We start from the raw sequence: 72,089 nt of genomic DNA on the forward strand, positions 1-72,089 counted from the left end.
GCCCTCAACAAAATTTTCTTAAGCACGAAAAATATTAGTTTACCTAATACATGTGTCTTATGATTTGTGTTATTTAGTTGGAAATTGTATATCGGAAAGCTTGCTTAAAATCTCAAAAATAGTACAAGAAACTTATAGCTCAAATAGTTAAGAACATCTATCTCTGCACTTAAAATTTCAGGCTTGATTTCTCCCTCTCCATTATCGTTCGTATACAAAAAAATTCAAAATAGTTCCCATGTATTTTGTGAGAATATCGACAGTGTGACACCAATTTTTTTTTCTTTTTGTTGCAGTCTACTTTCTACATACAAACATGGAAAGTAAAATAAAAATTTTCCAATAAAAAGAAAAAAACTCTGCAATCAAGGCGAAACTATCCAATAATTTCTGTAATGACGACAACGACGGACAGCGACAGATCTCGAAAAACATTGATCTGCTCAACTTTGCCTTGCTTTCCATTAAAAAGGAAGTCAGCAACGCTGTTTCTTCCTCGTCCTTTCTGGGAGGAGGAAAAGGAGGTGCAGAGGCATGGAAAAAAATGGATAAGACAAAAATGCAGGTAAACTTTACGTATATTTTAGCATTTACTTTTAAACTCAGTGGTATGATTAGGGTTTTAGCTTTTGCATGCTGTGTTAATATACCGCGGAACGGAGATTGTGTTTAGGTCTGGGGAGGCTAAAATCTTCCACACAGTGGAAACCAGAAAGCAATTTGACAAACGACAAATATAGCAGATTGCCGGAGTTGAAAAGGACATCAGTATTTGTCCAAAAACTCTCCCAAAAGGAACAAATTATGCAGAGGCCATGGTTTTGAGTAATTGAGTTGCTCATCCCCTGCAATGGGAATGATGTATGAACATCCTTTTTCATATGTTTCCCATTTTTTTTTCAATCATTGGATTCAACAAATTAAATGAAAGTTAACGGCCATAATTAAAAGGAGGGGAAAAGAAGCGGAAAAATCACTTTCTAGTAAATAATTGATCTCAACATGTTCATTTTTACTTCTCACACGTCCATTTTAATTTCCGGTCGTTGGATCAAATGAATGAAAAGATATCAATGACAAAAAATTAACAAGGGTGTGTGAATAACACTATCCAAAATAAAATGAATTTTTCCTTGAATGGTCAATGATCACAAAGAACGATCATACACTTGATCTCAACATGCCATATGGTGCTACTATCATATATAGAATAATTTTCCGTAATCTCTTATCTAACCCTAATTTTATAGATTAAGAACCATCTCATAGTGTAACATCAGCATAGCTTATGATGTCAATGACTCAAGGTAGAGCACTCAATGGGCTAGGGTGGGGATTGAAAGGGTAAGTTTCGTTTATGGCTAATTGAACAAAATTCGAACATTGCATCTGGTTTTATTTTTTTATTTTTTCCAACTTACGTTATATCTAGTGAGTTATCAAATCTACTCCCAAACATTGAGCGTGTCTTAAATTAACCAATGTCAACACAAAGAAAAGAACTAAGATCCAATTTGGAATCACGAAGACAATCATCCAAAACAATGATTTAATGGCAGTCGGTCAAAAGTTTAAGACAAAAAGTTGCAAAGAGCTCGTAACTCAAGTGATTAGAGCATTTAATTTACATCCAAAATCTTGATTTTGATTCCTCATCTCCAACATCACTAGTTAAAAAAATAAATAATAAAAAAAATAATAATAATAATTTGGTCACTATTTGAGTTGTGGCTTTATGGTCTTGGCAGAATGCTCATCAATTTATGGTATACCCATATCATAGGAAGAAAATCCATACAAATGTTATCAGACCCAAACAAAAACGATTACATACATTTACAAATAGCAGTTCAAAATGAATCATAAGGTCTCAATTTTATCATATTGCACATGAGGATGAATTTGTATCAATTTACACCTTTTGTCTATTCAAAATTTTAAGGGTAAATTACACTTTCATACCTCAGGCTTGGGATCCATTTTAACCTCATACAATAACTTTAAAACATTTCACTTTCATACCTCAAGTACTATTTTATTTCAATATAGTACATCCGTTAGATTTTCCATCCATTCATCCGTTAAATACTGATGTGGCTGCCACATTTGTGCCACGTGGCTGCCAAATGTCTGCCACGTGGCAAATAAAAATATTTTTTTAAAACCTGAATTTTCTCAAAAAAAAAACCAGATCTGCAAGAAGAAGAAGAATAGGGAGGAAGAAAGAAAAAGAAAAAAAAATTGTCCTCCCCCCCCAGCGACCCAGAAGAAGAAGAAGAAGAAGAAGAAGAAGAAGAAGAAGAAGAAGAAGACGACGACGAAGAAAAGAAAAAAAAAGTTTGTCCTCCCCCCCAACTCACCCACCCAGCGACCCAGAAGAAGAAAAGGGAGGAAGAAAAGAAAAAAAAATATTTGTCCCTAACCCCCCCTCCCCAACCCCAGCGACACAAAAGAAAAGAAGAAGAGGAGGAAGAAGAAGAAGAGGGAGGAAGAAAAGAAAAAAAAAATTGTCCCTAACCCCCCTCCCCCCCCCCCCCCACAACCCCAGCGACAAAGAAGAAGAAGAAGAGGAAGAAGAAGAAAAAGAAGAAGAAGAGGGAGGAAGAAAAGAAAAAAATTTTGTCCCAAACCCCCCCCCCCCCAACCCCAGCGACAAAGAAGAAGAGGAAGAAGAAGAACAAGAAGAAGAGGGAGGAAGAAAAGAAAAAAAAATATTTGTCCCTAACCCCACCCCCCCCCCCCCAACCCCAGCGACAAAGAAGAAGAAGAAGAGGAAGAAGAAGAAAAAGAAGAGGAAGAAGAAGAGGAAGAAGAAGAAGAAGAAGAGGGAGGAAGAAAAGAAAAAAAAAATCATCCCTAACCCCCCCCCCAACCCCAGTGACAAAGAACAAGAAAAAGAAGAGGGAGGAAGAAAAGAAAAAAAAAAAAAAATTGCCACGTGGCAAACATTTGGCAGTCACGTGGCACAAATGTGGCAGCCACGTCAGCATTTAACAGATTAATGGATGGAAAATCTAACGGATGTATTATATTGAAATAAAATAGTATTTGAGGTATGAATGTGAAATGCTTTAAAGTTGTTGTATGGAATTGTAATAGACTTCAAAACCTGAGGGACTACTATGTAATTTACCCAAATTTTAATCATCAACTAAATTAATGAGGTTTTTTTTTGTCAATGTGACACAAATGTAGCGTATACATTAGTTCATATAATCAAAGGTCTCAAGTGCACGTCATTAGTTTAATATATTATCAAACAATTAATTAGATCGAAGGCCCTAATTGATACAATTTCAATACCTGAAGTGCAATATGAGAAAATTGAATCTTCGTGGCCTATTTTGAAAATCACCCGAACTTAAATGGTGTAAATTAAATGGTGTAAAATGAAGTTAACCCTAAAATTTAGTCCACAAATCTTTAGCTCACTAATGTCAACTAGTTTAAAACTCTTTTATCAGAATCATCTAACTTTGTTGTAACCCGATCCTGATTTACACCACTGAATAAAACTTTCGGGTACAAACTTTTAAAGAAGTTGCTCTCTTGTTTCCTAACCCAAACACGCACCCCTCAGCCCCTCTCCCAACCGATGTGCCGCCAATGCCTCGCGATCAGAGGCACCATCATGGGACACCTCCACTGCAGAGGGTCGGTGCCTCAGGTGGCAGCCATGACTGGAACTAACATTCTTTTTAATTCTCAAAATTTGAAAATAAACGGACTTATAATAACTAAGGAATTTAATGAAAGATAGTAATTAAAGTCATTTCCATGTAGAAATCTAGACTTACCATAATGTGGCAGTTTATTATCTTTCGGGGCTGAATTCGCCAGCACACGATAAAAAAACACAAACATAGATATTGAGGCCAGTGATACACATGAGAAATTCTGCCGAAAGTGCCAAATACCAGTTCAAGAACCTACTATCTACAAACTTAGGGAATAAGAAAACAACAAAGCTAAACAAGATTTAAGTACCAAAATTAATGGGACCCCCCAAATTTAAAATCCTGAATCCGCCACTGCATACGATTAACGGTGGTTTGCAGCACCTTCAACAGGGTGGCTAAGTAGAGTTTTCACTTTAGTATGCTTTACCCTAGCTCAACAGTCCAATCCATCTTGTCCTCTGAAAGACCCATTTGTAATCTGGTAAGCACAGAGTAGAGCTTTTCCGACACGACTCCAAAACCACCTTCTCCATAAGAAACCCTACACAAGAAAAAGCTTACAATTATGTTTCTTTGATTGTGGTATGGATGCTCCCACATAAACCCAATCTTCTATTTTAATAAGCAGGAGTGCTACTGAGACATGTTTGGCATGGAAATTTACTTTCGCCCGAGTTTCCTATAAGTAATAGCCATATATGTATTTTAGGGCTTTTCACATACAAGCTCATGATAACATTGTACTTTAGAGAAAAGGACTTCAAACCCAATGGTTTATTTTAAAAAGCCCTACATTGTAATGGGAAAGAGGCACCAAAGAACCTTCACAACTAAGAATTGTTCAGATGAAGGAATATCTTAAAGTGTTTTTGTATAAAATTGTTGGGGTATTATTTTCTAATTTAAAATTGAACGGGCAATTTCCCCCTTACAAGAGGATGACATAATCAAAGATTACATTAATTTCTTCACCAACAAACAAGGCAAAAGAAGAAATCTCCGGTTCCCATTTTGAGGAAACATTTCAAAGTGTCACTCATTTTTACCGTTCTGTTGATGGACAGAGAAAAACTTGCTTTGCAGGCCAATAAAGAAAACGAAAAGCTGTTTTCTTTCTCTGGAACTTTTGTTAGACAGAAAACTTACTTTTTGCCAAGATACGTTATGCTGCCAACAGGTGATACAACCACAGCTGTTCCGGTGCAAAAGACTTCATCGGCATCAAGTAATTCATCCACTGCCACTTGGCGCTCCTCAACCTGCACATTATAAAATGGCATTCGGCAATTAAGTTGCTAAAGAAAATATTTAAGCTATTATTTTAGATCTATAACTAGTAGAGTATGCCTTGCACCATGTAAAAACCAAAATAAAAGGTCAATAACAAGAGAACATTAAGGAAATGTCTTCCCTTCCCCAACTCCCCAATCATATACCATATTCATACCTGGAATCCTTCGCTACGAGCAACATCAATTATACTCTTTCGAGTAATGCCAGGTAAGATTGTCCCTTTTATTGCCGGAGTAGAGATAACATTATCCTAGAAACACAATAAACATCGACAAATTAGCTTTGACCACCTTTAAACTATAACATTGTACATATATGCTTCATGAAAGTGCAAATGACATGTCAGATGCAAGGGCTTATTGTTGCAACTAACGTTAAGTTCCATGAAAAGAATGTACATGCATATGGGGTTGAAGACGACAGACCATCTCAAACTAAGAAAAATTATTAATAATTATATTAGAAGCCAGTAGGCTAATCTTGGAAAGCTCTAGGCTGCATTTAAATTTAAGAAACAATGCTGCTGTTCAAGTATTGAGGAAAATTACATTATAATTTGTTCCAGAACTTAAAGGGAGTAAAATCTCTTCTTCAATTTTATGAGACATGGCAATGCTACAGTATCTATTGTAATGCGTAACAGTATTGAGGAAAGGTTGCAATTATAAAAGTGGATTTCAGTGCTTAAGGTTATCAGACATGCCAAGTGATAACAATTGGTAAATGTTAGATGCAATTTGTGGCAGCACCAGCAATGCATTCCTGTTGTTACTATAGTATGATCTGGTGTGCAAACCAAAGTGTCTATTTGGTAAGGTTCTTAAAAGAAAAAGTGTTGGCTTGGGATCGCAGTAAATGCAGGTGGATGGTTTTATTAAGCACGCAATTTTGTGAACTCACAAACAAAATGACATCATAGCACATTGAGAAGGCAAACATCTAGGTAGCCACCAATCAATAATAATATAAAGTGTACATGATAATAAAAATAAAAATAAGACTTGCGCACCCACAAAATTCCAGTCACATTACCTTGACAACAAAAATATTGCACGAGGAAACCTCCTCCAGATATTTTTTGTGAACACAGTCGAGGTACAAAACATCAGAATAGCCTTTCGCTTTTGCGGCAGACTGTGCCTTCAAAACCTACAGATAAACCATTTAACATTTTGAAGATTAACAGGTCAGCAGCTAAATACTGCAATTTTAAGTTTAACAAAGTGAAATGATAAATACTAACAAGCACTAACTTAACTACAGGAAAATGGTTGGAATGAGCCTTTGTTTAGTCGGTGACATTGCACAAGTTAATTAATTCATTAAAGAAACAAATATATGATTTTCATTGATGGACACAAACGGAGCCTCGTATTTAAAATTTTAAAGAGAGTATAAAAGTTTAATCACTACGCAATTAATATCTATGAAACTAAGTAAAAGGGTTGCTGCTTTTAGTTCTTGACGCACTAAAGCAGTTAGAACCATATGCAGAGGGGAAATATTATGGTCACAGTTTTATGACTTTACACCAAAAAATATAGACAGAACATAGCCATAGGAAGCAGACAACTAATAATTTAAAAAGCTGAATTGGGCCAAGATTCAAGTAATTAAGAACTAGATAATAAGAGAAGCACTAGCTTACAGCGGCATAATTCCCTATAGTCTTGACCCCTCCAGTACCACCAGGAGTTGCACGATGCAATTCATGTTCGACAATCAAATTTATGGGTGCAACACCTTCCTGCCACCAGATATGCACATATAAACCACTCAATGATGGTAGAAATGCAACTAAACAAGCAAAGAATCCGAGAACAAAAAGATAACAATAGGGTAAAACCAAATTCAAATAAGTGACCTATTTACAATAAGACAAGGGAATACCAGACAAGAACATTGAAGCTAAAAGTAATGAAATAATCCACACCCAATGGACAAAGGAAAGAAACGTTGCTCTATAATGAATTAAATCATACATTTATGTACCAAACACTTAGATAAAAACTTAAAATGTAACGTGCACTTTTCATGATTATGACTCACTAAAAAGATTTCAAAATGCCCATACCAATCGTGACTCAATCATGTTGAACAATCAATGGGCAATATTGAGTTTGGTGATAGCATCCAACAATGCATTAAATCGAAATAAATCATTAGTTAGTGAATTACACAAGACTGCATTAGTATAAAATAAAATGCCAATATTAAACTTGGTATAGCAAAAACAATTAGAAGAAAATTCCGGAAAACCAAGGGCAGTGACATGGTATTTTACACTTCATAGCAATATGCGAGTACGACAACAAACCTTAAAATAGTTTCCAACGGGTGAAACATAAATAAGAAATGTGTACTCCGGAGCAGGTGCAAGACCAAGAACAGCACCACTTCCCATTAGCAATGGCCTGATATATAGGGAACCTTTGCCTGGAGGGGGAACCTGAAACAAGAGATTGACAACTCATTAACAACATTACACATGCTAACATTCAAAATAAAAAATTCTTACTACATGTGTGTTTTTATTACCCAGCGTCTATTTGCTAAAACAGTAGCCTTTACAGCTTCAACAAACTGTTTGACAGTTGGTGATGGCATACACATCCGCTCTGCACCCAACCTCATCCGCAATGCATTTTCCTCAGGACGAAACAAGAGTATAGTACCATCTTCTTTCCTGTAGGCTTTCAAACCTTCAAACAATCCCTAAGGAGATGAACAAGAGAAATATTAAAGTATGATTAGTCAATATTCAAGTACTTGGATTACTTAATTAAAATATTTTATTTCCCAAACTTTTCTTTCAGTTTAACCTCATCATGAGGCGATAACGAATCTCTCACCTCCTTGACTTATCCTCCATATATGAAACCAATCACTTGAATGCCCTACTTAGTTACAAACCCAGTTACAAACCCGCACTACAAGCCTTAGCATGTTCATAACTATTCTTTAAGATTTAGACATGATACCTTAAGATTCAGACTCGTATATATCTCAAACTCCAAACTAATTAACAGAACAACATCTACCTGGTGCAGAATATGATACTTATTCAAAGTGTGTTATATATCACAATAGCTATATTTAATTGACTTTAAAAGCTCATCCAACACTATATGCAAATGGTCAAAAATAACAAACAGGAAAATTCACACCATAAGCCCAATTGAAACAACGATTTTTCCCAACATCAAAACAGAACAGAATAAGAAAATTTATCATACAATAATTATAAGGTTCAATGGTGTCTGGTAAAAGACATGGCACAATTCAAACAGTGAACCAATGATTTTCCTAAAATGCACTTATTTAGGGCTTAAACTCCGCCTGTGTAAGTTTATCTTACATTGCCAGTCCCAAGCCCGGGTAAAGGAGGAGGGGGAGGGCGTCAGGTAGTCGACAGCCGGCACTCCTCGGTTACGTCGAATCCTTATGAAAATGAATCCAGAACGAAATCGCGCTAAAACTAGGGCATCACCCGTAAGTGGTGCGCTGTGTGGCCCGAGCACAGTGATAAGTGAGCAAGGGTCGCTGTATCTCCATCGGCACCCGGATGCAGTGTTAAATGAGCAAGGGGGCCATAGAAACTTCTTTTCGAACGACTCCACTCAAAATTGTTTGGGAGCATATGCTCCTATCAACTTTACACAGGACACACAAAAGAAGTACTTTGATCCTATTGGACGGGGGAGGGTGAAGAAGTTAGGACAGAAGGGTAGAGTTCAAGCGAGTAGAATACGTTTAGGAACGTGGAATATAGGAACCTTAACGGGAAAATCTATGGAAGTAGTGAAAGTTATGGTGAGGAGAAGGATAAATATTATGTGCCTACAAGAAACTAAGTGGGTTGGTCTTAAGGCAAAGGATCTAGAAAACTTAGGGTTTAAACTTTGGTATTCGGGCACAAATAGAACGAGAAACGGTGTTGGCATCATCGTGGACAAGACCTTGACACAAGTTGTTGTAGATGTCAAGAGGGTAGGAGATAGAATCATGGCAATCAAGATTGTAATAGGACAAGAACTCATCAATGTGATTAGTGCGTACGCACCTCAAGTAGGGTTGGATGCAAGTTCGAAGGAGAAATTTTGGGAAGACCTTGGAGACTTGGTGCAAGGAATTGCCCGGACGGAGAAGTTATTTATAGGAGGAGATTTAAATGGACACGTGGGCAGGGAGACAGGCAACTATGGAGGTTTTCATGGTGGCCATGGTTTTGGGGAGAGAAACGAGGATGGGGAAGCTATCTTGGATTTTGCAATGGCATATGATCTCTTCTTAGCCAACAGCTTCTTTAAGAAGAGAGAAGAACATGTGATCACCTACAAGAGTGGGTCGTAAAAAACACAAATAGATTTTCTTCTAATGAGGAAAGGGGATCGTATAACTTGTAAGGATTGCAAAGTTATACCGGGAGAGAGCTTGGCTAATTAACATCGCTTGTTGGTGATGGATGTACATATCAAAAGAGTGAGAAAAAAGAACAAGACTTGGAAGTGCCCAAGAACTAGATGGTGGAATCTAAAAGGAGAAAAACAAGCCATTTTCAAAGAGAAAGTAATCACCCAGTGTGGGTGGGATAAAGAGGGGGAAGCTAGCTAAATGTGGGATTCCATGGCTAGTTGTATCCGAAAAGTAGCAAAAGAGGTATTAGGGGAGTCCAAGGGCTTGGCTCCACACCAAAAGGAATCTTGGTGGTGGAATGAGAAGGTAAAAACAAAGGTGAAGGCTAAGAAGGAATGTTGTAAAGCTTTATACAAGGACAGGACCGATGAAAATGGTGAAAGGTATAGAAGAGCGAAGCAAGAGGCGAAGAAAGCTGTGAGAGAAGCTAAGTTAGCGGCTTATGACGATATGTATAAGCGACTAGATACCAAAGAAGGAGAGTTGGATATCTATAAACTAGCTAGAGCAAGGGAAAAGAAAACAAGGGACCTAAACCAAGTGAGGTGCATCAAGGATGAGGATGAAAAGGTTCTTGCTACAGAGAACGGGGTCAAAGACAGATGGAGAGGTTATTTTCATAATCTTTTCAATGAAGGACATGAAAGGAGTACTTCTTTAGGGGAGTTGAGTAACTCAGAAGAGTGTAGACACTACTCATTTTATCGTCGAATCAGGAAGGAAGAAGTGGTTATAGCTTTGAAGAAGATGAAGCATAGAAAAGCAGTGGGCCCAGACGATATACCGATCGAAGTGTGGAAAGTCTTGGGAGAGACAGGTATAGCATGGCTCACTGACCTTTTCAATAGGATTCTGAAAACGAAGAAGATGCCAAATGAGTGGCGAAAGAGCACTTTGGTGCCTATCTACAAGAATAAGGGCGACGTACAAAATTGCATGAACTATAGGGGTATTAAGCTAATGAGTCATACAATGAAGCTCTAGGAGAGAGTCATTGAGCATAGATTGAGGCAAGAGACATGGGTTTTGGACAACCAATTCGGGTTCATGCCAGGGCGCTCAACCATGGAGGCAATCTATCTTTTACGAAGATTGATGGAAAGATATAGAGATGGGAAAAAGGATTTACACATAGTCTTTATAGATTTGGAAAAAGCGTATGATAGGGTCCCAAGAGACATTCTTTTGAGGATTTTAGAGAAGAAAGGAGTACGAGTAGCATATATCCAAGCTATAAAGGATATGTATGAAGGAGCAAAGACTGCCGTAAGAACTCATGAAGGACAAACCGAAAGCTTCCCCATAACTGTAGGATTACATCAAGGCTCATCCTTAAGTCCTTACCTTTTTGCGTTGGTAATGGATGAGTTAACAGGACATATTTAAGATGATATTTCTTGGTGTATGCTTTTCGCAGACGATATAGTGTTGATAGATGAAACTCAGGAAGGGGTAAATGCGAAACTTAACCTTTAGAGAAAGTGTTGGAATCTAAAGGTCTTCGCCTAAGCCGATCAAAGACAGAATATATGGAGTGCAAGTTCAGTGCAAATGGAGGCCAAAATGAGTTAGGGGTGAGGATCGAAGACCAGGAAATACCAAAGAGCGATCGTTTTCGCTACTTAGGATCTATCTTGCAAAAGAACGGAGAATTAAATGGAGATCTCAACCATAGAATACAAGCTGGATGGATGAAGTGGAAGAGTGCATCCGGCGTGTTGTGTGACCGCCGTATGCCACTGAAGCTCAAGGGAAAATTTTATAGGACGGCAATAAGGCCAACGATGTTGTATGACACATAATGTTGGGTGGTGAAGCATCAACACGTACACAAAATGGGTGTAGCGGAGATGAGGATGCTTCGTTGGATGTGTGGGCACACGAGAAAGGATAAGATTAGGAATGAAGATATCTAAGGTAAAGTAGGAGTAGCCGAAATTGTGGGAAAGCTGAGAGAAAATCGGTTACGGTGGTTTGGACATGTGCAAAAAAGGCCTACTGACGCTCCGGTTAGAAGATGCGACTACTGGACAGAGGTTTAGGGCCGAAGGGGTAGAGGAAGACCTAGGAAAACTTTGGAAGAGACTCTAAGAAAAGACTTAGAGTATTTGGATCTAACGGAGGATATGACACAGGACCGAGCACAATGGCGTTCTAAGATTCATATAGCCGACCCCACTCAGTGAAGAAGGCTTTGGTGTATTTAACACAATACGTTGAAATGAAGCAAAACTTATTTATTGATATCTCCGATAAGTTACAAATATGTACATATACATGAGTCAAAATAAACAAACAAGCGGGAGCCTTCACAAAGATTGCTTAGGAGAAGTCTCAGCAGTCGGTAGAGCTCCAGAAAGAGAAGGCACCGGAGGGGGATCATTCAAAGCCTCAATACTGGACAGAACCCTAGAAGGAGGAGGCATCGGAGGTTGATCATTTGGAACTTCATTACGCGGTACAGCCCCAGAAGACGAAGGCAATAAATGCCTTTGGAACAAACCCACAAACCGTTAATGATCAAGTAAAAGCTGACCATCAAATTCCTTCATCTGGTCAAGCTTCCTCTTTATGTTCGTAGCATAATCACGTGTGAGCCGGTGCAACTATTTATTCTCATGCTTGAGCCCTCTAATCTCCTGTTTGAGACTCATCACTTTAGCCGCCAATGATTCAACTTGGCGGGTTCGAGCAAATAGACGCTGGGTCATATTAGACACAGAATCTGCACACTGAACACTCAGAGCCAGAGAATCCTTAACAGCCAACTCATCAGACCGTTTGGAAAGTAGTTTGTTATCTTTGGAAGTGAGAAGGTTCCTGGCCACCATCGCAGCGATCATATCATTCTTCATCACGGAATCCCCAACGGTAAGAGGACCAGTAGGGGATCAGAAGGATGGGCGCCATATGTTGTCTGGAAAAGGCGTGGCTGCCTCTTCAACAAGGTTCAAGTCAAAACGACGGTCAGAAGGATCAGACATTTTCAAATGTGTTGAAGAGATAAGAGGTCGGACAAATCAAGATCTTAGAAGTGCAAGAAGGGAGCTTCTACTGGTGAAGATTCAAGTGTGCTTTGGAACTTAATGCCAGCCTCTATAAAAATCTGCACTAGACGGAGCTTCAGAAATCGAAGAGGCGCCTACCCAGAAATCAAAGAGGCGTTTGTTTCTCAAAAGCTGGGCTGCTCAGAGACCACGAGGATCGATCTCAAAAATCGAAGAGGCGTTTGCTTTCTCAAAAGCTAGGCTGCTCAAAGACCACGAAGGCTGATCTCAGAAATCGAAGAGGCGATTGCTTTATCAAAAGCTGGGCTGCTCAGAGACCACGAGGGCCGATCTCGGAAATCGAAGAGGCACCTGCTTTTTTCAGCCTTGTCAGCACCTGTCACATGCACACTCAGCTTTGCTGAAATTACGGGCATTCTGTTGAAGATTTCTGGTGAAGTAGAAAGCACGTGAATCTTACTATTCATTCATCCACTTTCCATATGCACCATCAGCTCATGGGTACCACAGATAACTTTGCCAAAGATCTCTGACAAAGTTTAGACACGTGAAGCTTGCAGCTCCGACTACTTCGCTATGACCAAGAAGGGTAAAAGAATAGCAAAGAAACAACACTAACAAAGTGTAGACACATAAATTTTGAAAGTCTAACTACCATATTCTTACCCACAAGGGTAAAGGAACAGCACCACTACTGGATAATTGGAAAGTCACTGTGTGTCAACCTCTGTGCTCCGTGGCAAGGTAGACTAGCAAACATGCCCAACCTTTACTCACATTCGAGAAAACACTCCCAACAAGATTGCTTGCTCCAAAATTGAAGAGGCACCATCTCCGAATCTCGAGAGGCAGACTCCCAACATGATTACTTTCTCAAAAATCGAAGAGACACCGCTCTCCGAATCTCGAGAGCCAGACTCCCAGCAGGATTGCTCTCTCAAAAATCGAAGAGGTACCGTTCTCCGAATCTCTAGAATCAGATCCCCGACAGGATTGCTTGTTCGAAAATCGAAGAGGCACCGCTTTCTCAACTTTGAGAGCCAGATTTCCTTGGATAAAGCTTGTCTGTAATCTTCACACGCAACATCAGCTTTCCAGATACCACAGACCACTTTTTCAAAGTGCTCTGACACACGTGAAGCTGGCAGCTCCCACTACCGTGCTATGACCAAGCAGGGTAAAGGAATAGCACTACTACTTGTTGTTAGGGAGACTCCTATATATGTCGACCTCCATCCTCAACGAACAGGCAGACCTGCAAAAATGCTCAACCATTCCTCATATCTGAGAGGTCACTCCCAACGAAACCTCTCGAAATACTCAGCTTTCTTTCCCCCCGATAATACCTCTGCAAACAAGCTACACCAGAGCAAGAATATCTCATATCATCAGGGTTAAAAGCAAGAATATCCCATATCATGCTTTTTCACTGTCTTTTCCCTTTGGCCTTGTTCTTACCTCCAAGACAAAGAGAAAGAGAGCAATCAGTCAGCACTTGAAATTAAGCTTCCAGTCAGGAACTGACTGCCTGGAACCACTTACCTGATTACTTACATTGCATTGCTCTCGAGTACTCATCTTCAACATCTTATACTTCCAGAGAAGATACCACATCTGCCTGAGGAACAGATAGGGAAAGTAACGATACAAGGAAGCATGTGGAGACAAGCGTAACAGAACACGTGCCGATACATCCACTACTTTGTCAACAGCAAAAGTATCCCATATCAGCAGGGTCGAACGTACTCTAGATTTGATGGACTTGTTTTGACCCTCAAATTCTTCAGTCGGCCTTATACTCTGGAGGAAACCAGAAAACCCTCCAGCCCAGTTCAAGAATAAGCCTGTGGAAAGTTACTTCTTCAAAAGCAAAAGTATCTCATATCATCTATTCTCCTTTTCTTCTCTTTATCTTTCATGCTGCCTGCAAGATAGGGAGAATGAGAACAATCAGCCAGAACTCGAAATCAAACTTCTGATCTGGGACTGATTGCTTGGAGCTCTGATTGCTTACCTTGTCTGTCACCTCTTTCAGTAGATCCCCTAGCTCGGCGACTTGGGGGACTCCTACTACATGGTTTGTATCGCGCTTGACCAAGCCTGAAACTACAAGTAAGCTTCAAGTGAAATTGATACATTACCTTGTGCATCTCCACCAGTTAAAGATACCACCCCTGGATGGAGGAAGAGTACTTCCAGAAAAGATGCCACATCTACATATGAGACAGATAAGGCAAGTGAAGATGATACCACACTTCGGTACTTAGAAGTTTCGTGATTACGAGATCATTCTCCCACAATATTTCCTAATGTCATTTGTACTAAATCATTCACTTGTACTCACTAAAGGAGAGCTTGAACCTATGTACTTGTGTAAACCCTTCACAATTAATGAGAACTCCTCTACTCTGTGGACGTAGCCAACCTGGTGAACCATGTACATCTTATGTTTGCTTTCCTGTCTCTATCCATTTACATACTTATCCACACTAATGACCAGAGCAATCTAGCGAAGATCACAAACTTAATACTTTATGTTGTACCAAAGTCTTCACTGATTTTGTGCATCAACAATCCTTAAGTCCTTACCCTTTTGCGTTGGTAATGGATGAGTTAACATGACATATTCAAGATGATATTCCTTGGTGTATGCTTTTCGCAAACAATATAGTGTTGATAGATGAAACTCAGGAAGGGGTAAATGCGAAGCTTAACCTTTGGAGAGAAGTGTTGGAATCTAAAAGTCTTCGCCTAAGCCGATCAAAGACAGAATATATGGAGTGCAAGTTCAGTGCAAATGGAGGCCAAAATGAGTTAGGGGTGAGGATCGGAGATCAGGAAATACCAAAGAGCGACCGTTTTCGCTACCTAGGATCTATCTTGCAAAAGAACGGAGAATTAGATGGAGATCTCAACCATAGAATACAAGCTGGATGGACGAAGTGGAAGAGTGCATCCGGCATGTTGTGTGACCGTCGTAGGCCACTGAAGCTCAAGGGAAAATTTTATAGGACGGCAATAAGGCCGGCGATGCTGTATGGCACAGAATGTTGGGCGGTGAAGCATCAATACGTACACAAAATGGGTTTGGACAGGTGCAAAGAAGGCCTACTGACGTTCCGGTTCGAAGATGTGACTACGGGATAGAGGTTCAAGGCCGAAGGGGTAGAGGAAGACCTAGGAAAACTTTGGAAGAGACCCTAAGAAAACACTTAGAGTACTTGGATCTAACGGAGGACTTGACACAAAACCGAGCGCAATGGCGTTCTAGGATTCATATAGCCGACCCCACTTAGTGGGAAAAGGCTTTGTTGTTGTTGTTGTTGTTGCACTTATTTAGGGCTTAGGTTTTAGGGTTTAACTATCGAACTTTGAGCTAACATCCAAATAAGAGAGTGAAACTCTACAACACAAATCGTACAAGGAAATTCTATCATATATGCTCCAAATCAGAAGATGAAAAAAAATTGTTTAGACGTCACACACAGAACTCATATAATAGTAGGCATGTCAGTGGACTAGGCATCCAATTAGTATAAACTCCAATACTCCCATTATAGTTTTGGGCTTGTAAGTTACTCCTAAAGTAAGAATACGGAAATACAAAACTTTATATTGAATAAAGTAACATTAGGGTGCAAAGTTTGAAATATTGAACCTGCCCATAATTCAAGACTCCGGCTGAGGGGCTCAATTCGATGTTCCCAAAACTTTGTAATTCACCTTTGGGAAAGTTTCCACCTTGAGCACATTTCATGACGTACATGTAGTCGGTAGAAAGAAACGCAAAGCCAAGGTTGTCCCAATCGATGTCCGCTAGTTCACTTGTTTCACTGCTGAGCCCAACAATAACATGTAAACATAGAAATCAAATCACATAAACCAGAAAAAAAACAAATTGGACAACGAAATCAAAACTAAGTAAAACAGAACAAGTTAACTAAATCAAATCCGAAAGCAGGGATTAACCAATGTAACGAATGATAAAAACAACATAATCAAAGCAAACGATGTGTTAATAATCAATCAAATTCACCATTCCACAACAATACCAATAAATATTTAAAAGCAACCCAAATGGAAAGGAAGAGAATTTACACGAACCTATCGGACAATGTGGTATATCCGCCAATGGGAGAGGCGGCGGCTGCGGCGGCGGCGGCTCCATGAGAAGTCAAAGGAAGCTGCTTTTGAAGCTGCAAAACAAAATAGTGAGCAAAACCCCATTCGTAAATCAAATCAAAATTAAATTAAAAAAATATGTACATATATGTGTGTATGTATGTGTATATATATATATATATATATATGTATATATGAGAGATTAATGTGGAGGATGGAGGGTACCTTTAAGGAGAGAGGAAAGGAATGGGAAGTGAAGGAGAAGGGGCGGAGGGGAAGAGAGGAAGAAGGGTTGCGGGAGGGGTAAAGAAGGTAATTTGGCTGAAGACCTCCAAGGACGGCGCTGCTCTCCATCTCTCTCTAACCTCTAAAACTCTCTAAATTTCTCTCTCTCTCTCTCTCTCTCTCTCTCAATACAACACAAACCCTTTCTCTCTATCTCTCTCTCTCTCTTTGTTTTTGTCTCTCTCTCTCTCTCCCCCCCCCCCCCCCTCCTTTTTTCCGTCTCTGTCGTTGTGAATATACTAGGAGAGAGAGAGCCAGGGAGGCTGCTTGCGTTCCGAGTCAGATTGTTAGGCAACTGAAATAACTATCTTTTCATTTCCACATATAGACCGATTCAATGGAGAAAGCTATATTTCCTTGACCAAAAAAATAGGAAATAAAAAGGCTATGCTATAGTGCTACTTGCTCTTACGGAATTTAGAGGTGATTGATTTTCACATTTTTTATTTTATTTCTTGTACGTCTAAATTTATTTCTGATTATTTGATTGAATAAAGTAAAGAAAAAATGTATATGAATAAGTAGAGTGCGTGTGTTTATATTGTTCTTCTTTATTGTAAATGAGATGATTTGAATTCAACTATTATGAATGTTTAGTTATATAACATTATCAGAATAGATACGTGATGTAGCTTACTTCAAATTACCCAATATGGTTGTACTGAAAAAAATGATTAACCAATTTAAGTAGAATGGAAGTTTTGACAACAACTAAAACAAAGTAAAATTGGAATGTGTTGATGTTGTTTTTTTTTTTTTTTTTTTTTGGTCGAATGGAATATGCAGATGTGATTCATCTATTCTATTAAGAGAAGAGGGCTTGTCAACTTTTGCCTTTTTTTTCCAATCTTGCCCTCACTTTTTAATACACAATGTTGAGGTAAAATAGTAATTTTGTATCTTTTGACAAAATAACAATCATATCCTCATTTTTCCTATTTTACTCTCATTTTTTATACACAATATTTACATAAAAAGGGTAAAAATGGTAATTATGTAATATTAAGAAAAATATGCCCTTATTAAGAGATCTCATCATCATTGTCTTATACTCTTTTTTTGAAAAAATGACAATCATATACTTATTTTTTCAATTTTACCCTCACTTTTGATACACAATATTTACATAAGGAGGACAACACAATAATTATGTAATATTAAAAGAAATTGTGCACATACACAAAGTGTGTGCTCTCTGCTATTAAACATTAGAAAAAGACTCGCCCATTGTAAACTAAACACCCAAAAATAGAAAACAAGAAACCAAAACAAAATATTTTTTAAAAAGAGTTTGGAAAATAATAATCAACACACCCTTGTTAAGCCTCTCACGCACTCTTATTTAATCATATTTGTTGTTTTTGTTCAATTTATTCAATATGAATGACAAAAATTTTAAAAAAAATGTGTGAAGAGATAAAAAGAATATGTGAAAATCATGTACCTAACTCGTGTAGAAGTGTTTTTAATATGGTTGAAAATATTTTTGGTAAAAATAATTTACTATTGCTTCTCTATGCGATCGGGCAAGGTTGGCCTTGAGGTTAGTCCATGTAGGCGCCCGCCTAGGATCCCCTTTTAGAGGGTCCCAAAAATTTTATATATCCTGTAAATAACATATAAATACAGAAAAAGTAAGAAATATCATCATTCATTTGTTGGTGTAGAGGAAATGTTCCGCTTCCTTTTTCGTTAGAGTGTTGAGTTCAAAACATGGAGTTGCCTTTTTAGTCACTAGTTTTTTATTATGTTTCAAATTTACTCTCAATTCATCTGTCCAAATGCATATGAAATTATAAAACTCAAGTCCCTTTGCAATCCTTTTTTTCTTTCAACTTCCCAATCTCTCAATTTCTATCAAATGTTTAAATCAACTATCACATGGTCTTGAAGATTGTACTTTAAGGTAATAAAAACTTTGAATTTATATTTTGCTTTTCAACAATTTAGCATTCAATGGATTATTTTAATATTTGAATCCATTAGGGTGATGTTGATTTTAGAAAAAAAAACAAAAGAGAAACAATTGGCGGCGTTGAATTTATTATACTCGTCAATCAAGTTTTATTGTTCTTCACTCTCAATCTTAGACTTTTGACTACAAACATTTAGTACATATGCATCTAAAAACATGAGATGTGTAATATTTAAGTAATGGTTGTATATCTATCTTCTTTTGAATATTAGTAGAATTCTTTTATGTATTTAGAAAATTCTTTTTTGTACATATCAATGTACAAAGAATCAAAGGTCAAAGAATTTTAAGACTCTACTTCGAAGGTTTCCCTAGAACCCCCCAAATTCTCAGAGTCGGGCCTGTGATCAGGCTAACTATTAGATAAGGTCACAATTCCTATTAGCAGTTGCACTAATCTGGAGTGAAGTTCCCCTGAACATAGACAAACCCTAGATGAGATGTCTGGACTACATATTAATACACGGTTGAGTAGTTCAAGAAATGTCACCTCTTTTTAACCTTGAAACTCTACCACTACAAAAGATTTAACCTTGCCAAGGAGACTTTGAAATCTTGCGTCCAGCCTTCTTGTGTTCTTAATCAACATGTCGTCTTTTACGATTTCGATTGTACTTGAGATACGGGGTTTTGACTAATTTAATTCCTAAACTTGTAAGCCACTATTAGTTTCCCCTTCAACTTTTAATTTAGTTAGTTAATATCTAAACTTTTATAAATAGCCAACTCTCTAAATTCAGATTGTCAAATTGTTCATCCATCGTTTTGTTCCTATTTTTCACAAGGATAGCCCGTTAGCCAATTAAGAGGACAAAATGACTTTCCGCTCCTTGCTAAAATCTACATGGTAGAACTAATTCTCCTTTCCCTCCAAATTGTGCAGGTGTGATATGTCGAGCCCTGTATAGCAACAACTCATCTAAGTGCAACAAAATAAAGTTTCTACCATCTTAAGCAGCTCAAGTGTTGTCTACTTAACAAATACGAATGAAATTTTGAATGCAATGTTATGTACCCTAATAGTGAGATGATAATTCTCTACAATAAAAGTTTAGGAGCTTTAATGAAAGAAGCTTGGACCAAAATTATTTTAACAAAAAATCATCCTATAGTTTTCTATAATCAAAAGCACCTCAAAATTAACCAGAAGGACAAGGCTCCCAAATTCTACATGGGCTGGATTACAGAGCCCAACACAGGCAAAATTAAGTTTCCTAAAGTAGGGCTGGGTTCGGTTCTCAACGGTTCGGTTTTTTTCCAAAACCGAAACCGAACCGAAATTTCGGTTCGGTTCAAATTTTTTCGGTTTTTTTTCGGTTCAGTTTTTTTTTCAGTTCGGATTTTTCGGTTCGGTTTCGGTTTTTTTTCGGTTTTTTTTTTTTTTTCTTCCTCCAAAAATTTTAAAAAAAAAATGAAAATATGAAAGTTTACATTCAAAGTCACTTCAGAGTCATCCTTTTTCGGTTATTCAACACAACACAACACACACACACCATGCCCATTGTGACCGCTGATGCTCGTCATAGATATTTGGTTGGGCATAAACATCAGGTTTATGTTGTACTGAGGTGTGAGTCCTCACTAAGCTCAAGCAAACAAGGACGAATAGTTTTCTCCACCACCTGTGCAAAGCGTGTTATGCATAAGTGCTTTCAGTGCTTTAACTCGATTTCAGTATTGTATTTTGAAAATTATGCTCCTTTGCGTAAGGACTATCAAATGAAAAGATCTCTATTACTTACCGACTGATCAACTATCGGAATAATCGACTGCAACACCTTAGCCACATTGAACTTGATGTTTGGTACCCTACAAGAAGAAATTCTCAGCCCTACCGTGCAAACTAAATCAAACAAAAAGCGTAGTTTAACTTAATAGCTTCTAATCTATACCTGTCTTTTGATGCAGTGCCAGTGACTATCACTGGTACAAGCCTGGAACAAGTGAGTTCTGATCCCAAAACAGGGGCAAGTAGGGAAATGGCATTCAAATTCAATACGAAAACTTTAACTAATTTACATAATGTTAATGACTAGGATTTCAGAATTTAAAAGCGTTTCTTGGTCTCTTAAACCAGAAAACTTCAACAAGAGTTGCTCATGCTTATACTATCACTATGTTCCTTTGCAAGTGCTAAAATTTCCTTATCAGATCATCATTACTGTCTGTAAAAGTAAAAATTTAGCACCATACTGCAAAAGCTTTTTCTGATTCACCAACATTGCTTCAGCACAAATCTTAGCTATATGTCACATAAAAGCAGTATGCTACTAAACAGGTCTACCTTCCTCGATAATCCAGAACAAAATTGAATACCACATAGTCCAACCACCAGATATAAGTATGTACTTTATAAAAAATCTCATGTTTAACCACCAGTTCGACACACACAGAAAAAAGAATATGTAAACATACAGAAAGAAAAACTTGTGAGGAGTCAATACCTGGAGGACTTTGGGGCCGAGGAGGTGAGAGGACTTTCGGATGGTATGCAGGTCGGGCAAGGACCTGGAGGAGATGGATTTGAGTTCCATGTTGGTGAGCTCCAACTCCACCGAATCCACCACAGTACGCGTGTCATCGGACAAGGCGGAGTGGATCAGGATCATCGCCTTCACTTGTTCGAGGTCGCCGAAGCACCATCCTCTGGTTCATAGGGTTTCGATTGCAGCGTCGAAAGCAGCGCCGGAACTCCCCCATCCATTTTTCAGCGCCTGTTTGCCGCGGCGTTTGATTTTTGGGGCTCGAAACGGCAAGAAGAAGCTCACGGCGAGGGTGAGGTGTGAGAGATTGAGAGTGAGAAGGGTCGTGCCGTCGCGGGTCGCCTGGGATTCAAGACCAAGAGAGACAGAGAGTTTGAGAAAGACAGAGAGGAGGCTCGGCTGCGCGAGAAGGTTACTGGGTTAGGGTTACACTGGAGGCAGGGAAGGGAACGAGAGAGAGAAGAGGGGAATGAATAAAAGGTGTGGCTGCTTGTGGCTAGGGTTAACTTAAAGGGTTTTGTTGATTTCTCAAAAAAATTAAAAAACTTTTCTGAAATGTTGGAGGCATGAGGGTTCGAACCCTTGCGCTGCAACTTGAAAATTTTCCCTGAAACCAACTTGGCAACAGGTTTTGTTTTGTTATGATTGTATGACTAAACTATTTATAATATTGAAAAAAATAATTAAATATATATATCGGTTCGGTTCGGTTTCTGAACCTCAAAAACCGAAACCGAACTGACCAGATTCAGTTCGGTTCGGTTTGACAGTTTCGGTTCGGTTTTTTTCGGCCTTGGTCCGGTTTGGTTTTCGGTTTTTTTCGGTTTTCGGTTTTTTGAACCCACCCCTATCCAAAAGTGCCACTAATAAAAAGAAAGCCCAACCCCGCACAAAACTCAGCAAGGACAAGTGAGGCGTTGTTGAGCAGACAGCATGCTCATTGCCAAGCGCAAAACCATTATTGCCGCGTAAAACCATTATTACTGTCACTAGCCCCGTGTTCATTCCAATATTTCTTCCTCTGTTGTAATTGTTCCATTGCAGCACATACATATGGAAGCTTTTCTAGGTCATCAACAAGCCCCGACTCTGCCTTGACCAACCAACCATCTAACTCTGATATTGCTTTTTTGACTGAAAGATCTACATCTGAAGTAAATGTTAACTTTCAAAATGGATCACAGCTTTCATCACCGCAACCTCCAACGACATCTTTCTCTTGTTTACTTTTATGGGATAAAGTAAATGAATCCTTTTGTAGACTAAGGAGCATAAACTCTATAGTATCACCAACACAACACTGCTTAACATTCTCCACGAACAATGTGTATAAATCCTTCGAGGATATCGTCAAAAAACACAATGGGCAACTTTTCCAGCAGTCTCCTTTATGATCCTCCTTCCCCATCTGCAAGTATTGGAGAATACATGGGATATATGTATGGATGTCTAGATGCTTATGTTATCAAATTGTCAAATGGTACCATTATTTATCGTTTTTTTTTTATCAAAGTATGTCATTCTAATCCTCCTTGAAATAAAGAGACACTATATATGAAATTGGACCAATAAGTAGACATTATTTATGAAATCAGATCAAGAACGAGAGACACTATTTCTAAAACTAAACCAATAGGTGGAAATTATTTATGAAAATAGACCAAGAAAGATACACTATTTATGAAACTAGATCAAGAAAGAGACGCTATTTATGAAACTAGACCAAGAAAGAGACACTATTTATGAAATTGTATAAATTGCTATATAGAATTTATGAAATTGGACCAAGAACTAAACATTATTTATGAACTTGGACCAAGAACTAGGTCACTATTTATGAAAGTTGACCAAGAACTAGACACTGTTTATGAAACTGGACCAAGAACTAAGCCACTATTTATGAAAGTGGATCAAGAACTAGGCACTATTTATAAAACTGGACCAATGAGTAAACACTCTTTATGAAATTGAACCAATAAGTAGACACTATTTTTATGAAACTAAACAAAAAATTAGACATTACATCGAAAACTGAACCAATAGGTGAACACTGTTTATGAAATTGGACCAAGAAAGAGACTATTTATAAAACTTTACGAAAATGTACACTATTTATGAAACTGGACAAAAAATTAGGCATTATTTATGAAATTGTACCAATTCCTATATACTATTTGTGAAATTGGATTAATAAGTAGACATTATTTATGAAACTAAACCAATAAATTTAGTTTATTAAATTTATGAGCTAAAGCATTGGTAGATTAAAAATATTTTATGAGCTAAAGCATTGGTAGATTGAAAATATTTTATGAGCTAAAGTATATGTTAGAGAACAGGTGTCCATCACATGCATGCCTACGCATGTGACTTGATCTTACACAAGTACACTTGCAGGCTCAAGAGGTGTATAATAATTCTTTGATGGGGAATGACACCAACATCTAGTGTCCATAACATGCATGCCAAAGCATGTCACTTCATCTTACACAAGTACACTTGCAGCTGCTTGGTAAACAATACTACCAACTTCCTGTCACCCTAACAAACTCACACTAAAAAACAAGGATGGAGAAAAAAGAAACGGCTTCTCAATAACGTCTTTAAATGATGATTTTTCGTATAAAGAGAACACAAGGGTGTTCGTCACTCCCTTTCTCTATCTCCCCCTCTCAAAGGTCGCTTTTATATGTGTTTTTGTGGGATTTTCCTGCTTATATTTTGGTCCTCCTTGTTCTCTTCTGGGTTTGTCTAGATTTTAATGAGATGGCTAAAGGCTAGTTTGATATTGCTGTGCTTTGAAAAAAAAAACTACTTCTACTGTGCTGTGCTGTGAGAATAAGCAGCTGTGAAATAAAGTAGCAGAGTGTTTGGTAAACTTTTTTGTAAAAGTGCTTTTGGAAAGAAAAAAAAACAGTATTATAGTGTTTGGTAAACTTTTATGTAAAACAGCTATAACTGTTTGAAATGACCAAAAAGGGTAAAATACTAGATATGCCATTAATTTAATTTTCTTAACAAATAAAGGTGAATTACTAAATATACTTTATTTTTAAAGAAAAATATTTATAAACTTTATCTTAAATTCATTAGTACAATATTGTTAATGTACTTGAGAGTAGTCTAATCAGATTCATTCATCAAACTTGCCACTATTCTATTTCCTAATGGCACCGCCCAAAGAAGTTGTGAGTTCCAACTTTGTTCATTGTACAACTAGGTTAACGGGTTCTTTCACAATTACTCTCTAAACCACTTCAAATATAGAGTAATGAGATTTAACCAAGTATACAATTTGAATTAAGCAATCCAACTGGATGCCTCATGTTAATGCACTTGTCCAAATGCAACCTAAAAGAATTCAACAGAGAGAAGGAACTGGAGGTGCTTTCAACTACTGGTACTACATATGCAATATCATAAAACCAGGTCACTCTATACAAAACCATTCTACAGAAAACACGACTACTTCACAACGACCTAAAAGCATGTTGAAATAGCCTAAGCTGAAATGTCATTTTAGAAACTTTTCACATCCCGAAATCATCCAATCACTCTTCAAACTCGGTGACGTCCATCACATCAGTCATGACAATCTGATTCTGCGTTTTACTCAATTCATCAATATCAGCGGCTAACAATGGATCATCCTTCACTTTATCTGACTTCAATTTTGCAGGGCAAGCTGATAGGAGGAAAAACCAAGAAGGTTTAGCAATCTCACCAAAGTATAAGTCCAACTGATGTAGGGGAACAAAAAATAAATATACCTGCAACAGGGCATCGTGTGTTGTTTTCCTGTAAGTAATGCATGATATGCCCTTGTCGTAAACATACTTGCATACGACACTGCATTTGGGGGAAAAATACACCAAGAAAAATCTTTAACATTAGAAAGATCTACAACAGTGTAATGTGAGCTAAAGTAAATATAAAAAGGGATTGGAAATGCCTAAACACACATAAATACTCAATGCTAGAAGTCTTATGCCACACCAACATTCAGCAAAGACCGTAAATTCATATTTTCCCAACAAAGAAAAAGATAAATGTCTGAAGTAACTAATACAGCACCTGCGTACTGGATGCTCCAGTTCAGTGACAGGCAAATGGTCTTGGGGCCAGAAATAACAAAAATCACTTCACATAAATTTTTAGAGAGTGAATTTTCCTGGTACATTGGATAATGGCTTTCATCTACATGCAATAGTATACAGGGAATGCATACTATGGTCAAATGTGGTCTGCTTAGTAGATGTTCCTATTGGCGTCTCACAGAGAGGGATAAATTCATAGTCCTGGCTACTGATGGGGTACGTAGCCAGTTAATTTATGCTACTTACAAAAGATATGTATAACATTTCCTTTCCTTTTCCCCCTTTTATTCCTCGTGGTCTTGGAATCTAAGATTAAAACTTTCTTGGCTGATTTGGGATGTCCTCTCTAACAAAGAAGTGGTAGACATTATAGCAACAGCCCTAACACGTTCTTCTGCAGCTCGAGCACTGGAAGAGACAGCAATTCGAGTGTGGAGATAAAAGTACCCAACTTCCAAAGTAGATGACTGTGTTGTAGTTTGTCTATTCCTTGACTTAACATATGTCAAACACATTGGACATGGAGCAGTTTAATACATTTACAATAGAGCAAACATCTTTAGATACAACAACAACAACAACAAAGCCTTTTCCCACTAAGTGGGGTCGGCTATATGAATCCTAGAACGCCATTGCGCTCAGTTTTGTGTCATGTCCTCCGTTAGATCCAAGTACTCTAAGTCTTTTCTTAGGGTCTCTTCCAAAGTTTTCCTAGGTATTCCTCTACCCATTCGGCCATGAACCTCTATCACGTAGTCACATCTTCGAACCGGAGCGTCAGTAGGCCTTCTTTGCACATGTCCAAACCCATTTTGTGTACGTGTTGATGCTTCACCGCCCAACATTTTGTGCCATACAGCATCGTCGGCCTTATTGCCGTCCTATAAAATTTTCCCTTGAGCTTTAGTGGCCTACGACGGTCACACAACACGCCGGATGCACTATTCCACTTCATCCATCCAACTTGTATTCTCTGGTTGAGATCTCCATCTAATTCTCCGTGCTTTTGCAAGATAGATCCTAGGTAGCGAAAACGGTCGCTCTTTGGTATTTCCTGATCTCCGATCCTCACCCCTAACTCATTTTGGCCTCCATTTACACTGAACTTGCATTCCATATATTCTGTCTTTGATCGGCTTAGGCGAAAACCTTTAGATTCCAACACTTCTCTCCAAAAGTTAAGCTTCGCATTTACCCCTCCTGAGTTTCATCTATCAACACTATATTGTTTGCGAAAAGCATACACCAAGGAATATCATCTTGAATATGTCCTGTTAACTCATCCATTACCAACTTAAAAAGGTAAGGACTTAAGGATTGTTGATGCACAAAATCAGTAAGGACTTTGGTACAACAGAAAGTATTAAGTTTGTGATCTTCGCTAGATTGTTCTGGTCATTAGTGTGGATAAGTATGTAAATGGATAGAGACAGGAAAGCAAACACAAAATGTACGTGGTTCACCCAGATTGGCTACGTCCATGAAGTAAAGGAGTTCTCATTAATTGTGAAGGGTTTACACAAGTACATAGGTTCAAGCTCTCCTTTAGTGAGTACAAGTGAATGATTTAGTACAAATGACATAGTTTCAAGCTCTCGTCTTCACTTGCCTTATCTGTCTCATAGGTAGATGTGGCATCTTCTCTGGAAGTACTCTTCCTTCATCCAGGGGTGGTATCTTTAACTGGTGGAGATGCACAAGGTAATGTATCAATTTCACTTGAAACTTACTTGTAGTTTTAGGCTTGGTCAAGCGCGATACAAACCATGTAGTAGGAATCCCCCAAGTTGCCGAGCTAGGGGATCTGCTGAAAGAGGCGACAGACAAGGTAAGCAATCAGAGCTCCAAGCAATCAGTCCCAGATCAGAAGTTTGATTTCAAGTTTAAGCTGATTGTTCTCATTCTCCCTATCTTGCAGGCAGTATGAAGGATAGGTCGTACCCAGTGCACAAGCCTCCCGTTTTACGTAGGGTCTAGGAGAGGTGAATGTCGGCTAGCCTTACCCCTATTTATGGAGAGGCTGCTCCCAAGTCTCGAACCCGAGACCTACCGCTCATGGGCGAAGGCACTTGCCATCGCACCAAGGCAGCATGAAGGATAAAGAGAAGAAAAGGAGAATATATGATATGAGATACTTTTGCTTTTGAAGAAGTAACTTTCCACAGGCTTATTCTTGAACTGGGCTGGAGGATTTTCTAGTTTCCTTCAGAGTATAAGGCCGACTGAAGAATTTGAGGGTCAAAACAAGTCCATCAAATCTAGAGTACGTTCGACCCTGCTGATATGGGATACTTTTGCTGTTGACAAAGTAGTGGATGTATCGGCACGTGTTCTGTTACGCTTGTTTCCACATGCTTCCTTGTATCCTTCTCACTTTCCCTATCTGTTCCTCAGGCAGATGTGGTATCTTCTCTGGAAGCATAAGATGTTGAAGATGAGTACTCGAGAGCAATGCCAGGTAAGTAATCAAGTAAGGGGTTCTAGGCAGTCAGTTCTTGATTAAAAGCTTGATTTCAAGTGCTGACTGATTGCTCTCTTTCTCCTTGTCTTGCAGGTAAGAACAAGGCCAAAGGAAAAGACAGGGAAAAAGCATGATATGGGATACTCTTGCTTTTAACCCTGATGATATGAGATATTCTTGCTCTGGTGTAGCTTGTTTGCAGAGGGATTATCGGGGGGAAAGAAAGCTGAGTATTTCAAGAGGCTTCGTTGGGAGTGCCATTTCAGATATGAGGAAGGGTTGAGCATTTTTGCAGGTCTGCCTGTCCGTTAAGGATGGAGGTCGACATATATAGGAGTTTCCTTAACAACAAGTAGTAATGCTATTCATTTACCCTACTTGGTCATAGCATGGTAGTGGGAGTTGCAAGCTTCACGTGTGTCAGAGCACTTTGAAAAAGTGGTCTGTGGTATCTGGAAAGCTGATGTTGCATGTGAAGATTACATACAAGCTTTATCCAAGGAGATATGGCTCTCGAAGTTGAGAAAGCGGTGCCTCTTCGGTTTTCGAACAAGCAATCCTGTCGGGGATCTGGCTCTCGAGATTCGGATAACGGTGCCTCTTCGATTTTTGAGAGAGCAATCCTGCTGGGAGTCTGGCTCTTGAGATTCGGATAGCGGTATCTCTTCGATTTTTGAGAAAGTAATCATGTTGGGAGTCTGGCTCTCGAGATTCGGAGGACGGTGCCTCTTCGATTTTGGAGCAAGCAATCTTGTTGGGAGTGTTTTCTCGAATGTGAGTAAAGGTTGGGCATGTTTGCTAGTCTACCTTGCCACAAAGCATAGAGGTTGACACATAGGGACTTTCCAATTATCCAGCAGTGGTGCTATTCATTTACCCTTGTGGGTAATAATATGGTAGCTAGACCTTCAAAATTTATGTGTCTAAACTTTGTTAGTGCTGTTTCTTTGCTATTCTTTTACCCTTCTTGGTCATAGCGATGTAGTGGGAGCTATAAGCTTCACGTGTCTAAACTTTGTCAGAGATTTTTGGCAAAGCTATCTGTGGTACCCATGAGCTGATGGTGCGTGTGGAAAGTGGATAATTGAACAGTAAGATTCATGTGCTTTTTACTTCACCAGAAATCTTCAACAGAATGCCCGTAATTTCAGCAAAGCTGAGTGTGCATGTGACAGGTGCTGACAAGGCTGAGAAAAGCAGGTGCCTCTTCGATTTCTAAGATCGGCCATCGTGGTCTCTGAGCAGCCTAGGTTTTGAGAAAGCAAGCGCCGCTTCGATTTTTGAGATCGGCCTTCGTGGTCTTTGAGCAGCCCAGCTTTTGAGAAAGCAAACGCCTTTTCGATTTCTGAGATCGGCCCTCGTGGTCTCTGAGCAGCCCAGCTTTTGAGAAAGCAAACGCCTCTTCGATTTCTGGGCAGGCGCCTCTTTGATTTCTGAAGCTCCGTCGAGTGCAGATTTTTATAGAGGCTGGCATTAAGTTCGAAAGCACACTTGAATCTTCACCAATAGAAGCTCCCTTCTTACACTTCTAAGATCTTGATTTGTCCGACCTTTTCTCTCTTCAACACCTTTGAAAATGTCTGGCCCCTCCGACCGTCGTTTTGACTTGAACCTTGTTGAAGATGCAGCCACGCCTTCTCCAGACAACATCTGGCGCCCATCCTTCTTATCCCCTACTGGTCCTCTTACCGTTGGGGATTCCGTGATGAAGAATGATATGACTGCTGCGGTGGTGGCCAAGAACCTTCTCACTCCCAAAGATAACATACTACTTTCCAAACGGTATGATGAGTTGGCTGTTAAGGATTCTCTGGCTCTAAGTGTTCAGTGTGCAGACTCTGTGTCTAATATGGCCCAACGCCTATTTGCTTGAACCCGTCAAGTTGAATCATTGGCGGCTGAAGTGATGAGTCTCAAACAGGAGATTAGAGGGCTCAAGCATGAGAATAAACAGTTGCACCGGCTCGCACATAACTATGCTACAAACATGAAGAGGAAGCTTGACCAGATGAAGGAATCTGATGGTCAGGTTTTACTTGATCATCAGCGATTTGTGGGTTTGTTCCAAAGGCATTTATTGCCTTCGTCTTCGGGGGCTGTACCGCGTACTGAAGTTCCAAATGATCAACCTCCGATGCCTCCTCCTTCTAGGGTTCTGTCCAATACTGAGGCTCCGAATGATCCCCCTCTGGTGCCTTTTCTTTCTGGGGCTCTACTGATTGCTGAGACTTCTCCTAAGCAACCTTTGTGAAGGCTCCCTCTTGTTTGTTTATTTTGACTCATGTATATGTACATATTTGTAACTTATCGGAGATATCAATAAATAAGCTTTGCTTCATTTCAACGTATTGTGTTTAATACACCAAAGCCTTCTTCACTGAGTGGGGTCGCTATATAAATCTTAGAACGCCATTGTGCTTGGTCCTGTGTCATGTCCTCCGTTAGATCCAAATACTCTAAGTCTTTTCTTAGAGTCTCTTCCAAAGTTTTCCTAGGTCTTCCTCTACCCCTTCGACCCTGAACCTCTGTCCCGTAGTCGCATCTTCTAACCAGAGCGTCAGTAGGCCTTCTTTGCACATGTCCAAACCACCGTAACCGATTTTCTCTCAATTTTCCTACAATTTCGGCTACTCCTACTTTACCTCGGATATCCTCATTCCTAATCTTATCCTTTCTCGTGTGCCCACACATCCAACGAAGTATCCTCATCTCCGCTACACCCATTTTGTGTACGTGTTGATGCTTCACCGCCCAACATTCTGTGCCATACAGCATCTTTAGATACTTGAGGTAAAACATTTGCATGACAATACTGCTATGGTGCTACCCAAATCAAGCAGTGTAATATATTTATCTAACTCTAAAGGATTATCATGGCTCTTTACATATAAACAACTACAGAGGTGCCCCTCAAGGATTATCATGGCTCTTTACACACAGAAGTGCCCCCTCAAATATTCAATAGTACAGAGTAGGTTGAAAACCATCTATAGAAAATGGAAATCGACGACTAAACTAACATTATCATAATTGTTTATCCACAATTTTGCTATTGTTGACTCTTAAGACTTTGTGACTTTTTCTGAAGCAATTAGATTGTCAAAGACTAATAATAAAGACAAATCCCCACTTAGTTTACAAAACTCATCCAAGACAGAAAACCACTTTAGGAACTCTTCTGGAAGACTCAAAGTCTCAGAGTGTTCGCCGCAATCACGAGACTATTAATCTATTATCACCTATCAGATCAAAACAAAAATACCGTGACGCAAACAAACCCACAACCAATTAGCTTTCCAACCACACCAACTTCAAAAAAACATTCAAGAATTTCCCTTTCTCCACCACAATCTCACAGATGGTACTCTGCATCATTTTTGGATGACTGTCATGATAAAAATATATATAAATCAATAAAGGAACCAAATCTAACCATGTTTTTCTACAAATAAACAAAAATTAGACAAACAAAATTAGCAGTAATCATGAAAAGAACAAAAAAAGGATATTAATCAGCCTAAACCAAAAACTGTGAACCAAAAACTCAAACCTAGTACTAATGAAAAAGAATAACATAAATGAAGAATTCAGAAAGAAAAAAAATATAAAACACGATAGAAATACGAGCACTGACCTGGAGGTTGAAGTTTCAGAACAGATTGCGAGAGCTTGAAGAAGACGATGAAATGGCGTCATAGAGGGGTGTGCTGAATCGCAAGAGACGAGGGAACGACGCATGACAAATCAGAAGCAGAGTTCACATATCAGAAGCAGAGTAGAGCTTTATAAGAAATTATCCTTTATTATGTACCTAAACCCTAAGATAAATCAGAAGTAAACCTTCTAAAAAAATGAATAGAGAAGTTATCAAACTTCTCTCTCAAATTTTCTTGTTTCCTCCACAAACCCTAATTTTTTCCCCAATTGTTTTGTCCATCACCAGTTTTTTTTCCCGACACCCATACACTCATCCCTTCGCTCTTCCCACCCCTCTTTCACTCACTTTCCCCATCCCCAAATTTAAAAATCCAAAAAAATAAGTAACAAAAATTTAGACCAGAAAAACTTACCAGAGGAATGAGGGAAGGCGACGGCGATGTCTGTGGGGCTGATACCGACAGAGAGAGAGGAAAAGGAGAAGGAGGAAGACGTGCAGTGGCAACAGATGAGAAGAGGGCGTGCGAGAATCTCTAAATGTTCTGCGAAAGGAGGGCGTGCAAGAGAGAGAAGGCAAAGAGAAAGGAGGGCAATGTTGGCAATTTGAAAATTTCATTAATAAAATTACTGTAGCTCCATGTTTTCACAAGGTGCTGCTTTTTGCAGCTTTCCATTTTTAGCTTTTTTCCATCTAGAACTTTGAAATAAAGTTTGTTTGGAGTGTTTACCAAACACCAAAAACTCTTCCAACTTTTTTTCATACCCAATTTTTTTTAAATCACCTTAATACCAAACCTGACCTAAGATTGCAATTTTGTTGCTCTTGGTTTTGGCTTGTATCAGATCAAACAATGCAGCTTCAAAGTCTAGTTTCTTCCTCACTCCCTTTGATCATAATCATCATCACAATGTTGGAAAGAAGGTGAAGGGCTCATTAGCAAATGGAAAAGTGTTCAGAGGGGCAGCAACTAATTTCAGATAGTTTTGCAAGTCCAAGGGGCAAACCAAAATACACAACAATTTATACGCACCTGCCCCTAAAATAGAAGACCAAATCCTAATTGCTATTGGTTAGGAGGTGTTCGAAGATCAACTCCAGCGTCGTTGTTGTAGGTGTTGATGCATCTTTGTGGTAGCAGTGGACCCAAAGATTGGAAGATTGAATTAAGGTCAGTGGACCGAAGCTATTCATCGGTCGGAATTTTGGGCCAGGGCAGGTCTGAGGTAGCAGTGGCTACGATACCTGAATGTTCATCAACAACACAACGATCTCTCATCTCCTCTCCTCTCCTTGAGGAGATCGTCATCGTTGTGTCATGGGGAGAGGGGGAGACAGAGCATAGCAGAGAGATCCGTAAGATTAGACGAATGCCTTTAGGGGAAAAATCAGAAACTCATTGTTTGGGTCATTTTAATTCGACTCGTTTAGTGTTGGGCTTTGTCTCAACCATTAAATAAAGTTAGTACATGATTTTTTTGTTATATTCAAAGTTTTCAAGCATTTTTCATTAATTTTTCTTAAAAGTTTAGGACAAAATATGACAGTGGCTTACAAGTTTATAGAATAAATCGAATAAGAACCTCTTGAGACAATATAAAAGTTTCTGCATTTCTCTGCATGATGTCCTGTGTTTAATTCCTTTACAATAATTTTAACATCAAGATATGCAGATTTTGAGCAAATTATTATTACTTTATTGAAAAATTGCGGTACTATTTTTTTTGAAAAAAAAATCTTATTATTAAAGATATGAGAAAAGATTCGAAACTATTAAAATAATCTAAAGAAATGAGGAGATACGGATCCGAGACAAATGATTAGAAAGTCAACATCGTATTTATTAGGATATTAAACCACATGTAAAATAAAAAATATAATAAATAAATATTGCTCCACTACAATTTAATAATGTTTTTTACCGTTCATAAGTAAAATGTTTTAAATTCGACTTAGATGCATAACAAATTTGATATATAAACATTGTAAATGGCTTTTAATCAAACCAAAATACCCCTTACCTATATAAAGGATCGTGGAACGAATCACAAGCTTAAATCCTCAAGAGAAACTATCACTTAATACTATGGTCTAGTGACATTTCTCCTTCACTTTTAAGTAAGAGGTTTTATGTTTGATTGTCGCTAAGACGAATTTGAACTATATTATTGTTAGCTTATTGCAAGACTTAGCCCATTCTTCCTCTAATATCGCTTAAAAAAAAAAAAAAAAAAAAAAGGAAAAGTCCTCAAGAGAAACTTTTGCATATCTCCCTCATCACACCAGTAAACTAAAAGTAAATTCAATAGTAACCTTATTCAAAGCATGGGCTTTTAACAGATTATTCTGATGGCCGTCCTTATCCAGACGATAAATATTTAAAGACAAACAGTGCCTCTTTCGAAGATAAACTCCCAAACTAATCAAACTTAGTCATAAACCAACTAATTAAATACAAATAATCGGCATGATTTATAATTAAATGACAACGGCGACGACGACAGTGGAACTTTGTCAACTAAGATTATGCTTGGCAATCACACTGTTTACAAATGTTGCTGAACAACCAGAAAATCCTTGTTCATTAAACAAAATAAGGTCCTATATCTTACAAATGCCACGCAACACTACACTCCATGTTCGTCCTCAAACACCAACTCCAAAAGTAAAAAACAGGGAAACGAATATCATACCGGATAAACCGAAGATTCATTCCAACATATAGATCTCATCAGCAAGCTTGACCGTGCATTACTTACACGAACCTTAACGAAATTCAAAAGGCGATAACCAGTTTGGGGGGGGGGGGGGGGGGGGTGACGAAAAGTATGCTGTTTGCATCTATTTAACCGTGCAGGAAACAAACTAAAAGTACACTATCAACAACCAGTTTTTTACTACTGTCTTTTCACTATGTCAGCTTTCCGATTTGTCTCTTCACATCTAAACTTCTGTACACTCTTTTCCAATATCATCTCATTCGGACTGCAAATTCTTTTCGGTTATATCTTCCTCTTGAGTCTGCATATCAAATGCATTCATTAGTTTCAAAGCCATAAGAAAAATAAAGAGTAGGGAAGCAGTAGTAAAATTAAGCAGAAGATGCATGGGGGGTTGCACTGGTCGCACGGAACTGTATAGTTTCACAGATTTTCATCCAAGACCATTTCCAAATGACTCAAAATATCGTGAATTTGACCCCAGTAGAACTAGACTATTATTTAGAAGGCTGGGAAACAACCATTCATGGTGGGGCATAATATACCCCCAAATAATTCCTCTCATTTGAAAAATCAAGATTTACAGAAAATAGATTTTCCTTCAACCATAACAAAAGGGATTAGACATCAACAGCAATTATCGACATCAAAAGAAACAGCTAAAATACCGCACTCTAATACAGAAATTATGTGTCTTAACATAATACCGGCAACCTACATACTGTTCCTATTTATTTTGGAAGGGGGTCTGGAAAGACAATCATAGAGAAATCAAAACTAACTATTCTTTCCTGTAAAATAATCCTCTGAGATATATCCTTACACTTCAAAGCATTACACTACGACCCTAGAATCAATCCTCATTAAACAACTGACATCACCACACTGCCAATACAAACACGATGAAATACAAACATGAAAAATGGATATAATCCAAATAAAAACTTATCCATGTTAAACAATCAAAAGCACAACTTCAAAAATAACAAGAAACACATAATCGTGATTTAGTTTAGGCCTTCAAGAACATTCAAATCAGTGGGGCAACAAAATTGTGCTTATTTTTAACTGACACAATCAATTACATGTCCCTTCTGTTGATGCTAGCAATGTAAACACTTCAAATTGCAATGGATGCAAACATACAAAGTTATCAGCAATCGATACAATCAACCTATCATAAATGTTAACACAAAGCATCATATGCAAGACATTATATGATTAAGAAGCAGAATTTAATGCTTTGCTTCCATACAGAAAAACATCAGAGCAGGCATAATTAAATAATACCTGACAGTGGTCAATAAATTGTCCAGCATCCCCCAAGTTCGATTCTTGCATCTTTTCTTGAGCCTTAGTGTCACCGGGTAAGACACCATTCTTTACATGGTCTGGTTCCACAACAGAATTCTGTGCCTCTGATTTGTCTTCACTGGAAAGAGTGCCAGTAAAAGTCTCCCCAAAAATCACTTTAGTAACCTTTGTGACTTTATCTACTATTGAAACAGTACCCTCTTCAGCATCTTCATGAATTTGATGAAATGGCACTGATGCAACGCTGAAGTCAAAATACATATACGAGTCAGTTCAAATTTTCTCAAACAATTGAAGTAAATGAAATGATGAATTATTAAGATACTATTTCCAGAAATACTGGCAAAAGACAGTAAAGGATTAAGTGTTGTACCACTGGCTATTGGCATGTTCTGAGGAATTCGGAACGGCATCCTGCTGTTGCCTCCTTTTCTTAACATTCTGCCTAGGCTCAAGGAGTGGATCAAAACAGCCAGCGGACGAAGATTTGTCCACTCTTCTTTTCCTTCCTCCCTTGAAGACTTGTTCTGAGACTATGGGGCCACAACTTTCACCATCAAATTCCTTAATTTCAGATTCAGAATCCTTTGTTCCATTAGAAAGGTCACCAACAAAGGGCACTTCAACAATAACCTTTGGTTCACCAAAAGCACACTGTCTCTTGCTGGAAAATGCAGGTGAATTGCCATTTCCCATGTTCCGATGCCCATCATATTTACTTGATGTTTCTACCTGTTCAGTTACTGTCAAGCTTGTTTTTTCCAGAGAGATCACAGGGCTTTCTTCAAATTCCAATTGGTGCTTCTCAGGAGAATTTTTAAACATCAGTTCCCTCCAACGTCTTAACCATGAGAAGCGAGCAGAACTGGAAGGAGACAGCCCTGTCTTTAGCATGGACTGGTTGCTAATGTTGTCAGCGTTTACTTCATTATGCAAATTAACATCAGCGTCTCGTACAGAAGAAGTTTGCTTCAAAGATCGTCTAGAAGTTTTCCGGCTGTGAGGCACCAAATCAGATTGTTGCATCTCAGCCACAGGTGCACTATCTAAAGCAGCCTTCAAATGTTGCAGTTCCTTCAGGTGTTGAATAAGACCAAGAATCTCTTCTCTATCAGCGTGCAATAATTCCCTCTGTTCTTTTAGTTTCTCCCTCTGAACCCTCAGTTCCTCAATCGAATTACATAGCTCTGCCCATTCACAATCCCTTCTCTTACGATCCACGTTTATTTCTATTCTCTCAGACTCAAGCCTTTTCCTTTCTAGAGCAACCTGGTCCCTCTCTTTTGCAGATTCTTCCTTGAGGAAGCTGATAATCTCAACTTCATTTTTCTTTTCTTGCTCAAAGGCAATCTCCTTTTCCTTCAATGAACATTCTAACTCTTCATGTTTTTTATCTATACAGTTCTCCAACTCTCCCTTCCGTATCTCAATTTCCAGTAAGAAATCTGCACGCTCCTTCTGCATCTTACTGAACCACTCAGTACGCTCGTGAACCATCTTACTCATGAAGTCCTCCCGCTCACTAACAAGTGATTCCACATCCCGTTTGTGCCGATCTCGCATTTCATCCTTCTCCCGTCTCAAGTTATCATGCTCATCCTTAATAAATTTTGAGAACGCCAACCTCTCCTCTGCTACACGCTCCGCTTCCTTACGCAGCTCTTCTCTCTTTTCATCAATTAATTCCCACTCAGATTCAAACTTCGCTTTCTCTATAGATAATTTATCTGCCTCCGCCATCAACTCTAGCTTTTGAGCCCTGACTAAATCTATTTCTTCTTTAAGCTTCATCTCAAGATCTGAAAGCTCACTAGTTTCAGATTTCAAAAGCTCAAACCTCTCCCTAGCACAATCAAGTTGTTTCCTTTTTTCTTCAAGTGAATCCAAGGACCTTTGAAGTTCTAGCTTCATTTTGATAATTTCTTCCTTTTCTATTTGCAACATACCACCATTCTGTTCAAACTCCTTCTCAGCCTCTCTCAAATTATTTTCTTTCTCACCAACAAGATTTGACATCTCTGCCACTTCTTTCTCCCTATCCATCAATGCCCTCAACTGAACTTCCAAGTCATGCTCCCTTTCATGCAGTAGATCTTCGCGTTGATTGAGATCAACCTCCCTCAACTCCCAAGCCCGTCTCTTGGCCTCAATTTTATCTTCAAAAGATTTCAGCTTCACGTCCAACTCCGTTTCAAATTCAGACTTCTTTTTCCTCAAATCAGCTTCGTGACTTGCTATAGCTTTCTTAATCACATCCTGGACCATCCATATAAAGATTGAGGATAAGAAAGAATTAACAGATAGTAAGTCAACATCAGAACAAATTTAACAGGAAATAGACTATTGAATCACTCACAGATTCCTTGCTCACAAGTTTTTCCTGCAAAGCAAGTATCTCTTGCTCTTTTTTGTTCAATAGAACTTCTCTTCTAGTTAAAGCCTGCAAACACTTGAAACAGAACCACATTAGTGAAGATTTCAATAAACAAATAACATTCAGATAGGGAAAAGAATTTAACAATGCGAACCTCCTCTCTATTAATAAGGGAAGCCCCAGTTAGCTCCAGATTCAATTTTTCATCATCTAGGGCTCTACGCTCCTTCTCAATATTTGCTTTTACGTCTTCTAACTCTTTTTCAAGTTGATTCAGTTCCTGAGATCGACCAAATATGAAATCCTCCCTTTGGTTTAGCAGAGCTTGTGCATCAAGTAACCTATCTTGTTCTTGCTGCAAGGATTTCTGCCTTTCATTTAAAGATTGTCTCTCAAGGCTTATCTCTTTCTCTTTTGTTTCACAGCTACAAAATAAAGTTAAAGAAAATCAACAAAATTAAAAAAACTTTCTACTGATTTTATGCATAGAAATACTTAGAAGTCGTTTACTGAGCTAGCCTGCCTTGAACAGCGCTCACCTAAGGGACCTACAACATTGAGGGATAGGTGGGGAACAATGCATTTCATGGTCAGATTTAACACAACTATTGAAATACATAATTCATTGAAGTGAATCCATCCCTTGATGCATTGTTCCTCACTTGTCCCTCATTTAAGCCCCGCAAATGAGAATTTGTCTTACATTTATTTATCTGACAGGTGATGGTAAAGATGACAGATCCTAAAACTGAGAACAAGGTAATCACTATTTAAAAAATAACTGAAACACATACTCCGTCTTGAATGACAGAATGTTCCTCCTAAGATCATCTTCACGAGCTTCAACTTCTCGCATCTTTCTTTCAGCAATACGGTGAAAGCGACAAGCTTCCGCTTGCAAAGATTCTGCTGCATGCAGTTTTCCCTCAGCATCAGTGAATTTCTTCTCAGCATCCTCCACCACTTTCCGTGCTTCAGCCAATTTACTGTCAGCTGCAACCTTCGTTTCAGCAGATTCTGCACGCTGCTCATGCATTGTCTTCTCAATCTACATATCCATGCAAACATGTTATCATCACATGCAAAGAAAGGAGATGGTTACTACAAAGATTCTCAGTCGAAAGCTTACACTAGCTATACACTCTTCCTTGACACCTACTGTCTTTTTTAGGCACTCCTCCCGTTTACTTGCATCAGCCAAAGCAGATAAATCTGCAGCTTTATCACGCTTATGCAAAAGTTCAGCGGTCTTGGCAGAGGCTTTAATTTGCTCATAATTGGATGCCAACTCCTTTCTTTCCAATATGAGAAGGCCCATGTGGTGTTGGTGGTCGAAAATCTAAATTAAACTAAACTGGTTAGCAAAATAACAAAAGGAAAAATTTTCTACCACACACTTCATCGAAAATATATGAACAACATATTCATGTTTCTCACCTTAAAACAAAAATCAAGGAATATCACCACCACCAAAAGTAACACCACAAAAAAGACTCAATAGACAGCACAGTTATTAAGGTACCCCAACCAAATCAGTAAGCAGCATGAGACCAACAGGCAATGGGGAGTCGACAAAAAGGCAAAAGAATAGAAGATAGAAAATGGTAGACAAATGGTCGTAGTTATATTGATTGACATTGTTCAGAAGAAACAACGTTGAATACATACATTCGTAGAATATAAAATAAATGATTCATTCATTATAATGGTATTTTGTAACCCAAGAAGAAAAGGATAGAACTTAATAACGATGGAAGCCACGGACCTATGTCATTTCTTATTCGGGATCAAACAGAGCATATTTCTTATTCAGGGCCAATCAAAACACATTGTATACATAACTGCCCGTCCAACCACATTCCCTAATGCCAAAACTCAATAGAAAGAAATAAAGTTTCACTATTTCACAACACGGCGACTAAAAAACCTCTGCATGCCAGAATATTGAATCGAACAACGAAACTATCAAGAACTTAATCTATATAAAAATAAAACTCAACCAACAAAATTGTATACAATTCTTCTGATCCTGCTTGGGCATATGCGATTGCTTTTGAAAATAAAAAATAATAATTGAATTCCACTACTTTCCGAATGCTACATTCAGCCAACAAATTATATAAAATTCCCTATACAAAATACCCACTGCTGAAACAAATAAAGTAAAATTCAGAAATTCAAATTTCGAAACGCAAAATTCAAAATTGCAGAGTGAGAAAGGGAACAACCTCTGCTTCAAGCTTCGCAATATATGTAATGAGCGCCGCCTTGTCCCTCCGTTTAATCGATTCCTCGTCAAATCCAACTTCTTTAAACCTCTTCCAGATCGCCTCATCACCGACGGCGCCAGGGCCCTGCAAAATCCTAGACCCCGGCGTTATGGACAGAGCCCTACCGGAACTCGGCGTCCTCGCAAAGAGCTCCGACTGTGGAGACGCCATTACGTCGTCGGATCACCAGTTCAGTAACACAAAGCTAAACCCTAGATACTTTACCAATTTTTAATCTCGCTCTCCTTGCTTTTTCTTCTCACCTCAATCTCTCTTGCTTTTCCAAACTTCTTCCCCTCTCTCTCTCTCTCTCTCTCTCCCCTCTCTTTCTCTCTCCCCTCTGTGCTTTTTGGATGTCTTTGTCCTGTGCTTTGAAGGCTCTGTACTCTTTGGACTGAGTTGGCTGAAGCTTTTGTTTTGGTTTTTGGTAATTAAGCCGTCTTTTAATTCTTGTTTAGCGGCACATATTTTAGTTTAAAATTTAATTTAATTTTGGGAATGTGACGTGCAAGACGAGATCCCACTCCCCCACTCTTCCATTGGAAGCAAACTGGAGTCAACCTTCCACGTCATCAATTTGGTAAAACCTTTATTTTTTTAAATTTATATATTATATATATAAAGGAGTTTTAATAAAAATGTTTGAACTAAGACTATTTTAATAACCAGCTTAAAATATTGTTTAACCAAAAGCTCTTCAAATTTAATCACAAGAACAAATGCTCTAAATTAAATAGGGTTGGATTACAAAGCCCAACACGCTCAAATATACTTTTTCATAATTGCCCCTAACAAAAAAAAAAAAAGAAGAAAAGTTTCTACGTGATCTCACCCTTTCTTATTAAAATTGTTTCCCAATGAAAATGGGACAGCTAATCCCAACCTGAGATTTGCATAACACATCAATTTAGTCATTGAGATTGAAAATCAATAGAAATGGTCCCTGAGATTGTCCACCATCCATTATTTTGGTCATTCCGTTAAAAACTCTGTTAAGTGTCGTGGAGCTCTTTGCCGAAAGTTTAGGTAATTTTCAAACTTCGTAACCCAATTGTTTCTTAACCAAATTCGACCCATAATATATCAAAATGAAGATAGGAAAATGTAAAACAATATTATACCTATTTGCAAGCCCAATGGTTGCCAGAGATGGCCGGAAAATAGTCTGAAAGTGACTGGTCCGCAGGAAAACTGAAAAACTCGCTGGAAACTGGGAAAATTTTAAATATTCGTAACTTCTTCAATACTCAACGAAATGGAGTGATTCAAAAACGAAAATCATAATTCTTGACGAGAAGAAGAAAATGGTACCTTTTTCTAGCCATTTTCTGGCCAAACCATGGCGAGTTAGCCATCGAGAAAGGTGTCATTCTCTTCTTCTCATCGAGAAGTATGATTTTCATTTTTTAATCACTCGATTTCGTTGAGTATTGAAGAAATTATGAACATTTAAAATTTCTCCAGTTTTTAGCGAGTTTTCCAGTTTTCCCGCAGACTAGTCACTTTCAGGCTATTTTCCGGCCATCTCCGGCAACCATTGGGTTTGCAAATAGGTATAATCTTGTTCTACACTTTCATTTTGATATATATTTTTACATCACATGATTTACACTTTTATTTTGTTTTAAATTTACTGTAAATTCATATAATTTCTGAAAAATATTTCGTAAAGTACTATTGAAGTTGTAATTATTTAACTTTTCCTCTCATTTTATCAAATTCACCAAAGTACTAAAGATAAATAATAAATTTACTTATATCTGTCCGCCACCATACTAGCACCTAAAGTCTTTTAGAACCATGAGAAATAGTGGGTTTTCTTTAGTTTCATGAATAATGTGTAATTTTATTACCTTTCACAATTAATGTGAGTTATTATGCTTTTGTTCCAAAAATAGTGTGGATTATTTTGGTTTATTTTCAGAGATAGTATGGGTTATTATGCTATAGTTTTAGAAATAGTGTCAGTTATTTTAGTTCACTTTCAGAGATATTGTAAGTTATTGTGTTGTAGTTCTAGAAATAATGTGGATTATTTTGGTTTACTTTAAAAGATAGTGTGAGTTATTATGATGTAGTTCTAGAAATAATGTTGGTTATTATTTTGTAGTTTCACAATAGTGTGTGCTCTTTTGGTTCGCTTTTAGAAATAGTGTGGGTTATTTTGATTCACTTTCAGAAATAGCACGGGTTATTATAACGTACTTCCAGAAATAATGAGGGTTATTTTGGTTCAATTTCAGAAATAGTGTGGATCATTTTGTTATCTTTTAATAAATAGCGTTTATTTTGCTTCATTTCATAAGCAATATGAGTTATTTTGATTCGGTTTCATAAATAGTGTGAGCTTTTTGTTGTAGTTCCAGAAATAGTATAAGTTCTTTTGGTTCACTTTCAGAAATAGTGGTGGTTATTTTGGTTCACATTTCAGAAATAGTGTTGGTGATAGTAGTTTCATAAACAATATGGGTTATTTTGGTTCACTTTTCAAAAATAGTGTTGGTGATTTTGCTGTAATTTCAAAAATATGTGAATTATTTTGGTTCACTTTCAAAAATAGTGTTAGTTATTTTGATGTTATTCCAAAAATAATGTTTATTTTGTTACCTTTCATATACAGTGTAGGTTATTTTGGTTTATTTCATAAATAGTGTGAGTTTATTTGTTCAATACAACATATATAGTAAAAAAACAACCACGTGGTATATATCATGTAGCAGCATTATGAATCTCTCATTTACTAAATACTTGCTCGACACAATATATATACTTGAATCGAATTGAAAACAACAACAAATCAACAAAGAAGCGCACAATCCTGTCACTTTTTATTATTGAAGTACTTCAATGGCTAAAAGAAGTTAATTTTAGATGGAAGAGCTAAAATCTTACACCATTCAAAAGTAAATATAAGAAAATCCCAATACCGGCAATTCAATGGCAAATCAAATTCATCATTTCTCATCGATTCAAAAAAAAAAAAAAAAAAACCCACGAATAAATTTGATATTGTTACCATAAATTTATTCAATATCACACTAATTTATTCAACATAAACATATAAATTGCCAGAAGGAGGGTACTGCCTTCCCACCACTCTTCACCAAATACACATCTATTTCCATCATTTCCATTTCAGACCACCTACTGTAGAAAGAATATACCATTACTGTGGAGCCAAAAATAATCACAAGGCGACATGTGGATCTTTGGATAAAAAAGGACAAGAATACCCTTGAGGCACATTGGAATTCCTACGCGCGAGTAGCGGAGAATCATCTTTCAACAAAATAAAAAATACCTCAAAAGAGGTAACCAATTCAAAGCCCATCTCATCAAATCCCCTTTTGCAAGGTAACCTACAAAATAATGTTAATTGGTTAATTAATGGATTAATTACCCAATTAATCCATTAAACATCAATTAAATTACCCAATTAATCACAATATATATCCCATTCACCCTAAAAATAGGTAGTGGCCGGTCACCTCACATTCTTCTTAGTCTTTCTTACTTTTCCCCATTTTACTACCCCATTTATACAAATAAATATTTTTATAACCTCCCATTTACTTCTTTCATACTTAATTAGCCAATTAAGCCAAAATCATAACCACAAAAACCATCAAGGCCGGCCACACCAAGGGGAAAAATGGATAAGCTTAATCCTATAAATAGACACCTATTCTCACCAAAAAGTCATTCCAATTCTCTTACAAAAAATCTCAAATACTCTAAACACTATTTCTCTCTAAAATTCTAACTTTGGCATCGTAGGTTCTTCAGCCAAAACCCCCCATTCATTGTGGGCGAGTGAGGCTTTTGACCTTAACCTAAGGTGCTAGTTGTTTTGTAGGTGCAAAATCGTCCAAGATCGAAGAGGAGAAATTTTGCATCCACAATTACTGTAGAAAGAAAATTATTCAATTTAATTAAACAAAGCAGCCTAACCAATCAGATGGAATTAAATTCCATTTATATACAAACAAAATTTGAGATCGAAAACTCAGAGTCTCACCGAGCAAAAGAACCATTGAGAAACACACTTCTGTCCCCATAAGGCCACATAAAATGTACTGGGATCAACATCGTACTCGGACCTCCATCAACATCGCCGAATCCATGTTGGTAACAAACATTTGCCTCCAAATTTACACAAATATTTTGTCACGCAAATTTCAACGAGAAACAAAGCGTGTTCTATTGACAGGAGAAACTGAGCTCCAGAGACTCGATGCTGAGACGCTCACCCGTGCTTATCGGGTTCGACTGATTCAATTGATTCGAGAAATGGTAGAATTCCAATTGAAAACGAAAAAGAGATTGGGTGGAGAGATCGAGAGAAAAGGAAAGCGAGATTTGATCGATTCGATTGCAAAATTTGAAGAACTGGAATTGAATTGGAATAAAAACAATAATAGAGAATAGGCGTAGATATCGAGAAAGGGGGACAGAGATTGAGATTGAGATTAAACAGGCAAAGGTTTTTGAGGGCAAAATCGAAAATTTACTGTTGGGCCATTTTGATTGGACTGGTTTAGTGTTGGACTTTGTTCTAACCATTAAATAAAGTTATTACTTGACTCTTCGTTAACATTCAAAGTTTTCAAGCCATTTTCATTAGTTTTCCTTATAAATAAAACGTTTTTTTTTTTTGGTAAACAGAGGGGATGAAAACACCTAGACCAAGCTAAGCCATATCATTAATAACAATAGAGCGCCCATAGAAGCACCTACAAGATCATCTGTTAAATGTTGCATAACCCATTGGAGAGGGAGCTCAAAAATATACAAACCAAGGTACAAATTGTAGCTCCATTTGGCTAACTAATCTGCAACATTGTTCAATTCCCTGAAAATATGTTTTAGCTCACAAAATGTTTTTTTTTTTAATTTGGACTAGCAATCAGCACACACACTTTTGCTGTGCAACTAAGTTTTCTTTTTATTTACTACGACTTATCATTAATGAACAAAGGGAGATGAAAAGGAGAGTAAGGGAACTGGTCCATGCTTCTTTCTCTAGGGGTGGGTTCGATTCAAATCGGTTCGGTTTTTTGTCAAAACCGAAACCAAACCGAAATTTCGGTTCGGTTCAGTTCGGTTCATTTTTTTTTCGGTTTTTTTCTGTTCGATTTTTTCCGGTTCGGTTTAGGTTCGGTTTCGGTTTTTTATTTTTTTATTTTTCAAAAAATGAAAAACATTGAAATTTTAAATTTTAACATATCCAACACATTCATAACATAAGCATTCTAACTAGAATCAAAGACAATGAAAATAAACATTTAAAGTTGAACTAAAATCATCAATCGAGTATTCCAAAGTCCAAACTAACAACCTCACAACACAAAAATTGTACAAATGACTTAGAAAAGTTAAATTGTATGATGTTGTTCAAAGATCAGGGCTGTTTGCTTGTAACTGCATGTTGACAACTTGATTAGTAAAAGTAATGCGTGGGTGGATTTATTTAGTGTGTGTTGGATTCTTTTCCATCACAAATTACCCAAGTAATCTACTCGAAATAAATGTTTATGGATTCTGTTACATGTTATATGAGAGTAGATTTGGAAAAGAAAGTTTGGGTAGAAGTAGATAGTGCTATGGAGATGGATGTAGGTACTTCAGGAGGAGGTTTGGTTCCGGAACCTTATATGGGGGAGAAATAATAGGTTCGGGTTTAGAGTTTTTATAGGTCTTTTTTTAATATTTTGAGCTTAAAGTTTGGCAACACATTGGGTTTAGCACATTTTAACTTACAAATTGGGTTTAGAAAATAATACCCAAAACAAATAATTAAATAAAAAAATTAATTTAATTAATTTGGTTCGGTTCGGTTTGGCTAGGTTTCTAGATCACTAAAACCGAACCGAACCAAAAGAATTCGGTTCGGTTAGGTTTTTTCAATTCGGTTCGGTTTTTTCATTCGGTTCGGTTTTCGGTTTTTTGAACCCACCCCTATCTCTCTTTTCTTCATTTTCCCACGTTCTTTCACACTGTACCAAACAACCGCTCCACCTTCCTCTTCTTTTTGTAAGCCTATTGTTCATTTTTTGTTTGATTGGAGGTTGTTTTGTTTTTGGGTTTCTAATTTTGAAAATTTTAAATAGAGCTTGTTACTATTACATGATTGTGAGATTCACTTAAACAACAGTAAAATGTGTGTCCATGTACTTACTCAATTGGCCATAATTTTTATTTATATTCAGTTTTGATTAGAGAGTTAGAATGATGATTTTCTAAAGTTTTGGTTAACAATCAGGTTCTATTAATGTGTAGTTTATATTTGCAACATTTAGTAGAATAGAAAAAAATTCAAAATGAAAATCAAATTGACCAATTAATAATAATAGAAGGTATTTCATGGCACTTTTATAATAGATTAATTTTTCTCTTCGCATAATCTATATACCACTTGAGGCTGTAACATATTTTCAACTTTCATGTCAAATAGTACACTAAAATAGTGTTGATAAACCAAATAAACATATGCCGTGGGGGTTGACATTCGAATTAAATTTTCAAATGTTTGTTCGCCTTCCAATAAATTAAACCCTTGAGGAAGATGAATCCAATTTGTAATGCCAGCCAACTGGCTCAATTATTCTTCATAAATGTTAAGGAGACTCTCTCAAAAGTGGAATTTTTCATAGATTATCAGCCACCTCATGTTTTTGGCACAATATTTTATAATGTTGGCACGAGAATTGAAATTAAATTGTCAAATGATAGAGAGTCCATGGAGTCCCCTTTTGATAGAGTCTCCTTAGAATTCCTCATACTACTAATTGGCTATTGTTTAGATTGAATGGTTATCATTATTCTACTAATCAAATTCTTCCACCATATTTTTTTTGTTACGCTCACAGAAATTATGTGATCACAATTTTCTTAGATCATAAGATCTAAAAGAATGGAATTGTTATGCCAAAATACACAAATAGTTCAATTTGAATTGTAAATATAGGAGGTTTTTTTTATTGTGCTTTAGAGTGTTAGATACTCAAGGTCTTTTAATCGTTGGTTGTTTGGTTAAAAACAAACAATTAAGATTCGACAATTAAAATGTCTAAAATATCTTATATTTTGAAGCATTATAGAATTTTTGGTGAATACAATGCAAGTAAATAGCAATGGTAGTGTTGTATTTTTGCAACTTACCCTTCAACTAAAAAAGAAAACTATTGAAAAGGGCTTCAAAATTTTGAATTTTACTCAAAAGTCATCATATAACTTTATTTAATAATAAAGACAAGAAAAAGAAAATACAAAATACAAAAGAGAAATCCAATAAAAAACGAGTGAAAAAACAAATTCCAATTTCTTTACTTCATTCAATTGCAATTTATAGTTTGTGTTGTCCAGATTAACAAAGCAGATGCTGAATCTGAACCGGAAGAGTCTCATCAGTTGGCTTCTGAACTGTAACTGGAAAAGAATTGGGAATTTCAATTAATTACTTGGTGTTGCACTTCATCCTCTCGATAAAACGACGAGAGCATAACAATTACAGGTAGAGAAGTTTGAGAGTTTACCAATCTCACCAACCCAAAAGATAAGAAATGGGGTAAAAGGAGGGATAATGACACACCCCGACCAGGAATGTCCACCTAGATTTCAAATCAAGTTGTGTTGCCCGACACGGGGAAGTTGACAAAGCCATAAAACTGTGGTGGTGTGGAAAATATGAATAAATTTAAACCTAAAAGTGACTAAATGCAAGAGTGCGCATGTGAGCGGGATTGAACTCATTTCACACGTGATGTTAAAGCATAAGTAAAGTTCAGTAAAAGTAGGATACGGATTATACCATCGAAGGTAATCTCCTATACTAGCGTTTGTCAAGGTTCCTCGTCGATATGAAGCTCTGCCACTAAAACCTGGAGGAGCGAGAAACAAGGGTGAGTGGGCCTAAAAGTAAAGCTTGGTAAAACCTTTTCGAAAACGTAATAACCCATCGCTGTAAAATAAATATAGTTCCTAAAAATAGCATACTACGTATAGTATGAAAATACTTACTGTAAACAATAATATCCCAAGAATGCAATACTTCACAATGTTTCGTAAATAAATACATAATATATAGTAGTCACAATATCTCACATAAACAAACATATCATGTATCGACATATGTTGACACACAAGCTCATGCAAAGATATTCTGGCATAAACATGACTGGGTGCAATAATGATTTACGCTATAGTACCACAATCACATGAAGACTTGTGCTATGCGCATCACATACGAGTCCTAATTGCCTATAGCAAGCTAGGAGAGGACTGACACCTACAATGAATCCAAAGTGAGCGTACGGTGTGATGTGAACATAAACGTGAAGACTGGCCCTAGCTCGGGCGAGTACCAACGCCAGAGTAGCACACATGAGCAGATAACATAAATATAATCATGCAATGGTAAAATCGATAATTCTAGTCAGCATAATACTATTAATGTTCGTAAATATAATTATGGCATCTCGTAGGATTTATAAAGATATCATGATTTTCATCATTATGACATTTCTTATAAACGTTAATTTAACTATGGCATCATGTAGGAAATTCATGAATAAATATATATACTATATAAAAGAAAAGACCCACTCATAGATACTTGCGAGATCACACCCATTCCAGCTAGGAAAGCCGGATTATTCGATAATAATCTCACCTAAGCATGATATTGAGGTCCATTAGTAAAACTCAGTTAAAACGTTTGAATTTGAAAAAATGGACAGCGAATTTGAAATCAGAGCATCAAAATTCAGTAAGAAGGGTTCTGGCCAATTTTGTAAAAAGTCAACAGGAAAGTTAACAGTCAATCGAGACACCAGGCTGGTCAACTACGTTAAAACTTCTGAATTTCACTAAACAGATGCTAAACACAGATTTAGGGCATCAAAATTAGTCTAGGAGAATTTCCGAGAAAATTTCGTAAAAGTTAACGTAGAGAATATTACAGAGAATATTCCAGGAAATATTTAAGAGAATATTCCAATTGGATCTGGGTTGGGTTAGGGTAAACGGGTTGAGTCAACGGATCACTGAGTCGGATCAACGGGTCAGTGTCGGATCCAAGTTTTAGATTATCAGGTTAGGTCGACCTGGTTTAAGGCTTGTTGTTGCTACAATAGTCGGAATCTGGGGATTAGGCCGGGAAACTTCCTGAGCTCTGATTTGGGTTCAAAACTCAAACTTTTTCAATGATTCAAAAATCAAAATGAAGCTAAGGATGTAATGTGACAACCCGTCCCTAACTTTACATTTTTATTTATTTTAATTGAGGGAATTGATGAAAATGCCCTAGAGGCAAGGACTTGGACTTCCGTTAACCATCGTTAGAGAAAAGTATGACTTATTCTTTTAGCGTATTTAAGTAGTACTCGTTGGTATGAACACATAGGCAAAAGGTGTTTGCGAGTCTAGTTTATATCGGCATAGTTTCGAACATTTGAAATTGGTTATTTTAAGTTTAGTGTTAATTAAATTGAACTCCCATCTTGTGGGATGAGGAACCAATTAGTTTTTAGAAAGGAAAGAAGAAAGAGAAGGCTGCCTGATAGCAGTGAAGGAGAGGGGAGGAAGAGAGCACAAAAGGGAGATGGATGAATTGGGAGAGGGGAGAGGAAGAAACTGCCCAATCAAAAAGAGAAGAAAGGAGGGAAAAGAGGAAAAGAGAAAAGGAAGGGGGAAAACGGGTCATCCCATGACCTATGTGACCCGAAGAGAACCATGGCCAAATTCGGTTATTTTCCGGCAAATCAAAGCAAACCACTACCTAGAAACTGCTCCCTAGTCTTCCCTCTTCCATATCCACCTAAAATTTGAAGGAATTTGGTGAAAATGTGAGATTTAACCTTATGATTTTGGTGGTTAAATGTTGGTCATATATCAATGTGTGAGGAATTGCGAGATTGAGTGGATGTAGTGGTAGGTGAATGTGTTGGGTGGTTGTAATGAGTGGATGTGTTGGGTGAAATGAGTGGATGTAGTGGTAGGTGAATGTGTTGGGTGAAATGAGTGGATGTAGTGGTAGGTGAATGTGTTGGGTGGTTGTAATGAGTGGATGTGTTGGGTGAAATGAGTGGATGTAGTCGTAGGTGAATGTGTTGGGTGAAATGAGTGTGCTAAAATGGTTATTTATAGGGAGAGGATGATGCACAAACTTCAAATTTCGTCCATTCCTTTTGCTCCAAGCATATGCTATCCATTTCATGCCAAAAAATGCTCCAAAATGCTCCAAAATGCACTTCTTTGCCACATTAACCCTTTGGACCTACAAACACACGAAAATAGCTTAAAATACTAAAATAACTACGAACTAACAACATAAATGCCAAGAAAGAAGCTAACTAAGTCGCATAAATATGCTTCTATCAAATTCCCCCACACTTAGCTTTTGGTGACTTAACGAGTAGCTAAATGAGGCAAGAGATGATGCAATGGGTGTCTGAATGGCCAATATCTCCTCACTTGGTAGAACTTGACTTCCACTTCCCACTTGTTGATAGGGGTTAACCATGGGTTCCCTTGGTATGTTCTTGCTTCGGCGGAGGCGTGGTTGTTAGCCTGTGCCATCACCTCAGAGTAAGTCTTCCAAGTGTTGGCATTGATCATATACTTAAAGAAACAATCACGTAGGCCTGCCGTGAAGGCCTTGAGGACCGTCTTGTCATCTACCCTATCGCAACGAGAATACTCATGGCTGAAGCGACCGGCATACTCTCGTAGTGACTCGTTCGGCTTCTGATGAATAATGTACAAGTCATTTGCATAATGCAAGTGATCGGTCTGGAAGATGTGTTGAGAGACAATCAGTTTCCTCAGTTCTTCAAATGAGTCTACTGTCTCAGGTGGAAGACGACAATACCAGTTTAGAGCTCCGACAGAGAGGGTAGAAGGGAAGAGAAGACATCGCTCTTCGTCGGTGTGCATCCGATATGGCATGGTGGACTCAAAGAGGTTAAGGTGTTTAATTGGGTCCTCTCTTCCAGTATAGAGTTGTAAACCAAGCTTTTGTTTTGTCTTCGCTTGAGGGGGGTGTCGATGATCCTTCTTGTGAGAGGGCCAAGCCTAGGTTGGTTCCAGTCAGGTATCTCGGCCTGACGTTTGGCCTTCAACTTGTTTACTTCCTCAAGGAGCTGTAAGACAAGAAGGTCCTAAGTGGAGTCATGTATCACTAGAATTTTCTTTCGTAAGTCTCCATCGCCTCTTGGAAGTAGGAAAGTTTGAGCGAGTGCGTGTGGTTTTTTCTTGGACTTGCCGTACTGACTTCTAGGGTGAGTCTGTCGGAATACCTCAGAGTCCCATGTACCTTCATGTTCCTCTGGTACCTGTCATTCCTTCCCTAGATTGGCAGTTGGCCTGGGTCATGGGAGGGGACCAAGTTTTTCAGAAACCCTTGGATCATTGATTTTCGAGCATATATGGAGGGGATTCTTTCGACGTTGCTTTAGGAAGTCTCGGTAGTCACGATAAACGGCTTTTGATCCTTCCAACCCTTCTGCAATGAGGTGTCTTCCTCCACTTCTTCTGCTTCGGGTCGAAGCATTTGGGTTGAGAGAAGTCTCATGTTGATCAATGTTTTGATGATTAGCTCGCTCCTCATCAGGGATACCCATGTCGAAGGGAGGTGACCCTCCGAGTTGGGGGGCACCCAGATGATGGTTGATGTCCATAGGAGAAACGAGCTCACGTGTTTGAGTACGCCTAGTTTCGTGGAGCGTCTCAAATAACTTCTCATACTGCTCCTGGAGGACCTCATTCTTCATTGTTATCTTGTTGTTCTGAGCTTCTAGCTCATCGACTTTAGCTTGAAGAGCAACCCTCTTTCCTTCCTTCTTTCATTGTTTCGCACTAGGTGCAAGAGGGGTGTCATTCTGTGTGTTGTGGCTTCCTTTGCTCCTCACGTTGGAGAATGATGCTTGGTCAAAAGAGAGTGTACGAATGGTGGAAACCAGCTTAACAAAGCTGAAGAGAGTGGGAATAAGTGTCATTCCCATATACGGCGCCAAATGTTGATGCACAAAATCAGTGAGGACTTTGATACAACAGAAAGTGTCAAGTTGTGACCTTCGGTAAATTGCTCTGGTCATTAGTGTGGATAAGTATGTAAATGGATAGAGACAGGGAAGCAAACATAAGATGTACGTGGTCCACCCAGACTGGCTACGTCCATTGAGTAGAGGAGTTCTCATTAATTGTGAAGGGTTTACATAAGTACATAGGTTAAAGCTCTCATTTAGTGAGTACAAGTGAATGATTTAGTACAAATGATATTAGGAAATATTGTGAGAGAATGATCTCTATTTATAGAAGAGAGTTTCTAGTTTCATTGTGACATTGACACGTGTCGTGTTGTGATTGGCTTCTGATGTTGACACGTGTCACACTATGATTGGCTTCTGATGTTGACACGTGTCGCGCTGTGATTGGCCTCCTGGTTGGAGGGAAACTCTTCTGGGTCTTTGACGGTATAACGATGACCGGTGCTTAGTAGTTTCGGGATTGGTTAAGTATGGTACAAACAAAGTGAAAACGTGGTGGCTGACCACTTGAGCCGAATGGTGCATGAAGAAGATGCCAATGCCGTGCCCATCCCAGAGACATTCCCAGATGAGCAGCTGTTGTCCATTAAGGTAAGTGAGCCATGGTATGCCGATCTAGTTAACTATTTGGTCACTAAGCATGTCCCAAGCACCCTAAATAAGGACCAACATGATAAACTCAAGAAAGATGCACGGTTGTATGTTTGGGATGACCCTTATTTGTGGAAACATTGCCCTGATTAGATTCTACGTAGGTGTGTGCATGATTCCGAGTTTCATTCGATTTTAACTTTTTGTCACACTTATAAATGTGGGGGTCATTTTGGCACACAACGCACAGCACATAAGGTTTTAGAATGTGGATTTTATTGGCCTACTATTTTTAGAGATGCTAAAACCTTTTGTATAACCTGTGATCGTTGTCAAAGAATGGGTAATATAACATCAAGAGACCAAATGCCGCAACATCCTATATATTCTGTTGAGATTTTTGATGTTTAGGGTATAGATTTCATGGGTCATTTTCCTTCTTCACATGGTTTTCTTTATATATTACTTGTTGTGGATTATGTGTCGACATGGGTGGAAGCAAAGGCCACCTGTACTAATGATTCTAAAGTGGTTGCAGATTTTATTAAAACTAACATATTTGCAAAGTTTGGAATGCCAAGACTTTGGAATGCCAAGACTACTCATTAGTGATGGAGGGTCCCATTTTTGTAATCGAACCATTGAGGCGTTGCTCAAGAAGTACAATGTCACGCATAAGGTTTCAACACCTTATCATCCTCAAACAAGTGGGCAAGCCGAGGTTTCGAATAGGGAAATCAAGCAGATTTTGGAGCAGACGGTTGGACCAACTAGGAAAGATTGGAGCTTGCGTTTAAATGATGCATTGTGGGCATATCAAACGGCCTACAAAACACCAATTGGGATGTCCCTATTGTGGCTAATCTATGGGAAACCATGTCATCTTCCGGTTGAGTTAGAACATCGTGCACATTAGGTCGTCAAAACATTCAATATGGACATTGATGCCGCTGGAATCCATAGGAAATTGCAATTGAATGAGCTTGAGGAGATTAGGAATGAAGCTTATGAGAATGCTCTCATTTACAAGGAAAAAACCAAGGCCACCTATGATAAGATGATTCGTGGCAAGACATTCTCTATAGGGCAGAAAGTGTTACTCTTTAATTCCCGTCTTCAGTTATTTCCGGGTAAGTTGCGTTCTAAATGGATTAGACCTTTTGTTATTACTAATGTTTTTCCTCATGGTGCAGTCCAAATTCAAAGTTTGAAGACGGGACGTGAATTCAAGGTCAATGGACACCGTTTGAAGCCCTACTATGAGACATTTGAGGAGCATGCCGTGGAGTATATACCCCTCCATGCCGTAGGCCCTGTTCAAGCTTAACCGAAGGTATCGTCCGGCTGGAAAACGTTAAAGCAAGCGCTTCTTGGGAGGCAACCCATGTGTTCAAACGAGGGATTGAAGGAATTCAAGCTCCATAACCAGATTTGCATTCCTCAACTCTACTCTTTCTTGCTGATTATTTTGCCATGTTTGTTATGCTTATTAGTTGTGTTGTTTGCTTGTTTAAGTGTGAGTCTATGTTTGAAACATTGAGGACAATGTTTAGTTTAAGTGTGGGGGGGGGGGGTAAACAAGTGTTTTTATTGCAAATTCGTAGGATTTTACCACCTAGCATAACTAGAGTTGTTTTTCATTGTTTTTAAGTGTTTTTAGAGTGTTTTGGAGTGTTTTAGTGTGTCTTTGACAGAAAATACAAAAATTTGAAAAAACAAGTAGAAAAAGTTTTGAAAAACCCAAAAAGAGTTGTTTTAGAGTAGTTTTTGTGTGTTTGTGTCTTAGGATACCTTCCAACACAATGATGAGGATTTGGTTTTTAATTGCATGACTATTAAAGAGAATTACAAACATGGGTGAAAGTTTGATATGCTCTTTGGTTTATGCTTGGTTATAGTTGTTGTTTACGAATTCACATGTAATCACAAAGGAAAAAAATCAGTTTTTGTAACATGCTTAAAGGAAGGAACTCAAACTAACGCTACAACCCTGAGAGACTTAAGCCTAAACTTTGTTTGGAGAGTTATTAATCTGTGATTTCTTGCTTTCTAAAGTTGTTGCATGATCTCATTATTCTTTGCTTGGTTACTACTTAGAATGCGTTTTATCACTTTAGTTCCAAATACTAGAACTCATGCCCGTTTCATTCAAAACTTAAAATTGAGTCCATAACATATAACAAGATGAAGTTGTTTAGTAGTTACCACCATAGCCAAAAAGCCTTCATCCCATGCATTTGTTTTGTAAGTTTAACCCCTTTGAGCTTTATTTAGCCTATTTTATTTGTTAAGCCACATTATCCCTACCTAGCTTATAATAGGACTATTCATACCCTTGTTCTTAAAGTATAGTGGAGCATGACTTAGAGGGAATTCCTTTTGATCAAACATATGGCAGAAATCAAGTGTGGGGGAATGTTATGTACACGGGTAGAAAGAAAAAAAAAAAGAAAAAAAAAAGAGAAAAAAAAAACGTGAAAAGAAGAAAAAGTGGAAAAGAAAGAAAAAAAAGAGTTCAAAATAAGTGAGAATGAGCTCACCAGTATTGGTTGTTGAAAAAAGGGTCCAAAAAGTTTGAATATGACCCTAAGATGTATGAAATCTCCTTAGTGTTTCAAAGTATTTGCTGCATTCAAGAGTCAATTCTAAGTTGATTTCATTGCTTTGCTTATTATTGCTTTAAGAACGTTTGTTTATCCCTAACTTTTCTTTGTTAGCCAATACCCTCAGCCCCGTTACAACCCTTAGACTTTTATCTTGGTTGTTGTGTGTTTCAATATGTGGAGTTTGGGATTGGTATGAGCATATGCTATCCCTGGTTCTCGCGTCTAAGTAGTGACATTCCATTCATTAGATCATATACATGTTTATGATAATAACTCCAGAAATTGCTTTCTTTGTTTAAAAACATATGTAAGTGGCTAGTCTACATGTTTACATCAATCTTCTCACATATACCTAGTATAGGGAGTGTAGTCAGAAAATCTGTGTGAAAATAGAGTGTATATCCGGTGAGGAATTGAGGGAATTCTCTAAGGCATGTTACTGCATTCAAAAACATTGTTTTAATTGATTAAATGTGAGCTAGTGAGTAATGACTGTGATTAAGTATGTGCTTGAGGGTAAGGATAACTAAAATCTATGTGAGTAGTGATTTTTAATGTGTCATGTTTCATTGGAAATCCCTGAGGCAAACGTTGGAAGGTTTAGGTTATGTTTTGTTTGTTTTGTTTCCTTTGTTTTGCTCGAGGACTAGCAAAAGCTAAGTGTGGGGGAATTTGATAGGAGCATATTTATGCGACTTAGTTAGCTTGTTTTCTTGCGTTTTCGTAGTTACTTTGTGTTTATTATAGTGATTTAAGCTATTTTCATGTGTTTGTAGGTCCAAATGACAAAGTTGGCAAAAAAGTGCATTTTGAAGCATTTTGGAGCAGTTTTGGGCACTAAATGGATACCACATGTATGGGCCAAGGTGGATGGACATTTTGGAGTTCAAAAGGCTAGGAATCTGATAAGGAGACGAAGAAATTAAATTCAAGACAAAGAAGATAAGGAATCAGCTCAAAAGAGGAAACATTATCCAACCTTATCTTATCCAAACCAACCTTATCTTATCTTATCTTATCCTAATCTTATCATGCCTTAATCCTAGCTGAAAGGGGACCTAAATATATATTTCTAGAACCTATTTCTAAAAGCATTCTCTTATAGAAGTCCCAAATCAGCCACAAAACACATTGTTTCTAAAATCACTACAAAAGTGGCGCCTATTTCCTTCTAGAAGGTTTTTGCCTTGCCTTGCAAGCCATCCCCTTTTCCCTCCAATGTGTGCCACACCCTTCCTCATCCAATTCCCCTTGGATTCTGATTTTGTTAGCCTTATTCCTTGTGGATTTGGGTTATACAAATCCTTTTCTGAAATTAATTGGCCAAACCATTTCCTTAATGGATTTAAACCCTTGTGCCGCACCCTAGGGCCCTAATTTTCTTAATGTGCTGATTCATAACCCTAATTTGATTAACTCTAGGGTTTTTCCGAGCCTATATATACATGTTTTCAGCACAAATTCGTCACCACCCCTCATACCATTCAGAAACACTTTTGCCGCAACCCTATACACCAATATACACCATTCTACATCATTCTACATCAACATACATCTCTGCCGCACCCTTTGGTGAAGAAGGAGATCCTTGCCGTGCATTCCATTGATGAAGGAGGACCTTGTGCACAAGCCACCTGCATCCTTGGGAGTTCTAAGAGTTCTTTCTTCCCTCGTTTTAGTTTCAATGTTTATTTCAATTTGCTTTTCAATTGCTGTGAACTAAGTTTTTATTAGTTAGTGGTGAATTCGAAGCCATGGACATATGTTTAATATGAATTGATTCCTTTCAGTTATTGTTTCGTAAAACATGAATGCGATTTACTTATCTATTTGATTGATAACTTATTCTTGTGCGTTGATTAAGGAGGCCTACTTAGTTTGCATGCATGAATCTGATGCTAAATTATAAGGGACTTTCACCTAATCGTTAGGAACTTATAATTACAAGTAGTGAAGATTGTTAGTCACAATCGTGTTAAGTAGATTCTTGGCAAGAGTATCATGCAGTTCATAGTTATAATTACCTTGTCAATGCTTATGATTTCCATGGAACTTAATGATCTTTGAATGTATCTCTATCATGCTGTTCATATAGGGAACTTGATGAGAATAATTTGGTTGTGATGCGTTGCCCATTCAATTCAATGAATTTAGGGAAATCTGAGAGTTAATTTGTGCATTCACGATTAATTTGGGGCATTGTCATTCACGGTTTAAAGAAACAATACTGGAAATCGATTTAAGTTGCATATGTTCATGTGTGGAGAAGGATCCTCTAACTAGCCTTTCACCCTCGAATTCATCTTAATTTCGTTTTAACTTACTTTGTTTTGCAATTTGTTTAGTTTTACTTCAATTTCGTCAAAAACAATCCCCTCTTTCTATTTAGTGTTTTTAGGTCAGAATCTGTCCAATTCAGGCTCTTTAGAGTGTTTTGAGTTAATATAGGTTAGAATTAGTCCATAAACATTGTTTGAGTCTCAATTTAGTCTTAAATTCGTCCAATCTAATCCTTAGGGTCTGTTTTGTGTCTTTTAAGTGTGTTTTGAGTTAGTTAAGTCACAATCTGTTTCCTTTTAGTATTTTGAGTCAATCTGAGTTTTATTTTCATCCAAATCCATTGTTAGGTCTAGAATTGAGTCAATTTCATCTAGTTTTGCTATTTTGAGTGTTTTAGGTCAGTTTAGAGGCTATAGAGTCTAGTCTTGTGTTTTAAGTCTAGTTTAGTGTTTTAGAGTTTAATTTAAGTAGATTAGCAACCCTAGTTAATCCTCGGTTTAGAACGATCCCTACTTGATTAACACTACAATTACATATTCAATAGGGTTTAATTTGTATGTCGAGAAAATTTTCACATCAAATGATGTTCCGTTCGTATGGGACGAAGCATGCCACAATGCTTTTGAAAGCATAAAAAAGTATTTATCAAGTCCACCTATCTTGGGGGCGCTTGCGCCCGAGAAAACCGCTCACATTGTACATCGTCGCTTAGGAAAGTTCAATTGAAGCACTCTTGGCACAAGAGAATGAATCCCAGAAAGAGGGCGCGCTCTACTACCTCAGCCGAACTCTCACCAACGCCGAGTTGAACTACTCCCCAATAGAAAAGATGTGCCTCGCCTTGATGTTCGCCATCCAGAAGCTCAGGCATAACATGCACGCTTACACCATCCACCTGGTTGCTAAAGCTGACCTGGTCAAATACGTCATGTTCAAACCAGTCGTGACAGAGTGACTAGCTAAATAGGCATTGCTTCTTAATCAATACGAGATCATCTATGTCCCAGCTAAAGCCGTCAAGGGACAAGCGATAGCAGACTTCCTTGCCGATCATCCAATCCCAACTGATTGGATAATCTCAGATGACTTACCTGACGAAGAGGTGTTCTACATCGACATCTTCCCGACATGGACGATGTTCTTTGACGAATCTACACGAGCAGATGGAGCGGGGGCAGGAGTAATATTCATGTCACCACAAAGGCAAATACTACCTTATTCCTTCCAACTAAGCGAACTATGCTCCAACAACGTCGTTGAGTACCAAGCACTAATCATCAGGCTCCAAATGGCGATCAACATGGGAATCACAGCCCTTGAGGTATTTGGTGACTCCAAGCTCATAATCAATCAACTCTTAACTGAATATGAGGTGAGGAAAAATGATCTCGTCCTACAGTTTCGGTTGGCAACTCAACTGCTGCAAAAGTTTGAGACTGTGACACTAGAACATGTGCCAAGAAAAGAAAATCAAATGGTGGACACTCTCGCCAACCTAGCCTCAAGTATGACACTAGGAGAAGATGAAGCTGCAGACGTGCCAGTTTGCCATAGATGGGTGATCCCGCTCGTCACTGAAATGCTACTGGATGATACAAATGTCATCTCAGTACTTCCAGTCGATGCTGAAGAGTGGAGACATCCGCTAATCGACTACCTAGAGCATGGAAAGCTTCCAGATGATCCTAAACATAGCTCTGAAATATATCGATGAACATCTCGCTTTCTCTACTACAAATGAACACTCTACCAACGCTCTTTTGAATGAGTACTTCTGAGATGCCTAGGTGATGAAGAAGTTAATCAAGTCATGGAAGAAGCACACTCAGGCGTATGCAGGGCACATCAGTCTGGACCAAAGCTACATTTTCAGCTCAAAAGAATGGGTTACTATTAGCCAAGCATGGTGAAGGATTGTCTGGAACACGCCAAAAGGTGCCAAGCCTGCCAATTCCACCCCAACTTCATACATCAACCGCCTGAACCAATACACCCTACAGTTGCTTCATGGCCGTTCAATGCATGGGGATTGGATGTTGTAGGGCCAATTGCACCAAAGTCATCTGCAGGAGGAGCTTATATCCTAGCTGCAACAGATTACTTCTCTAAGTAGGCTGAAGCCATACCTATAAGGGAAGTCAAAAAGGAAATCGTCTTCCGTTTCATCAAGGAGCATATCATCCACCGATATGGTGTACCTCGCTACATCATCACTGACAATAGAAAACAGTTCTCCAACCGACTCGTGGACGAGCTTTGCGAGAAATACAAATTCAAACAACACAAATCTTCCATGTATCATACTCCGGGCAACGGTCTTGCAGAAACATTCAACAAAACATTGTGCGACCTCCTGAAGAAGGTGATCGGCCGAACAAAGAGAGACTGGCATGAAAGAATAAGCGAAGCACTTTGGGCATATAGGACGACACATAAGACTCCTACCCAAGCTACGCCTTATTCTTTCGTATATGGCGTGGAAGTTGTTCTACCGCTCAAAAGTCAAATCCCCTCACTAATGATGGCTATACAAGAAGGTTTGACTGATGAGAGAATGCAAAGTTGCGCCTTCAAGAGCTGAAAGCGCTTGATGAGAGAAAGCTCGAAGCTCAGCAGCACTTGGAGTGTTATCAGGCACGACTCTCAAAGGTTTTCAACAGGAAAGTTTGCCCTCATTCTTTTCAAATGGGAGATCTTGTCCTCGCAATGCGTGGGCCTATCATCATAACTCACAAAACAAAAAGAAAGTTCACATCAAAGTGGGATGGACCTTACGTAATACAAGAAGTCTACACCAATGACGCCTACTTAATCATGGCAGAAGACGGCTTGAAGATCGGCCCCATCAATGGAAAATTCTTGAAGCGTTACTACCCCTAAAACAAACGCACCATGCTCCTGGCTCGCAAGAGCATAAACTGTGTACGACATAAAAAAATGCACTTAAACTATGTTATGACTTGATCCCTCCTCAGCCGAGGGTACGTAGGCAACTTGAAACTTCAAAACTTCAACTACAATCACACCATTAAAAAATAAAAAATAAAAAGGAAACACTTAGAAGAATAAAGAGCAAAATAAAGGATGTGAATACTTTATTTCTTTAAAGGAAAAAGTCAACTCCAAAGCCTGATTACAAAAACAAAAAAAAGATATATAAATATATATATATATATATATATAATATGTAGACAGCCTTCATTCTCAATGAGTGGTCAACAACAAGTTTATCTCAATGAGCCCAGCGAGCACACAACTCCAACCCTCCTTAGCAATTACCAACTGGGCCAGTTGTTGGGTTGAGGCAGATTTGCTAAGGTCTACAGAGCCCATTCCCTCATCACAAGCATCTTCGTCGGCAGCAACTCCTCACCCTCAACAACACATCGTTGAGCAACAACTTCTTCTCTGCTATGCAGAGCGCTCACTCCCTCTCCAATTCCGATATTATACTGAGGTGATCCGCCTCGACGACCGTTCCCTCGCCAAATTCCTCACCACCGTCAAAACCTCACGATTCTACTGGGTCTTTGTCTTCTTCGATGTTGCGAAGCTCCATGACAAAACAGAGTTCCACCTCAAGGGGCTCCGTAAAGAGTTTGCCGTCGTCACCTCCTTCTCTTTCGAGAGCAACTAAGACTCATCGTCCCCTCTCACACCTTTGAGCGTGCCTGTGTCCAAACCTGCAAGTCCATCAGCTTCACGTCTACTCTCCCAGACTTTCTGACTGCAGCGGTAACCTCCTCCGTCCATGTTCTCTCCCTTCTGGATTATTCGTCGAGACCTACAAAGAAAACTTGGGAAATCTCTCTCTTCCCTACTCCGCATACAGTGGATTAGGGTTGGTCAGATGCTTCACTATGATCAAATTACCCTTAAAGTCCCCAAATCTGACACTGACATGGTCCGAGTTGCGGCTGATTGTGCACGCGTTGCCTCAATATCGACGGAGTACGAGCAGTTAGTGTTAGATCCTTGTACTGGCAGAGAAGTGATGAAGACTATTACAACGCTAGAGCAAGCATGCGAAAAAGACGACGAATATGGTTGAAGAGGAAGGAGAAATGGCTGGTAGTGCTTGGCGTAGTTCTCCTCGCCGTTTACATACTCAGCATCTTCAACATCTACTTCAAGTCCCCCCATTGTCCATGGCATGGATCCCGTCATCCTCTAGCTACTACACCAGCTGCAGCTCCTCAGCCTAAGTCACCATCTCCTCTGCCTTCCTCTACTCCCAGGGAATCCAATCTCGCCACCTGGGTCGACTCCCTCCTCACCAAGTTCAACCACCAGCCCGTCATGCTCTTGTACCTCGGCCGTACCCATACCGTCGTAGTTTCATCCACCATATTCTGTGGCGCAACCTGCAACAAGTTCTTGCTCTCCAACAACACAAGCTCATCATTGCATGGTGGCCCACCTCCTGGAATGGCACGTGCAAATCTGGTCTTCCTTTCCTCAGCCAACTGGTTCTCAAGATTTCTACGAATGTGTTCCCTTGAAGCAAGCCTCAAAGACCGTATGCAATCCCCTTAGTGAGGTCTGCCTATTTGCGAGCAGGTCCACTCTCTATTCCCTGCACCCGGCTGGCAAAATTTAATGAACACAATGTCTCTCCAAGATCTGAGGTACTTGGGCCGATTTGGACAAACATCAAGGCTTTGCAATCTCCCCCTGCAGCGAACGGCCAGAGTGCAACGGAGCGTAGTGAGGCAGCATCCTTTGCAGTAGACAGCCACAATCGCAATGGGCATCCTTCCGTGCAGCGAGCATAGAAAACAGCAACGGCAGTGCAACAGCCCTCATGCAGCATCGAATGGTGGCAAAACACGGCAACGTCACTACCGAGGGAAAACTGTGACCAAAAGGCACTACACAACAAAATTCCGCTGCAGTCTTTTGCACAGCACCACACTGTAGTGCACCATCGAGGAAAAACTATGACCCAAAGGCACTACACAACGAAACCCTGTTGCAATCTTTTGCATAGCAGCACACGGTAAAAAGTGACTCACTGCAGCAAGTAACAAGCTCCCGACTCCAAGCTCTACTTCAGCTTTCCATCCGTCTTCATCCTTATCTGAAACTCTCATTCCATCCCATATATATATATATATATACATATACATATATTATGTATATATTAAACTAAAAAAGTGCGTGAGTGGTGCCTCAGGCACCAAGTTGAAAAAAAAATGTTCATTATATATATATATATATATATATATATATATATATAAATGGTGGAATCTTGGTGGACGGCACCATGACAAAAAAAAATTATAAGGGTTATGGTGCATGCTACTATTAGCAAGTCAAGAAGAAAAAAGAAAAAGGGTGGTGGTGACTGAATAATTGAAAAGAAGGAAGTATGGGGAGAATGGTGCATCAAGCACCGCCTAAAAAGAAAAAGAAAAAAAGAAAAAAAAGAAAAAAAGAAGAAAGAGAAGAAAAAAAAAAAAGGAAGTAACACATCTTAGTGATATATATGTTTTATTTGTATTTAGCACAATGCACTGAATAAAATAAAGCCCGTCTATTGATTTCTTTGAAGAAAAAAATTACAAATATGTACAAAAAAAGAGAGCCTTCACAAAGAGTGCTCACATGACACCTCACTACTCGGTAGAACCCTAGGAGGAGGAGGCATTGAAGATTGATCATGTGGCGCCTCAATACTTGGTCGAACTCCAGATGGTGAAGGCAAAAAGTGCCTCTTGAATGTAGCCACAAACTTCTGATAGTCACTTTGAATCCGACCTTCGGAGTCCTGCAGCTGATCAAACTTCTTCTTCATGCTCTTCGAATAATTATTTGCAAGCATGTGTAAATCTTTATTCTCGTGTTTGAGCTGTCCAATTTCTTGTTTAAAATTTTCCACCTTAGCCGTCAATGATTCAACTTGGCGAGCTCGAGCAAGTAGGCGTTGGCTCATATTAGACACAGAGCCCGGACACTGAACACTAAGAGCCCGAGAGTCTTGAACAGCCAACTCATCAGGCCGTCTTGAAAGTAGCCTATTATCTCTAGGAGTGAGAAGGTTCCTAGCTACAACCGTAGCCGTTGTTGCATCCTTCATCATGGAGCCTTCAACTATAAGAGGGACATTAGAAGATAAGAAGGATGGGAACCATATAATACCTTGACGCGGCGCGCTTATATCGCTCCTGAGACTCAAATCTAAGCAAATGTTAGACGGGTAAGCCATTTTCAAAAATGGTAATAGAAAAGGGTTGGATAGAGCAAAATCTCATAAATACATCGGAGACAATTTTCACGAGCGGGCAATCTTCAAAGTGTGCATGTTGGATGTGATCGATACCTCTATAAAAGGAGAGGCAACACATCCACCAATTAAAAAAAAATCGAAGAGACACCATTCTTCGAATTTCAAAAGCCAAATTTTCCTGTATAAGGTCCGTCAACACTTTTTAGACGCAATCTCAACTTGTCGGATAACACGTGCAACTTTGTCAAAGATCTCTGATAGAGTTGAAAATGCGTGAAGTTCGCTATTCCAACTATCACATCTTTGCCGACAAGCGTGGGTGACAAGGCCACATCCGCACCACTACCAGCTATTGAGAAATCCCTATATAGGTCGACCTTCATCCTCTGTAGCAAGGCACACATCCAAAATGCTTGACTCTTCTTCCTTGCCAAGGATACATCTGCGACCAAACCTCTCAACATACTCAGTTTTCTTCCTCCCTGAAAATACCTCTTCAACCAAGTCACACCAGAGCAAACGTATCTCATATCATAAAGGTTGAAAGTAAGAGTATCTTATAACATGTTTTCTTCCTGTCATTTTCTTTGTTTTTGTTCTTCCCTGCAGGATGAGGAGAAAGAGAGCAATCAGTCAACACTTGCAATCAAGCTTCCAGTCAGGAACCGACTACCTGGAATCCTTTCCCTGATTGCTTACCTAGCACTGCTCTCAAGTACTCATCTTCAACATTGATGTACTTCCGAAGAAGATACCGGATTCCTGGAGAACATATAAGGAAAGTGAAAATGATACATCGAAGCATGTGGAGACAAGAGCAACAAATACATATGCTGATTCATCCACTACTTCTTCAAAAGTAAAAGTATCTCATATCATTAAGGCCGAAAGCAAAAGTATTTCATATCATGTTTTTTCCCTGTCTTTCCCTTTGCCCTTGCTCTTACCTGCAAGACAAAGAGAAAGAAAGCAATCAGTTAGAACCTGAAATCAAACTTCAGATCTGGAACTGATTGCCCGTAACCTTTGCCTGGTCGCTTACCTAACATTGCTCTTGAGGATTCATTGTCGCTGAGAAGTAATGTTCTAAATGACCATTTAAATGCAAAGGTTGCATTCCACTCCTGCATTGGGGACAAATACCGCAAGAGATTGAAGCAGAAGGATCAATGATGAGCTGGAAGAAATCACTATAGCACGACGCACTTCCCTGTAGAATTGCATACTTCTTGAGAAATGTTAAGGAGACTTTCTCAAATGTGAGACTTTCCATAGACTCTCTGTCACCTCTTGTTTTTCGCACAACGTATTATAATGTTAGCACGAGAATTGAAATTAAACTTCGGATGACAAAGAGTACACGAAGAGTCTCACTTTAAGATCTCCTTAGAATTTCTCAGTTTTCTTTATTTTGACTAGCAAAGTAGGAATTGAATGTGTGGAGGTGGGAGTAGAGAAACATAGTAATGAACCACAAATTATCGAACTTTTACTAATTGGTTATTATTCGTTATCATTATTCTATTAATCAAATTCCTCCACCAAAATCTTTTGGGTTTTTATCATAAATGGTCTGTAAAATTGACCCTCACCTTCAAGATGGTCCCTGAAATTGAAAATCAATCAATATAGTCCCTGAAAATAGGTGTTGCAAATCAATGTGGTCTTTCCATCACAATTCTGTTAAAAATTTTGTTAAGTGCTGATGTAGCACATAAATAGGTCCCATAAGTCATTTATTCTTACAAATGGTCTTTGAAATTGACCTAGGACACCAAATTGTCCCTGAAATTGACCTATGACATCAAAATTGTAACATCCCATATCGACCAACGGAGAGGGGGTGATGTGCTTTATATGTACATACTCCCCTCCCTATAGCACGAGGCCTTTTGGAAGCTCACTGGCTTCGGGTTTCATCGGAACTCCGAAGTTAAGCGAGTTCGGGCAAGAGCATTCCCAGGATGGGTGACCCACTGGGAAGTTCTCGTGTGAGTTCCTAGAAAAAAAACCGTGAGGGGGTGGCTAAGGCCCAAAGCGGACAATATTGTGCTACAGCGAAGCCGAGACTGTGATGTGACAAAAATGGTTCCTGAAATTAAAAATTGATCAATGTAGTCCTGCAAGTGTCTCAAATCCATGTAGTTCTTCCATCACAATTTTGTCAAAAATTTTGTATGTGCTGATGTGATAGATAAATTGGTCATACAAGTCTAATGAAATTTAAAAAAAAAAATTACAAATAGGCTTAATAATTTAATAGTTAATAAAAAAAAATTGTCAACCCAAAAACTCAGTCCTGCAATCACCTCTGATCCCAGTCCACATTTCTCTACCTCATTCGCTCTCTATTCTCTAAAAAAATATATTTCAATATACCCATCTTTACACATTTCGACACCCTTCACCGAATTGAACCTGAATCGATATCACCTTTGGTGATGGCTTGGCTAAGTGGCAACGACTCCTAGGACATCACCGTCAATATTTAGGCGATCAACATCCTCATAACCTTAATCTTGGAAAGCTTGTTCGGCGCTTCCCTGATGGTATGGTGATGCAAAGAACAACGAGGTCTGCCTTGAGATAATGAGGTTATACCAGAGGTGCGTCTATTATTGGTTGAAAACTATTTTCACACCCCCTCTTAGGCCTTGGTTAAGTCTTGTGCCTTTGAGAATTTATTGAAGGGATCTCTAGTTGGAGTAGGCCCTACTATAAGAAAAAAAAATTCATTGTGCAAAAAGATATTTAGACAACTATTTTAATTAATTATTAAATCCACATTAGCACATAACAAATTTTTTTTTTACAGAATTGTGGCTAAAGGATCATATTGATTTGCGACATCTATTTTTAAGGACTACATTGATCGATTTTCAATTTCAGGAACCATTTGTGATAATAACCCGTAAATCATGTGGGACCTATTTATGTGCCACATCAGCACTTAACAGAATTTTTTAACAGAATTGTGACGGAATGACCACATTAATTTGTGACACCTATTTTCAGGGACTATATTGATTGATTTTCAATTTCAGGGGCCATTTGTGACAAAACCCCAAATCTTTTTGTTATGGTCACAATTTCCTTAGATCATAAGATCTGTTATGCTGAAATACATAAACAATTTAACTTGAATTGTAAATATAGGAGGTTTTTAACTGTGTTTCAAAGTATTAGATACTCAAGGTATTTTCAACGTTGGTTGTTCGGTTAAAAACAAACAATTAAGATCTGATGGTTAAAACGTCTAAAATATCCTATATTCTGGAGCATTATAGAAATTTTGGTGAATATAATAGAAGTAAATATCAATGGTAGTGTTGTGTTTTTGCAACTCTGCCCTTTAATCAAAACCCTTGTAATTTACTCCTTAACCTCTAAATTCTACCCTTTATTTTGAAAAAAAAAAAGACTTCCCTAAAAATTCCTCAAATTTAAAGTCGTTTATGTAAACATACAACTAAAAATTATTATTCTTGAAAGTTATGGGTCATTCGTTACACTTGAGCTGAGGGGCTTCTAATCATTGCAGCAAAAAAGTACATATTTGGCCAGATTTTTATTTTAACGAAAATATGAAAACAAAATTGAAGAAGTGCATTTTGTATCTCGGATGGAGTTGTCCCAAATATTTGGGGTTATCGCTTTATTTTCTTTTATTTTTTGCAAGGAAGAGATTTCCTCACACTTTTTTTTTGGATAAATTAGGATCCAGTTCCTAGTTACCAATACTCTATGATTGGAACCTTCTTGAATTTTATTTTCTGTTGAAGGTCCCTAGACTTTGTACATATCAGCATTTTCACATATTTCATATCAGCTTTTTATTTTATTTATTAAAAATTTTAATTTATAACTTATCCCTCATATCATTCATTATCACTATCAAAATAATTAAAGAGCATTGTAACTCAAACTCCCATATTTCAGTTGCCCAATTCAAGCTATTTTGTTTTTGGTACGTTTGCATTCAAATTCATCAATTCAAATTTCGCCAAAATTTGAGCCGTACTCATATGTTCGCCACAAGCATTCAAACAAACAAGATTTTTTGCAAAAGATTTGAAGATACTGCATTCGTTTTTTCTTACATCGGAGAGACTTTGTTAAGATTTTTATATGGAATCTTTGTACCATAGTTCTACCCAGTCGGAGGTATTTCAAGCGGGGAAGAACTGCATTGCATTTGCAGAGGAACTTGGAGATCCTACGACCAGTTCGAGGGGTTTTTTTAACTTTCTTTTTTGACAAGGTGTTTTTGTATCTTCAATTAACAATTTGTATTTTCATTAAAAAAAAACGACTTGTATTTGGATATGCGAGCATTTCATATTAGTTTGTATTTTTGCACAACAAGTGTTTGTTAAAGTGTTTGAATACTTTTTTTTTTTCCCTTATGGGGCTTAAAAGGCTAGGCGCGGGGTACAATCTTATTGCATTGGGTACATTTTTTGTTAGCATATATGGTGACTGCAAAATTAGTTTTTTAATCTTGGGTACAAACTAGCAAATGAGGTAAACATAAATACCGGAAGACTTTTGCTATCAATGGGACTAAAAAGGCCATATGCGTGGGGGGTACATTCTTACTGCATGGAGTACATTTTTCTATTAGCATGTATGGTGACTTCACATTAACTTTTCAATGGCAGACTCTGAAGTGAGTTTGTGTTTTGTAATGAAGATACGTGACTTGTTCAATGGCACACTTTGAAGTTTGTTTTTATTCAGACTTTATGGTTCATAAAGTCTGTCTTGGGTACAAACTATAAACTGAAACGGAATAGCTTAAATTGGGGGACTAAAATTTGGGAGTTTCAGCTTACAATGCTCTCCGATTATTTTGCTGTGATAATGAGTGATATGAAATATAATTTTAAATTAAAAAAATTTTAATAAATAAAATAAAAGGTTAACATGGAAATATGTGAATAGTAAAATGTTGATGTGTACAAAGCCCAAGGACATTAATCAGAAATTGAAATTCAATAAGGTTTCAATCAAAGAATTATACCAACTAAGGACCGGATACAAAGTGTCCCCCTTTTTTTTTCTTATGTTTATTTTAGTTGACAAGTCAAATAAAATCAGGGAACACAACTAAAAACGAAAAAAATTATGTGTAAAATCATTTCTCTTTAGTTGACAATTCATAATTTTCTGACATAGCATTCATAATTTTCTTACATAGCACACCATCTCATTACCCCTGTTGTACAATTAATTCCTACATTATACCTCCAATAAAGTAATTAGACTATTGTTAATGATTAATTAATTATCAAAACAATAATCCAATTTCAAGTGCTAGCAGTAATCCATGCATGCACCTCCTAAATTTCTAATAAGGTTTCTCTCCAGCCCAATTTCCAGGTGGATCATAGTTGCATATGACGAGCTCCCCTGCTCCATTGCTGCAAACCTCTCGTGCACAACCCAGACGCTTCGTGTCCTTCCACACCATTTGCGTGTAATGCCCACACATTTGCCCGGGTTTGCAACTATTGGTCTTGTAATCATAGAACAACTTCTCATGTGACCACGAATTCACCGCGAACCTCGCCCCCCACGGTTGTTTCCCGCCACCCCAGAAGATGTTCTCCCCATAACGGCCCATCGAGTGTACCATCCTGCAGTCTATGGTCGCTCTCGTTTTCGTGTAAACCCTAGCAACCGCTGCTAGTTTTTCGTCCCACTGCAAGGGCGGTAGGCCAATTTTCCATCGTACATTGTTGTGAACCTTCAAAAATTCCTGAGGGGTCGCTGTCGGAGCACGAAGGATAGGATGATGACGAGTTATGGTAGCCTCAAGACATATGCTAATGCATAGGAAAGTAAATAAAATTGTTACACTGCTTCCCATTGCTGTTGTTGTTCTTTCGAATTGTTGGTACTCTTTGCCTCGACTTGTAAGTCGTATAAATAAGCTGATCAGAAGCCTCTCAGGGTCCTTTGAAATAACAGAAAACTATTAAGTTGTTTTTCTGACTGGTTCTTTCATTGGTTTCCTATATTATATTGGAAAGGTTTTAGCTAATTAGTTTATTAACAATATTAGTGCTAATTAACATGTTAGTGCGTTATAACTGAAAACTAATTAACATAATTACGTGTTGTCACTTCTAGTTAGTGACTCTTTGAACTTTGAAGGTCAATTTATTTTTAATTTTCATATTTTCTTTGCACGCTACACCTAGAAGGAAAAAAAATAGGATGGTACTTGCATTCACTCATGGGAATGCATTATCTCGCCCACTTGTGAATCACGTATCTTCAATGTATAAAATTATAATCGAAACCCTTTCAATTTCTCTTAATCTTCATATGAATATCATCTGCAAAAAACCATTTGAATCAGAGAGTTTAGGGTTTAGGGTTAGAGTAGCTTTGCCACTGCATATTCATGATGGACCGTCTATATATTTAATGAATTTGGGTAACACAACAATTTCCTATTTAAATGATTTTTTTTTATAAGCATGATCCTCAAATGAAATTTAAAGAATTGAACGATCTCTATTACAAAATTTATAAGGTGAAGATACAATATTCACGAGTAAAGTATGCGCACGGAGGAATGTAAGTATTTATATTTTGATTGGAAGGGATGCAAGTATTATCCAAAAATAAATTGAAAACACGTGGCACGAGCGGGGGTGGGTGGAACCGCGTTTTGGGCTCCGTTGGGATGTAGCCTATGGTGGCTTTTGGAGAATGAAAATAAATAAAAGTTGTGTTGTGGTCTGAACTTTGTGTTGTGGTCTGAACTATCTATTTTTAAGGTCTCGCATGGTGTTGCCAAAAATGCTCTCAATCTAGAAGAGGCAATCCGTTGGATTGTTGAGTAAAAAAGGCCATCCATTTGGTTATTCAACTCCTATGATTACGTCTGTGGGTATTTGTTAGAATGTCTTCTGACATTACAAAACATTTGCTATGAGAACATGTACGAAATTGTTGCAGTATGCTTGTTTTACTAACCGTGTATTTACAACATTGTTATTGCAGGAAAATTTGTCTGTGGTGATCATGTCTCCCTGGACACGATCAAACGAAACTCGTTCAAGGACGTTGAATTGGTGGTGCTACATGTCAAAATCTACTTCCGTTCTTGGTAGAATTTTTCTATCTAGCCTTCTATCAGCTTAATTTCAGTTTCTCTTTGCTCAATCAACCACTTAGGATCTTCTTTTGTTGAAAAACGCACATCTAATTGATGTGCACCTGAGAAACAAAAAGCAAAAGAATAGTACTTTTAGTAGACGAATACTGCAAGAACAGTTTGAGGCTTCAAGCAGTCTCTTGTTTTTCTGAGTGCTCAGACGACAAGTATTAAAAACAGACGTGTCTGACCACTCGAGAAGGCAAGTGGTCAGCGCATGGTTTAGCTTTGTAAGGGCAACCGTTAAGTATAGAAGATACCTTCTTCAGCAACAATAGCAAACATACGTTCTGCAGGACACTGTAATAGATATCATTCACAGCCATTAGAACTCAAATAATTAAGTAACAAAAATTAAAACCGAAAAAGCCCACATATCGGAAACCCTAGCCACTCCTGCTTTTCTCTCTCGTAGGATCCCCCCCAAATTCCCAGCCTTCACCACCGACTCCTTCCTCTAGTTGAAGTCGCACAAGTAGAAAGACATGTTTGCGCGACGACAACTTGCGCAACGGAGCCAATTTTGTCGCGCAAAGTATGTTTGCGCGACGCAAAACACAAAATGTCGCGCAAAAGGACTTTGCGCGACGAAGTCTGGCATCGCGCAAAACGGTTTTGCGTGACGTAGATGCTACGTCGCGCAAAGTTTTTTTTTTTCCCTTTTGCTTTTCTTTTGGGGTTCTTGCCTTTTTCTTTTGTGGTATCCACTTGTGTAAATATTTTAAATTGACGATCGAATTAGTTCATTGTATTCATATAGGTTTAAAGAGTGTAGCTGTAAAAAATCATCAAAATCAGAGTTAAAATAATCGTTAAATCGTGATCTTTCGTTTATAGCCGTCCAAAAGGTTTGTCCTGTTACATAATCTCTGAATGTTTGATGGTTAGATCGTTTAAACTAATTTCGTATAATGTGTTTCTCATCAAGTTCAATGGTTATATATATTCACACCTACGTCGTGCAAAGTTTTTTTTTTCTTTTTTTTTTGCCCTTTTGCTTTTCTTTTGGGGT

The 72,089-nt window shown here is 38.2% G+C and overlaps 3 protein-coding genes and 2 long non-coding RNA genes across 10 annotated transcripts; all 5 read right to left on the reverse strand.

Annotated features, from left to right (window-relative positions):
* Window positions 1-3,793: 3,793 nt before the first annotated feature.
* On the reverse strand, window positions 3,794-17,196 carry LOC103436029 (branched-chain amino acid aminotransferase 2, chloroplastic-like). 6 transcript variants are annotated; one of them, XM_070816448.1, is made up of 10 exons: window positions 16,745-17,196; window positions 16,502-16,593; window positions 16,056-16,230; window positions 7,512-7,688; window positions 7,291-7,422; window positions 6,622-6,720; window positions 6,006-6,122; window positions 5,128-5,223; window positions 4,827-4,939; window positions 3,794-4,221 (listed from the first exon to the last, which is right to left on the reverse strand). In XM_070816448.1, exons 1-10 carry the CDS (start codon window positions 16,871-16,873, stop codon window positions 4,104-4,106), a joined length of 1,248 nt encoding a protein of 415 aa, XP_070672549.1. In that variant the 5' UTR covers window positions 16,874-17,196; the 3' UTR covers window positions 3,794-4,103. The 6 variants fall into 6 exon arrangements, with proteins under 6 accessions (XP_070672549.1, XP_070672542.1, XP_070672540.1 ...); XM_070816441.1 differs by having other exon boundaries at window positions 16,056-16,233; window positions 16,745-17,126; XM_070816439.1 differs by having other exon boundaries at window positions 16,496-16,593; window positions 16,745-17,075.
* Window positions 17,197-20,353: 3,157 nt separating this feature from the next.
* LOC103436027 (uncharacterized) lies at window positions 20,354-21,747 on the reverse strand. The gene is made up of 3 exons (XR_529511.4): window positions 20,672-21,747; window positions 20,522-20,588; window positions 20,354-20,401 (listed from the first exon to the last, which is right to left on the reverse strand). It is a non-coding gene; the product is annotated as an uncharacterized lncRNA (long non-coding RNA).
* Window positions 21,748-24,814: 3,067 nt separating this feature from the next.
* LOC114823763 (uncharacterized) lies at window positions 24,815-25,369 on the reverse strand. The gene is made up of 3 exons (XR_003771711.2): window positions 25,337-25,369; window positions 25,033-25,111; window positions 24,815-24,947 (listed from the first exon to the last, which is right to left on the reverse strand). It is a non-coding gene; the product is annotated as an uncharacterized lncRNA (long non-coding RNA).
* An 8,665-nt stretch (window positions 25,370-34,034) lies between these two features.
* LOC103436026 (protein CROWDED NUCLEI 4-like) lies at window positions 34,035-40,591 on the reverse strand. Its single transcript, XM_008374439.4, has 8 exons — window positions 40,112-40,591; window positions 39,013-39,222; window positions 38,678-38,931; window positions 38,038-38,308; window positions 37,866-37,949; window positions 35,883-37,765; window positions 35,486-35,753; window positions 34,035-34,496 (listed from the first exon to the last, which is right to left on the reverse strand). Exons 1-8 carry the CDS (start codon window positions 40,322-40,324, stop codon window positions 34,452-34,454), a joined length of 3,228 nt encoding a protein of 1,075 aa, XP_008372661.2. The 5' UTR covers window positions 40,325-40,591; the 3' UTR covers window positions 34,035-34,451.
* A 28,665-nt stretch (window positions 40,592-69,256) lies between these two features.
* On the reverse strand, window positions 69,257-69,778 carry LOC103428050 (pathogenesis-related protein PRB1-3-like). The gene has a single exon (XM_008366140.1). The coding sequence runs from the start codon at window positions 69,776-69,778 to the stop codon at window positions 69,257-69,259; it is 522 nt and encodes a 173-aa protein (XP_008364362.1).
* Window positions 69,779-72,089: the final 2,311 nt, after the last annotated feature.

Source organism: Malus domestica, chromosome 02 (genome assembly GCF_042453785.1).
Source record: "Malus domestica chromosome 02, GDT2T_hap1".
Lineage (NCBI taxonomy): Eukaryota > Viridiplantae > Streptophyta > Magnoliopsida > Rosales > Rosaceae > Malus > Malus domestica.

Excerpts from the sequence above, each read along its gene's own strand:
- LOC103436029 (XM_070816439.1), bottom strand. The coding sequence starts at position 16,873 with ATGGAGAGCAGCGCCGTCCTTGGAGGTCTTCAGCCAAATTACCTTCTT. Across the intron at positions 6,123-6,621 it reads CTATAGGGAATTATGCCGCT|GTTTTGAAGGCACAGTCTGC; the intron begins GTAAGCTAGTGC and ends GTTTATCTGTAG. Across the intron at positions 5,224-6,005 it reads GCAATATTTTTGTTGTCAAG|GATAATGTTATCTCTACTCC; the intron begins GTAATGTGACTG and ends TTGTGTTTCTAG.
- LOC103436026 (XM_008374439.4), bottom strand. The coding sequence starts at position 40,324 with ATGGCGTCTCCACAGTCGGAGCTCTTTGCGAGGACGCCGAGTTCCGGT. Across the intron at positions 38,932-39,012 it reads AGGAAGAGTGTATAGCTAGT|ATTGAGAAGACAATGCATGA; the intron begins GTAAGCTTTCGA and ends ATGGATATGTAG. Across the intron at positions 35,754-35,882 it reads GAACATGCCAATAGCCAGTG|CGTTGCATCAGTGCCATTTC; the intron begins GTACAACACTTA and ends TTTTGACTTCAG.
- LOC103428050 (XM_008366140.1), bottom strand. The coding sequence starts at position 69,778 with ATGGGAAGCAGTGTAACAATTTTATTTACTTTCCTATGCATTAGCATA.